The sequence below is a fragment of the Populus nigra genome, chromosome 13, assembly GCF_951802175.1.
Source record: "Populus nigra chromosome 13, ddPopNigr1.1, whole genome shotgun sequence".
Taxonomy (NCBI): Eukaryota; Viridiplantae; Streptophyta; class Magnoliopsida; order Malpighiales; family Salicaceae; genus Populus; species Populus nigra.
In genome coordinates this window covers 8,267,133-8,339,221 of record NC_084864.1, presented here as the reverse complement: position 1 = coordinate 8,339,221, position 72,089 = coordinate 8,267,133, and the positions used below count along the sequence as shown (strand labels likewise).

The following is a 72,089-nucleotide window of genomic DNA, read 5'->3' as shown; positions in this document are numbered from 1 at the left end:
TGCCCTTAAGTGTTTATCTTTTGTTTTGTTATGCCAAGGCTCCTATAATTGCAATTGTCATTATTTTATAAAAACTCTTTACTTTTCATGCATTTTAGATTTGATTGGAATATTTTCTTAAAACATTACTTAAATTGTATTTTAAATAAAGAGATTATCTTGATATGAGCTTTAAATCGCTTTGTTTTTTAAAATGCATAATATTTTTCGATAACAAATCAAAACACACCTTGTAAAAAAAATTGATGTAACCCCTTTGAAAGGTTTTTAGAAAAGTGAAAAATTTAGGACTTTTAAGCGAAAGGAACAATGACCCATATGAGAGGGTTGTCTTTCGAAATAGTTTTAGTTTGTTATTGCCTTAAGCAAAATATTTATGTATGAGGTGAGAGGTTAAAGATAAGGTGTATTTTTTGTCTTTAAATTACTTAAATAAGATATTTTTTTTTTATCAAACCAGGGTGAGTGAAATTAAAAAAAAAAGTGTTTTTCACATTCCTCAAAAGTAACAAAGCTTTACTTATTAATGCTTTTTTTTCTTTAAAAATAAAGGAAAAACATCCATTTCTCAAACAAAATTAACTTTAGGCAATATTTCAACAAAAAAACTTTTCATGAAATCAAAGCATTAACCATCAAAAAATCATCTATTTGTGAAACACAATAAAAGTTATGTCTTTATTGGCTTCGACAAATGCATTTTCTACCAAAACCATATCTAAGCATTATTCTTCAACAAATAAAGTCATTAACCCTAGTGGGAGTTTATGGTGCTAGCCTGCAACACAAATAACAATGTATATTTCCTTTTCTCTTTCTGCAGACCATCTAGGGAATTTGTCTAATGTTATATTATGAACTCCAAACATGTGCTCACGATCCTTTGTTTTTAAGAAACAAACTTAAAATTGCCATTATAACAAAATGAAGGAGAATGGTTGGTACTTGTGTTGCTAGACTAGAATGTAGCTCATGGTGTTATGCCAAGAAAGTGCTACTTGCTTATGAGCTAGACTGTGATGTTGCCTACTATGCTGAGAAGAGATCCATGGTGACGGGTGCAAAGACTAAAATCATGAAAATTTCTAATGAAAAATGTCACAGTGCTGGTGTAGAAAGCTACTTGATGTCGTTGTTGGATGTTGTTGTGTCATAATGGTCTAGCTGACAGTGAGAGGGAAGACTTGATGACTATGGAAGGCTTTAAGTTTTGGTTGTTTGTACTTAGCTAGTTAACAATTGAAATGGGTGCTTCTGAGACATATGTGTGGGTTTTTTTGTGTTATGGAATGGGTGCTATAGAGGAGGATGAATGGTGTTATTGATTGAAACAAGGGAGAATAGTGGTGATTTTTTTTTTGTTTTTTTTAATGCTGAAACTCCTTAGATCTCCCCTTTCTTTTTCTTAAGGGTCACGATTTTTTAGATAAAATGAGGAGGGTATCCCTTTTTTGTGGTTTTTCTCCTTTGTATAGAAAAGGAAAGAGGTTTAAAAGGTCCTTAAACTAAGAGAACCTCAACCATTGATATTTCTCCCATTTTCTTCACTATTGATTTTTTACCAAGGTCATTTCATTTTTGTCTTATAGAGTGGCTAAGGAGAGGACAAACATTTTATGCTTTGTTATTGCTCAGGACCTATTTCAGCGTATTTCTTAGAGCAGTACGATGAAAGTTGTATTTATAGTGTCTCTCGTGATTGTTTAAGAGGCAAAGGAAATCATTTTTGGCCTTCACATACGGAGAAAAAAGATCACGACTTTTGGTTGGGTGGGGGTTTAGGTGCAGTTTTGGATGAGGATGGATCATAGGTTTGAAAAAGTGAGGGATTTCAAACGATAGGTAGAAGATAATCTATAGTGTTGTTTAACATGACATCACGTCTTCCCTTTCCCTTTCTTTTTTTCAATAAAACGATGATGTATCCACCAATACACGTCATTTTATTTAAAACAAAACGGTGATGTTTAGTTGTCCTTAGCCCAAATAGAGCTCAAACACCTTTACGCTAATTTAGACTTTACTATTTTGAAATCATGCTATCAACCCCTCTCAATTAAACCTAATTCTTGAGACTTTTCTCAATTTCATCCTTGAAGATTTTTTATTGAACCCTCAGCTTCCAACGCTCTTTCAACTAGACTATTAGTTTTAAGATTCTTTTATTTTCCCTTTAAATAGCCTTCAAACTTCCAATTTCTTGCAATTTTGTCCTTCATTTCACCTAATAGAGTTTAGAAAAATTAAATATAGTCATCTAAAATTCTAATCTTCTCAATTAAACCCAAATTAAGATTCCAAACTTAATTTTTCACCAATTAAGCTCCTAATAAAATTAATTTGACCCATTCAAAGTTTGATTAAGTCCTTGGACTTAATTAAATCTTTTATTTTGACCCAAATTAATTTTTAAACTTAATCAAACCTTTAATTAGGTATGTTGGCCTATTAAAATTCTAATTAAGCCCCCAAACTTAATTTTTATGCAAATTCGTTCAATAATCATTTAATTTGACCTTGAATCTGTATTGCCCTTTAGTCTTGGGCACAATAAGGTACAATTAGGCATTCAATTTTGTCCAAAATTCTAGTTTGGTTCCTCCATGCATTTACTCTTTCGAAGTTACCAATCTTTTTTTTTCAATCTATTTTTTTTATTGTTTTTCATTTGAAAAAATGGTAATTTTCAGGGAAACCCAAAATTTTGTTTTGATAGGAAACACATAACCTCTTTTACACAAGCCTAAATGTCATCGTGTGAGCTACAAGCATTAATGTTGCCACCATTGATTCCAGCTACGCAGATTTGACTTTAGCCACTCTTAAAGGTCGATTTTGATCCTCAATATGTTTGAACTTTTTTTATGGTTTATCGTTACTTTTTATTTATACTGTGATAAGACCTTTTGGCTTAAAAAATTTGTATGGTTAGGATATTTGAAGTATTGGGGTCTACGCCGTTATATGGTACCCAAGGGGTATGATGTCATCAAGGATTTTTTTTAAAGTGGAATCAATATTTCATGATGGGAATGGAAGGATTGGGTTGCAATAGGTTTATCCAAGGCATAATGGTTTGATCTCAATGAGAAATCTATGAGTTGATGTTGTTTTGAATTGTTATTTTGTGTGGGGATGTTTTTTTGAATATTTTTTTGTCCCAGTGTGAAATTATGTTGTGTTGAAAATTTTATGTGTGTATGTTTGTATTGATGTGTGTATGTTTGTTATGAGTTTATGTTAATATGTAATAGATAAAATATCCTTACACAGAGAGAGAGAGAGAGAGAGAGAGAGAAGAAGAAGAAGAAGAAAGGTTTTTTTTATTTGTTTTGTGTGTATATAAAAATCAATAAGGATGATGGCTAAAAAAACTACATCATTTGTGTTTTCATTAATTTTTTCTATTATCTATAAATCAACCCAAGATGGTATGGTTTGATGTTAGGCCTTGTCTTTTGAATGTTGCTTGGTGGGTAATACAATCAATTAATATAACTTTTTTTTTCAATGTGAATTTGATTTTATGTGTTAATTATTTTTATTATATGTTGATCAACATAGGATGGTGTGGTTTGATATCAGACTTTGTCATTCAAATGTTGTTTAGTAAGTAATAAGAATGATTAATTTATGATCTTTTTCAAAATGTGATTTTAAACTTGTTTTTATATGTTAATCTTATTCATCGATCAACCCAAGGTGGTAAGGTATAATATTGGGCCTTGTCCTTCAAACATTGTTTACTACATAATAGGACTAATTAATATATGGCCCTTTTTAATATGTAATTTAAAACTTGTTTTTATATGTTAATTGTTTATATTACTCATCGAACAATCTAGGATGGCATGGCCTGATGTTAGGCCATGTCTTTCGGATGTTACTTAGCACGTAATAGAACCAATTAATACATAACTTCTTTTAATATGTTATTTTAAAATTGTTTTATATGTTATTTATTTCTATTAGTTGTTAATCAATCCAACATGGCATGGTTTGATATTGATCCATGTCCTTTGGATGTTGTTTAATGGGTAATAAAACTGAATAATATATGATCTTTTTTATATGTGATTTTGAATTGATAATTTATATGACTAGGGTTTTTATTCCAAGGTTACCATATTCTTAGGATGAGATTTTTTTTCTACTGAGTGGATCGTTCCTACTAAGTGGATCCATGGTTTACCCAAAAGCATATTGTAGAATGGTAGGATGCCAATCACTTGCAAAGTAACTAGAAATTGTTAAGGGTCGATGTCCAATTCAATAATGATATCACCAATAATTTGCATTGATGATCCATCAATTGAACAAGCCATTATCTTACTCATCCATATATAAGATGTATCTACAAGTAAATGAATTAACATAACCTTTATAAGCACATTAAGACTGGATCTGTTATCAACTAAAACTTTAGCAATAACATGATCTTTACACTTGATACACATGTGTAAAACCTTGTTACATCTAGTACCCTTAGGATCTATGCCATCTTCTATAAAATATAGATAATTAGTGGTTTAGATTCTTCCCACAAAGTGTTTCATTGACTCATAAATGAAATCTTGAGGTACATGAGCTTCAATCCACACTTTTTACAAAGATTTATGATGTTGCTTTGAGCTCAAGATAAAAGAAAGTAGATATATTTTGGCCCAGGTCTTTTTCAATTGATCCACCATATTGTATTAACTATCTTTCATAAGCTCAAGAAATTTTACAACATTTTCATCCTTTATTAGACTTTTTACCTCTAATATTAATAGTGGAGTATTTAACCCTTTTCCTTTCTCTTTTTATTTTCTAACTTTTTTTAAGTATAACATCTTTTACTTTGAGTTGAACCACCTACTTCTTTTATTTGGATCATAGATGTTTGCATCATTGCAAATAATTAACTTATATAAGGACAATACTCGTAGTTATGGGCCGATGATCATTAATTATTCAAGATTAAGGTTAAAAGCTTTTTTAGAATCAACATGCATGATCTATTTTTAGTAGATTAATATATGTAAGCTGTTGATTTAGATCAATTTCCCATGTCAAATTTTCTTTCTCAAATATAAGGACTCTCAAAACTAATAGGGTTTCAACTTCTTAATGAAATTCTTTACAATCATCAATGGTATACCCTCACTCAAAATGAAACTTATAAAAATGCTCTATATATAACATGAGTTATCTTCCTTTTAGATTGTTAACATAACCTACTTCTTATAACCTATCAACTAGGTTTGTCATGAATATCTTCAAAGTCACTTGTTTTTTGTCAATCATCACATTTTTAAAGCCAACATATTCATACCTCTACTATTATTGTATGTATGATTTGGGAGAGGGTTGGTGTTCATATTAAAAGAATGTGTATCCTTTCAAAGGTTATCATTTCATGCCTAATCAATTTACCAAAGTTCCTTGAATAGATTGCATGTCGTAATATTATGACCTATTACTCCTAATGGTAATTAATTTTTTTATCCGGATAATATTATTAGGGGTAAAATAGTTCAACTGAATCATAAAAACATGAGTAACTTGGCCTAATTTAATCAGGTATTGATATAATTCTTCTAAGTATATGGAAAAAGGGTAGTAATTGTTCTTGATACTAGTCTTTGTTTTAGGTATTTTAGGTGTTTTAGTAGTAAGGTCTTTAGTTCTGATAAAATGAACAATTATTCTAGTAATAGGATGTTGATTATAGTGAAATGTGTTATTGTTGTATGGTTAGTTATTTTATAATGCTTGGGGTTGGTATGATTGGGATTAAGGTGATTGGGTGAACATACATAGTGGTGGTAATGGTATTGGATGGTGGTCAAGAATTATGTGGAAAATATGATGAACAGGGTAGTGTTAAACATGTTAATTTGAGTGAAGTGAGGGAGAAAAGGCATGTCTTGATTGTTTCTATTCCTTTTTACCTAATAGGTACAGTCATTCACATAATATACCTTTGTTTCTTCTTTTTTTCTGTTGAAATTCCCCTCTTTTTTTAACTGGATTTCATCAATTCACTGATTTTATCAGCTTTGATAGCCTCCTTTACTCGTTCAGCCACATGTATGATTTAAACAAAACTAGCAGACCCATTTCCCAATAGGTACTCATAAAATGGGCTTTTGAAGGTGTTGATAAAACAGAAACCAATTCTTTTTCTAAGAGAAGAAGATGAATGTGAGCCACTATTTTTCTTTAATATTGAGCGTATTCTTTTATTGACTCATTTTCTCTCTTTTTTCATGGCTTGTAATCTTAAACTATCAAGTTTCATATCAATATTGAATTTGTATTGGAGTAAAATTGTCTTAGCTAGATCTTTTTATTTTGTGAACTTGCTTCTATTTAGGCCTATATACTAAGTAAGGGCATCACCACTTAAGAGGTATATATTTTTCTAAAATAAATGGATAAGAAATTTGTCATCATTGATTACTTTTTTCATCTTATAATAGTATATTTTTAGATGATTTTTTAGGCATTCAACTCTTGTATACTTGGCAAACTCCGACACCTTGAATTTTCATAATATGATCACTTTCGGTACTTGACATATCTCATATGCTTTTATATAATCATATCAGTCAATTCCCTTAATTGATTTTTTTATGAAAATCAACAAGCAACACTATAGGATCCATTGCATGTCTGGATCGGATCTATTATAAAGGCAAAAGCTAAGAGAATTAAAGAGGTATTTAATAAGCTAATTCATGACATTTATGTTGAGCAAGCTTCAAGAACTTCTTTTGACATCAAACATGAAGTTGAGTTCTAAAAAGTAGGGGCAAGCAAAAAAAATAAAAAACTGAGAAAACTGAAAAAAAAATAACTGAAAAAATCAAATCGTGAAAAAAACCAATTAAAATTTTGAAAAAAACCGACCAATTCAATTCAGTTTTGGTTTTATAAGCCTAAAATCAAAAAAACCAAATCGAACCGAACCCAAGCCAGAAAAAACCAGAAAAAAACCGAGCTAAAATACAAGCCAAACCGGAAAAACCGAGCCAAACCGGTTTTGTCCTAAAAAACAAAACCGAACTGAAACCGGTTGGTTTGAACCGGTTTTGGTTTTTTTAAAACAAAATTCGGTTTGGTTACTTTTTTTATAAAAACTAAACTGAACCGAAAATGATCACCCCTACTAAAAAGGATCATGTCTTGATCAATATGATCCAAGCAAGAGATGGAGTTGTTTAACATGTACAACATATGCGGATTAGGCCTCATTAAATACAAGCATGAGTTTTGTACTCTATTCTTATTTAATTTTGGATTTAAGTTAGTTAGTTGTGTGAATTTAATTTAAGGTCAATCGCTAATTAGAGTTATTTCATTCTTATTCAGTTTTGAAGTTAGGATAGTTAGTTATCTGTATTTAATTTAGGTTCTTTAGCCAATTAAGGTTTATTTTGTAAGTCATATTTTACAAGTTGTTGAAATAACATTGAACAAGAGGAATTTTGTCATCATTAAGAATTGAACAACATGAGTACGCTTTTCTTTAGGTTCTTCATTGAACTTTCAGATATCATAAAAGATATCATTTTTATGGCGTCTGACTATATACCTTTGATTCTTGGTTAAACAAATCAGTGGGTTAGGGTTTTTTTTAATATGATTTAGCTTTTTTAGGTAAGTATTTCAAATCTTGATTATGGGTTCTAAGATTTAGCCTTTCAGGTTCGCATTAGTTTGGTAACAAAGCTTGCTTCTAAAATTAGGTTTGTTATCTTTAAAGAGTTTTAAGATGGCGTTAATCATAAAATTGAGTTCCAAGAAGGTTAAACCTTAATCAATGTGATGTAAGCAAGAGATGGGATTGTTTAACATGTACCACATATACGAATTGTAGCTCATTAAATACAAGCATGGGCTTTTTACTCTATTCTTATTTAGTTTTGAATTTAAATTAGTTCATTATATGAGTTTAATTTAAATATAATAGCTAATTAGGGTTATTTTATTCTTATTCAGGTTTGGATTTAAGTTAGTTAGTTATGTGAATTTAATTTAGGTCTATTAGTTAATTGGGATTTATTTTGTAAGTCATTATATAAGTAGCTAAAATAACATTGAAAATGAGAACTATTGTCATTAAAAATTGAACAATGTGAGCACATTTTATCTCTAAGTTCTTCATTAAACTTCCAAAACTTATAATGGATATTATTTTTATAGCATTCTAACCATATATCTTCAGTTCTTGGTTTAATAAATCATTGGGTTGGGGTTTTCTAATATGATTTTAGCTTTCTTGGTTGAGTATTCTAATTCTTGATTGCGGGCTTTAAGGTTTAGCATTCTATGTTCACATCACTTTTAAACACTCTTCGATTAACAAGACTTTTTGGCTTTTGAATCTTTTATAGGCTTTTCACTTATAATTTCTCCTATAGCATGCTCCGATATGGGAGATAATTTATTGATAGGGTGGTAGTATGAGGGCTTGAGGAGTTGAACACAAAGAATCCTTCATTAATTAATCTAGTATAGACCATGACTTGTTATTGTGTAGCTCCTATTGAGTGTAGATGAAAGTATAGAGGTATATCCAGCGATTCGAGAGCAGATTTGTATTCCTATAGTATTTTCTATATTAGAATGTTCTTCACTAGATAACCTATTATAAATACTTTTTTCAAGCAAATGATTTAGCCTAACTATTTTACTTTTTATTAATTTGCATATTTTTGGTGTTTTTGCTAAAAAAAGGTTTGACCTTTCTAGGACCTATAGGTTTGACCTTTCTAGGACCTATGTTCTTAATTTTGTAAAAATAAAATAAAAACAAACAAAAATGCTAAGAAAAAAAGAAATTGAATTGGATATGGAGTAGTTTTCAACCATGGTGACAAGGATCTTGGAATGTTTAATGGAGAATCTAATAACCTTGTTCATATCCTATATTCTTAAGGGAATTATTCTCTTCAGAATCTGGGACATTTTGCCATTCTCTTTTTAGAGATGGATTCTTATCTGAGTTGTTCATAGATTCTTTTGTTTTACGACGTGTTGAGTATGATTTCGTAATCTTCAAACTTTTTGAGATGTTGTTACTCGATGTTATAAGACCTGTAAAGTCACCATATTTCCATTACTAGCTTGAGCCAAGACATCATTAAAATTCTCCCAATGTGCTTTTTGCCTCTCATACTGAGATCAGACCTCTTTTCAAACTTGTCTACTTCACTATTGATCTGTTGTTATGGTTTTGTAAGGCAAGTCTGTTCCTTTACAATAAGCCGGTGGTCTTTCTCTAACTTCTTATTAGCATCATGGGCTACTCTAAGCTCTTCTTCACTTCCTCTATTTTCTCCAATTCCTCTTCTGCATTCACAAGTCAGAGGTCTTGTTCTTTTAAGTGGCTTTGTTTATCAATCAATTCTGAATGAGCACGTATATAAACTTCTCTACAATATTCTGCTTCATCCTATAAGGACTCACCTTTTTTGTGGCCTATGTTCAAGCCTATTTTTCTTCTCCAAGGTTTATTCTGAGCTCTTGGTTTTCAAGCCTTAGTTGTTCTATTAGCTTTTTCGCCTTTGTTCCATCATGCTCCATCTTCTTGGCTAGTTTCTAGTTTTTTCATTTTGTTTTATGCTCCATTATTTTCTCTAGGTTGTGTTATACTTTCATACCTATCTCAGAGGGACTTGGTGTTGATGGCCTGTTCATGAGCAAGGGTTAGGAAATTACCCCATTTGTTCTAGCGCCATGAAATATTATACAATTTAGTGATAGCAAGACTCCTCTCGACAATTGCTTGTTCACCTAATCCCCGCGTCATCAATTCCTGTCTTATTTGTTCGAATATGATCAATAAAGCTACATCTTTGTAACTTCCCTCAAATTGAGTCAAACTAGCTATTTTTTAAATATATTATTGGTATTGTAACTGTCTTGCCACCGTTGAAGAAGCATAGCTGACATGCCCAATTATTCAAAAAAGTTATTAAGCTTTTTAAAAGTTTTTTTTGAGCATTTGTTTTTCAAAATCATTTATTTTTATCTTTATTGTTATTTTTGTTTATGGAAATTATTACTTTCACTTTTTCCATCTTCATTTAGTTTTATTGCCTTATGTGAGTATTTGTATCTCTAATTAAAAATGTTTGGTTATTGTTCTAAGACAGAAAAGATGAAAAAGTGAAAACATAAACATGTTTGGTTAAAGAAACAAAGATATAAAAATTAACTTGTCTTTGGAATAATTTTAGAATGAATTTCTATACTTTCAAAATAGAAGGGGTAAAGGAAGACATGTCTCGATAAACAATATTTATTTTTTATCTCTAAAATATCATTATTGGAAACTCTTAGTTTCAAAATTGTCTAACTAGAACATATAATAATAAAATGCTTATTATTATAGTTTTAAAACATGATTTGGGGGTCGACCTGAGACAAGTCTTAGATTACAGATCAGGAGAGTCAACACGGGTTGACCCTATTTTTTTAATGATCAAAACGATGTTGTTTTGACCAAATTTTTTTTAAAAAAATTAATGGGTTTTTTACCTAGGTTTTACCCGAAGTCAACCTAGGTTTTTAATTGAGTGACATTGAGTCAATCATTTCTTTATTTTTTTTTTCTCTAAACCAGAATCAATTCAGACCCTTAGTCACTCAGGTCTTGAGTTGACTCACCGGTTTGGTCCAAGTTTTATAACTAGAGTTATTATAATATTTTTATTTTAATACACAATATAAACTAAAGTAAAAAAAATGATATCAAATTATTTTTTAAAATATATAAGTTTGATAGTAATTTATATTAAGGGTAAAATATTTTTATTTTATTTTATCTTGGACACCATTAATCAAAGAGGATACACTTGTATACAACTACCAAACAATTTTGTCTTCATCCATTGTTTTGTCATGTCTCCTCTGTTTTTATTATTTTTATCTTATTTTATTTAGAGACAGTAACCAAACGTTATATAAAATAATAAAATAATATGTTGTACATATTTTTTTAATGATAAATTATTTTGTATTTATCTCTTTAATTTTATATTTTACTATTGAACAAAAAACTTGGTTATTGTCTATCATTATAAACTCGTTTAGCATTGCATTCCAATCGTATTTTTAAAGATTGAAAAAAAAATTAGCTTTAAATTATTATTTTTTTCTTTTTTATATACTGATGTTAAAAATAAATTTTTAAAAATAAAAAATATATATTTTAATGCATTTCACAATAAAAAATACTTTGAAAATAACTTCTTTCATACTATCAAATCGGACATAGAGCCCGATTGTTGTTACTTTTCAAAAACGTTTTTGAAAAAATTTAAAATTTAAAATTTTTTTCTTTGTTTCATTAATTTTTTTATGTTTTTATATTGTTTTGATGTACTAATATCAAAAATAAATTTTAAAAATTAAAAACATATTGTTTTAATATATTTTAAAAAAACCATTACCATATTGCATTGTATTAGTTTCAACTTTCAAAATCAATTTACTATTTAATAAGAAAAATATTAATGACGTCTGATACGGTGGTCCCTCACTGACACAAAAAAGAAAATAAAAGGTTACGGTGATGGATCCTAAGGAGACAAGAAAAACGACATCAGAAAACCTAAAAATTGGTCCTTGCTAACACTGCAAAGTCTATTCTACATCCAAGAAGCACTCCCTCCAAGTCCAGAAGTGGAGACTTGTAAGCCCAGGGCCTAGGCCCACTAAAAAGCCCATGAAGGACAATCTATTTCGAGGCTTTAATTGTCGCATCTGGTTGACCAACTATGATCCCACGCGCCTTGAAAGGAGCGTGGGGGACCACAACCAGTTCTTCTTTTTGGCATCCTTTACCTCTCGCACTTTGGAAATTAGTGCTGTCTTTGGTTTGCTTTTGTTTTGTGTTTATTTTTTTTTTGTTGTTGGCAGAGTGATTTTTGAGAAAGAGGGTGAGAGAAGCAGACGATTCCCATTTCCTCCCTTCTCAGTACCACTACCAAACCAAACAGCCTGCCTGTATTGTACCTTTTAGGGTTTTAAACCATCAGCTGCTAAGACCGAGAATCAAGGTCGGTAAGTCTTCATCCTTTCTTCTCTTTGCTAAAAATGTTCTATTGGTGCTTGGTTTGTGCTTGATGATGTGTTGATACCTACAGAGAAGCTTTTTTGTTTTATAAGGAAAAAAAAAGAGACAAATGTTACTTGCAGCACCCAACTACTACCTGCTACAAGTATCTTCTAGCGAGTGAAAGCGAAAGTGAAAAATTTGAGCACAGCGAAAGGAGATAGGAACGCATTTCCGCTTTGATCTGGAAAATGAGTTGGGTTTGTGCTTGAATGATTGGTAAAGGAGAGTGTATGATGATCTGTGTGAGGGATGTGAAAGCAAAAGGAATAGATGGTTGATGTTAGAACATACCCATTTGAAGATGTCGTCGTCATGGGTTCAAAAAGATTACCCACCTCCTCTTCCTCCTTCCTCGATGTCTTCTCCGTATTCTACCAATACTGCTTCTTTCCACAAAGATTCAAACCCTTCATCTTCTGGTTCTAGAATTAGCCCTGCTGTTCTTTTCGTTATAGTGATTCTTGCTGTACTATTTTTCATCTCTGGTTTGCTCCATTTGCTTGTTAGATTCCTCATAAAACATCCGGCTTCTTCAGCTTCCTCTCAATCTAATAGATACCCTGGAATATCTGGCTCAGATGCCCTTCAAAGACAGTTACAGCAGCTCTTCCATCTCCATGATTCTGGTTTGGATCAGGCTTTTATAGATGCTCTTCCTGTTTTTCAGTACAAAGAGATAGTGGGTCTAAAAGAGCCATTTGACTGTGCTGTTTGTCTCTGTGAATTTTCTGAGAAAGACAAGTTGAGATTGCTTCCTATGTGCAGCCATGCTTTCCATATCAACTGTATAGATACTTGGCTGCTATCCAACTCTACATGCCCTCTTTGCAGGGGAACCCTTTTCTCTCCAGCTGGGTTTTCAATGGAAAACCCAATGTTTAATTTTGATGACTTGAGAGAGGATGATGGGTGTCCTGGTAATAGAGATAATGGGTTCGTTCCCACTCAAAAGACCCTGCAAATTGACGAAATTGTTGTTGAAAAAGGGGTTTTGCCGGTAAGACTCGGTAAATTCAGGAAGCTAAATGGCGGGGCTGGGGATGCAGGAGGGGAAACTAGTAGCAGTAATTTAGATGCCAGAAGATGTTTTTCGATGGGTTCGTATCAGTATGTGCTTGATGATACGGACCTCAGGGTTGCCTTAGGCAATGAGCGGCACAGTCATGATATCACGCATGCCAGAGGGACAGAACAGGATGTGAATCTTTCAGTTGATAGGGATTTGGAGGAAAACAAGATTAGTAGCTTGATCAAGGGTGAGAGCTTCTCTGTATCCAAAATTTGGCTTTGGCGCAAGAAGGGCAAATTTTCTAGCTCATCAAATGCACCGATGGGTATAACGTCATCATTAGATGTGGATTTGCCTTGGATGGATGAAACACAGGAAAAATGAAAGGCACTTTCTCTTGTAGGATGCTAATTCTTAAGGTATTTTCTTGTCTACTCATTAGCCATTGATCAAAGATTGGTAAGCATTTCGTCTTGAAATTTTTTTTGTCTGGAGGCTTAAATCAAATAAAAAATATTCGTTGTGGTTGTTGGTGTTCTGGTTGTGAGTTTAAATCTGATTTTCCATGAAATTCCAAGTACACTTTGCGATTATGAGTAGTATACATGCATATATTATCATGATGTCCCTTCACTAGTTTGATTATTTCGTGAACCTTTGAAGCATCATAGCTATCTGCTTGCCAAGTTTCTTATGCAGTATTAGAATTAATGTTTATGTTGAAAACATTTTCATTAGAACAATGATTAACAAACAAAATTCAATATAAAATTCTCAGATAAACACATGTCAGTTAAACTATTTTAAACTCTAAGGTCTTTGGTGAGCAAAATCAGAAATGCTATTTGACACTTCAAGTGTTGGTTGTCTTTGATGAACTCAATGGTTTCTACTTCCAAATTGAATCATTTTGAATATCAACTCAAATTCTCTCCTTTTCCTTCCTGGCATTATGAAAAACTTATTTTCACGGATTAAATCTTATTACTGGACTTCTTGCGAATCTGTTACCTTGTTTCTGCAATACATATTAATGAATGCTGGCCATTAATGAATAAATTCATGGAATTCTAGTCTAATGTTGCATGACTTCACGGAAAATGCCTCCTTCTGGTAGGCTTTGAAGATTCTACGCTTGGATCAGCTTTGAATTAGGGAATGTTTGGTGTGGGGAGTCTCAAATTCCCACTGCCAGAGCAGCATTAAGATGCCTGTAAATAGTGTTTGTTTAGGAAGGGCCCTCTGGACATCACATTCTCCACCAACCAAAGAGCTCGATGGCTATCTAAAATGAGGAAAATCACATTTCCTGGTGAAAATCTTATCTACGCTCATGTCACGAGGACATTTGAGTAATTTGATTATGTTTCAAAATTGACTGGTCTGAGGAAAATAAAAAAAAAACATATGGAATGTTAAGCTGATGTAAATGGTGACCCAATTCCCAACAGAGAAAGACAGAAAAGCTCTCATATACAGAATGATCTGCTCAGTTATGAACTGCCCCATTGTCCCTCCACTCTTTAATTAATCTGCAAGAAACACGAGCAACCCATCTTTCAAGCTTGATTATGTTTCTGGTATTTTTTTGTAAGATATTTTTCTAAAAGTTTTTTTTTGTTTAAAAAAGATATCAAAATATTTTTTTTTAATGTGTTATATTGATATATTAAAATAAAATCAATGAAAAATATCAATAAAACCAGCCGACACACTTCCAAACACACAACAAAGCATTGAATCTCGTTTGATTGTCAATGAAAGTCCCATCTTGGAGCTGTAGACAAGAGGACGCTGTTCACAAAGCTGGCATGTTTGTAGGAATACAGTGAAAACTATATTTTTAAAAAATTTAAAATATTTTATTAAAAATTAATTTATTTTTATATATTTTGAATTGTTTTGGTGTGCTGATGTTAAAAATAATTTAAAAAAATAAAAAAAATTATATTATTTTAATATATTTTAACATGAAAAGTTATTTAAAAAGTAACAACAATCACAATTTCAAACACCAAATTTCTAATTATAAATTCTCTCTCTAAGGTCAAATTTCTCTCTCCTCTTCAATTTCTGATTTTAGTAGAATACTTGATTGCTTTATAGTTTTTGTTTTAAAATATTATTTGAAAATGTAGTTAAATTTTTTAAATAAAATATATATTAAAATAAAATTATTTTTAACATTAGTGCATTAACACGATATGAAAATATAAAAAAATTATTTTAAACATTCCCTTAATCTATACGTTGCTATATTTTTTTAAAAAAACTGTTTTTTATGTTAAAATGCTGATTTTTAAGCTATGCTCTTTATGGTTTTGCTTAGTTTTCTTCATCCATAGTGCTAGATTAAAGGTGCATACTTAAAGAAAGTGTGTGAATCTCGTCCTTACCTCTTTCCTCTATATGATAAGCTTTAGTTTGTGCATATCATGCTAAGTAATCTTTCTTCTTAATTCTCTTCATGCTTTTAATTGCCTTTTTGGCATTTTCTATAAATTTCATAAGCTTACACTTAGTTCTAATTAAGCACAAATCCTAGTTTAAATTAAGTTCAATACATGAAAATTAAAAATACAAGTATAATATCTACATAAAAATTAGCACAGCCCAATATATCCAACTTACTTAAATAAAAACAAATAAATTGAATTTATAATTTATAAAATATATAAATATATATATATATATATATAATTATCCAACAATATCCACCACTACCTTACTCCTTAAACATTCATTGAATAATAAATAATTGTGAACAATAACATTTTCCATGGTGGTTGGTGTAGAAATTCTAAAGGGAAGGGGGTTGGTTATGTACAATCCTGCAAAAAGGTTGCCGAAGGTTTCTAACTAAAAGGAACTCATTTATTTTAAGTCACTTCATCCTCCAACTTATCTAATTATATTGGTGAGTTCATTTATTGAGGATTTACTATTCATGTTTGGTACGTTGAAGAAAGATAAATTGGATATATAAGATAATTTTTTAAAATGTTATTTGGTATATTTTTGTACACTATAAAAAATATTTTTTATCCTATCTAAGATTGTTCTAATAAAAAATATCTTACTAAAAAAAAACAGGATAAGTTTATCTAATTCTTTATATAAGAGTTAACTTGGATTAATTAAAGTTAATGTAAAAATAAAAATAATTATTATAATAGTTTTAAAATTCAATTAGATGATCGACTTAAAGCAAGGCCCAGGTCACAGGAATGACCATCGACTCGGGTCAATGTAAGGATAAAAATGGTTATTATCGTAAATTTTAAACCTAACTAAAGGGCAAAGCTCAAGTTAGGTTAACCATTTATCCGAGTCAACGTAAAGATAAAAATAATTATTATCATCGTTTAAAAACTAGACTCGGGGACTGACTTAGAAGGCAAGGCTTGAGTCACGGGTTAAGTTGATCATTAACCCGAATTAACATAAAAATAGTTATTATTATAGTTTTAAATTTCAACTACGATGTTGATAAAGGGCAAGACTCGTGTCACGGGTCAGAATGGTCAACCCGTGTTGACCCAGGGCAATGTAAAAATAAAAATGTTATCATTATAGTTTTAAAATCTAACTTAGGGTTGACATGGAGCAAAACCCATGTCATTGGCAGTGAGGGTTAACCTAGGTTGACCCAGATCCATGTAAGGATAAAAATAGTTATTATCATAGTTTAAAAAACCAATTTAAGGGCTGACCAAGGACAAAGCGTAGGTCACGAGTCAGGATTGTCAACTTTGGTTGATTCAAGTCAACGTATGAATAAAAATGATTATTATTGTAATTTTAAAATTGACTTGAGCATGGACGTAGGGCAAGGCTTGACCCACTGATCAGAAGAGTCAACTCTAATTGAGCCAATTTTTTTAAAAAAAAGAGAGAAAGAAAAAAGAACCAAAACAACCTATTTTTTACCATAAAAAATTCCAAAAGAGTCCATGAATATTTTACCCATGTTTTATCACAAGGCGTTCGGGTTGTAAATCAACTCGGGTTTTAATTAGGTGAAGTTGGATCAATCATTCTTTTACTTTTTTTAAGTTTGAATAAGTTTAGGTTCCAAGTTGGCCGGTTCTTATTATCTAGTGTTTACCAAACATAAAATAAAATAAATTATTCATTAGAAAATACAAGAGAAGACAATTATTTATCCAATAAATACTTCATTTCCAGCGTTCCAAGCACTATCTAAAATGTTTTGCGTGACTTTTGGAATCGAGTCCAAATGGAATGGATCAATACTTCTCTTTTCCTTGGTCCCAGGTGGAAGGTTTCGATATATATGGGACCTAAACCTTCTAATCGTTACAAAATTCAGGGTCCGTTGACCCTTGCTCCGCTCCCTCTTTTCCCACAATTAAATTATGCCATAAATAGAATAACAAATAAATTAAAAGATCGGGCTTTTGGTGCCACGCGCATCCCTGTCAATCTCACCCAAGAAAAAAAATTCAAATTAAAAAACTGAGCCCTAGGCCCAACCATCTTGGACCGTTGCCCCATGCTCCGTAATCGTCAAATGGACTTTAGGCCGGATAACACTATACAAACCCAATGAATAAAATAAAATAATAAGTTGGGCCCAAGGCCCATTAAATATTGAAATTTAAAACAGATATCCAAATCAGTCTAAGCCCACATGAAAGGGAAATCATTGAATTTTTTTAGTTATCCTCTAATTTATTGTTCTATTTTGTTTTTTACCCTTATTTTCTTGATCACCATTTTTTAGGTCTTTTTTTGTAGTTCATTTTTTCCATGTTTCACTCTCCAGTGTTTAATTTGTTAGGGACTATTCTTTGCCATTTTCCCATTAATATGCCTCCAATTTAATGACTCGAGTCAAGAGTTTGAAAAGTTAACGCAGGTCAACATTTTTTTTTATTTTTTATTTTTTTAATTTCATCATTTAATATTATTTTTTTTATTTATAAAATGCCTTTATGATTTTCTTTAATTTTTTATGTTGGGTTATCTGAGTCTTGTGGATTAGACCACAGGTTTTGAGGGTTAACTTAGGTTGGTTTGCCTCTTATTACCTAAGGTACATGTTAATCGCACTACCTCGGGTTCACTCCGGCCCTTTTTTTGTTCATTTTTCAATCCAATTTTGTACTTCCATAGATTTGTTTTCCTAAGGCATTGTGATCTTTTTTTTTAAAAAAAAAATCTGTTTACTATCACTGCCTATTCTTTTATTGTCTAATTAAAATAAAATCAATTTATTGCACTCAGTCGATGCTATTGTTGTTTAGGGATTAAGATAACTTAACACCTAAGAAGGAGGGGTAAATTACGTATATTACTAAGTTTTACACACAAATTACTTCAAGAAAATGCAATAACCAATAACATAATTAAAGTACCTAAAGTAAAAAGTTAAAGAAGAGAATTTGCAAAGTCGTCTTAACGTATTTCGACAAGCCTATATCCATACCTCAATACCAAACCATACTTCAGTATTGTATTCATTCACTAGTCCAAGCTCAAGAGTACAATTTCACTTAATGAATCTATACGAAACTTTATACACAACTTGAAGAACACTCATTTTCAAGATTTTTTCTACTTGAAGATATACCATCTTTTAAAAAAAAAATTTTGGTGAAATTCCCTCGCCAATACCAAGAGTTTTTACCTAACTCCTAAAGATTTATAATGATAATTTTGTTTTCACAGCAAACTCTCTAGATGTATAAATATTACAATTTGAAATTCTAATATCTTTATACCTTACTAGATAACACGTATATGTTTAAGTGTAGTGATAGTAATATCGAATACTCTTTCTGCTAGAATATGAAGGTTTAATAGTATAAATTAGAGTATGAACAATGATTGATTATTTTGATGTTGTTTTACTTTTAGAATAACTTGTATATCATATATGTTCATATTATATATATATAAAGATTTACATTTAAGCATTAAAATGAATACTTATTCTAAATTTTCACTTTGTTTTTTTTTTGGATTTTTGGATTGATTTCTTCACATAATATGTCATATTTATTGATATGTTCTTCGTATAAAACTATTTAAAATTTATTTTCAACCAAGCATATTATTAGTCAAATTTTTATTTTATTATTATTAGAAAAATACATAAAAACATAAATATATGATTCTAAAAGTTAATAACTATATATCTTGCGCCGTTGATTTCTCTTATTTTTTCTAAATATTAGTTTTTATAAAAAAAATATGGATCCATGACATATCGCGGATAAATGTGTAGCATTGTATCTCTCTATATGTACAAATAAGATCTTTATTTATCCATTAGCTCACTTCTAACCTAAAGATCCTGTGTGTGTGTGTGTGTGTGTGTGTGTGTAAAAATTGATAATATCGGGAAATTGTAAGGAACTAATGGGAGCGAAACACAATTACGCGCTCTCGTTTCCGTCCTCACATCATTGGCTATATTCCATTTAGGTACATATCAATACTGGTCTCGCTCTCTCTCTCTCTCTCAAAAAATCTTGTTCAATTTCCCCTCCCCCTCCCTCTCTCAGCTTCAAACCCAAAAAAAAAAAAAAAACCTCGCTCTCGCAAACTAACCAGACACCCCCCCCCTCCTTCCATCCCACGCACGCCGCAGCAATCCGGCTCTCGATTGTCACTTAATTGCGATCCTACCCCTCGCTCTGCAACTTCCTCATCTTCCGAAAATGCCCTTCCATCGTCGCGTTTGACTTCTTTTCCCGTAACACCCAACAAGATGGAATGGCTGGTTTCTATTATGTGAAACGGCTCTTCTTTTCTTCGCCCGGTTTCTTCCATAAGATTCCGTAAGACAATATTTTCATCGCCTTTTATTTTATTTTTCCATGTTTGGAATTGAGTATTTATTTATTTTTCAATTGTCGTTAGCTTATTGTGTTTGCCATGCTATATCTATTTATTTGTTTTCTTTAATTTTAACTGTAATCGTTTGCTTCTTCTTTCTTTTTGTTGATTATGTTATTTCTCTTTTAAACATTATTTATTAGGGCATCGCTCTTTATTTTTTCGCTGGGATAAATGTGGCAATATTGGGTATGTAAGTGGGGCTTAGTCTTAGTCCATGACCTTGATTTCCTTCAGTTATTAGAGACTGGTTTTTGACTCCACTGTGTAGTTTTTCATGGTGCTGTGCGGGTTTTATGCTTCTGGTGTGAATTTATGCGGTGTGTATTCGCACATGAAGAATTTTTGCGTGTTTAAATCCGATTCCCCCCCCCCCCAGTAGTTCTGTAGTTTGATCTGCGAGAAGTAGTTTCTGACGATCCTGTTTGTGTTCAAAATTACCTTCTACTTATCAAACACAATAGAAGATGTTGTAAACTATCAATAAAAGGTTTTTTCTAACGCATGCCTAAGAGCCCACTGTAACAATGAAGGGGGTTCTAGCTGCAATAATCAGCAATAAAAATACACTGTTGATTAGAATTTTCCATCTAGTGGAAATTAAAATTCCCTATTTGTTTGTTTTAGTGTGTGCCCATAGGGAACTTTTAGAAAACCTAAGGACACTTTTAGAAAAACCCTTTTATCTATCTGTCTGTCTATCTATCTATCTATATATGAACACACGTCTGAATACACACACCAGTTGTTCAAATAGAAGCTCAAATCATATGAAATGAGAGCATGAGAGGGATTCTTGACAAAAAAGGAGTATTTGTTTAATGTGTGTGGGACAAAATTAGGCTGAGTTGTATTTCAATCTTGTTTCATGGAAACATGAGATTTTTGCAAAGTCGTTTCTGTGCTAGAATCTAGGAAAGCTTTAATGGGTTGAATAGTTTTTCATTGGATGATTTTGTAAAGGCAACCTGTTTGTAAATATTATGTCCATCAAATCGAAAGGACTCCTGCTGTTAGACATCAGATTTGTGTTTTTTATGGTTCCAATCCAAGTTATTTGGTTAATTGTACTTCTCCATTTCCTGCGCTCTTTGGCAACAGAAGTTGCATTGCTTCTTCATTTCCCAAGTTTGGCCTTTTGGATTCGTAAGATATTGATGCCTTTCTGTGTTATACAATTAATTTTATTTTGGGTGGAGAGTAGACCTAACTAGTTTAGAATTGGAATACATTGGTTGTAGACAAAAGATCATTCATGCATATTGATGTTTGAACAGACATCCATTATGAAGACTGGCCTTTTTTTCTTTATGCCTATTCTATTGTTTCCTTTTATCAAAGGAGGCCCAAAGGACCCAACCATGATGTCTTTCTTTCTGCTTTAATTCTGCCTTTTGATTTTGCTTAGTTTCCTTCATCACATTACTGCTACTTGAGGTACCAATTGCTTTGCACTAGACTTAGATACAATGCGGTAAAAGGCTCCATGTAGAGAAAAATAATTGGCCTATTCTGGAAATGTGCAGCTAATCTCGTATACTACTACTGGCTTTAATTGCATTAGCTGTTGACCTTAGTGTAGACATGCAATTAAATCAACAGTTGCATAATTGAAATTTTAACACTCTGAATAAGCTGTAAACTATTTACTTATGAGCTTTTGTTGCCTTCTTTATGAGACATAATTCCAAAATAATTGTTGATGCCTCTATTCAATCTCTGTGTGCCTCTGTTTGTGACACACCCATTAAGTTCAATTTTGTATTTGAAGCTGAAGGCAGACATTTAGGGTTGGATGATCACTTCTTAAGGAAGACTTATTTTTTATTTGAGTTCTTTGGCGATCACCTTCAGTTTTGTGAAGATATGTTTTCACAATTGTTTTTTATAACTAGAAGCATTGTATTCTAACTTGCTCATGTGATAGAAAGTTTATATCTATTTTCTTTCTGGATTTTTTTGATGAGAGATATATGTAATCTTTTTATTGAGGGAAATCACAAACTTGATGGAATTATTTCTATCTTATCATTTGTGATCATACTTCTTGTATTGCGGAGAAGGAAAAATAAGGCAAACTTTTCCTTGTTGAATCAAATTGTTTAGCAGTGCACCTAATTTCATAAAGGTAAGCTTCAACCTGAGCGTGAATGAGTTTTTTCCATGTGCATTTTACTTCTCTTAGAAGCTTTGAGATTCATAAATTAATTAAGGAGAATAGGAGTGATAGATTAGATTGAAAGGTAATTGGATTGACTCATAACAAATTCTTATATGTTGCTGCGCACTGGAATTTTTCATGGTGATACGGTCTCAATAATTTTTCAAGACTTGCAACAAAGGAGACTTTGGCATATTATGACTGAAAGGTGCTTAACCACTATATGAAATGAAACCCTAGCTTACATAGACCTTAAGCGGAAAAAATCAATCAGAAATTATGAAATTTGTGTTGGAAGCAGCTTCTGATGCCTTATGGACTGGCAGAATAATGTGACCCCTGGAACCCATACTATAGGAACCATAGTTTTCCCCCCTCTCACAATATGACTTGTTGAAACAGATTACTGTTAACTAATTGATTTCTGTCCAACACTTTATTGGATAGGAACCTTATGAATACAAGCTACTGCTTACCTCACGCAAACATGATGATGTGAATTTGTTCACCACAACTGCTAATCTTTGTTTCTTTCTGTAATCAATGTCTCACATCTATGTTTCTTTTTTATTCTTGTTGTTGCTTGCCTCATCCTGATTCCAGGTTGTCATTTAATTGTTGAAGAAATCTAAGCAATCAAACTGTTTTGATCACCATATCTTGCGAGAGTTTGGAAATTTTGATGCCACAAGCTATTTTCCATAAGTATTGTAAATGGAGCTGAAAGTTTCAACACTAAAGACAGGTGGTCTTTCTCCTGCTGATTGCATTAGCGATCCTGAGGAGAAGGAAGTCAGTGATGAGGATGATGATGATCGCAACCATAAGCATCGTAGACGGGAGATACGTTCTCAATCTTTGGAGAGAGATTCTCTGGAACCAGTTTTCACAAGGCCATACAGGAAGCGTAACAAACCATTTGAAAATGGGCAATTTTACCAGGAAAATGACTATAACTCTGTTCCTCTTGAGAAAGGCTTTGCCACAAAGTTTGAAAGAATACGACCTGGCTTGGTGTCATTACCTCGAATGCCTGTGGATTGGAATCAAAGAATCAGGTCAAACCAAACATTTTATGGAGATCCTGGTCTTGGCAGGGGAAGAGGAAGGGAGCCTGTTTCTTGGAACCAACATGATTCTAGGTTCAGCCCAGTTGACATTGCTTCTCAAATGGTTCACCAGGGGCAGAGCCTCTTTAATGGGAGGGGTTTGGCAAATGTTTCAAATGCACAGAGTGCATCCTGGAATGCATATGGTTTATTTCCAGGAATACCAAATGGTGGCCTGGATAAACTCCGTCCCATTGGTTTGCAAGGAACTCTCAGACCAGCAGTAACTTCTTCATTGAACATGGGCATTCCTCAACAAAGGTGTAGAGACTTTGAGGAGCGTGGATTTTGTCTAAGAGGGGACATGTGTCCAATGGAGCATGGTGTCAATCGTATTGTTGTTGAAGATGTTCAGGTATGTGTTTTGAATATGCATATTACATAACAGATCATGGATATCCATTGCTTATCTGACATTACATCTAGGTTCTGATTGTATGTTGCAATCATTTTGTGTTTTTTCTTTATGTAACCGTCATATGTGTTCGCAACTGTTGAAATATAGTATCAATGAAATTATATCTTTTACCTTGATTTCCAAGATCTACAAGATGCTGATTGCAGAGGTTAATGTGGCTTCTCATGTATTATTATATATGAAACCATTTAGTAGATTGTGTGCTATTTATTTTCTTTACCTTGACTATTTTCTTTCTAAGATGCACTGGATGATTGGTTGCAGGAAAATCTGAATGTATGATTTCTGCTGGATACCTTGTCCAGATTGCTTTATTAATGTGTTGTGTTGTGTTTTTGTTACAATTTGTTTTGCCCATCCGTGACTGATTATAAGTTCATGTTGAGACCTCTTGTGCCTTGTCTTGTGACAAATTTATCTTTCATTTCCGAGCATGATACCTACCAATTATTTTTGTTTGGTTCTAGTTACTTTTAGCTGTCTAACTTAGAGAAGCCTTTGGATGTGAGTGCAGAGCTACTTTTTTATGCCACCAATGTCCTTGTGCGCACATGAATCAATTTTGTTTTAGCTTTCAAATGAGCTGAAACAATAGAGTTGGCATTAATTTGTATGTACTTCATGGCCAGCCAGTAATTGTATTACCTTTGCTAGATGATCAAAGTCTTCAGTGAACTGGTCTGGGGAGGATTCATATTTCAGTGGTTTCTTTTTTTTTTAATTACCGAACTATTCGGATTAAAGATGGTTAAAGATGGTTTACACAAGTACATATTGGGGAAAAAAAGCTTACCTTATCCTGGTAGAATTGCTTGCTGGGATTCCGTATGGGACTTGATATTTCATTACTGCTGCTATTTGATGCAACCTTGTTTTTACTGTCATGATTATTGGGAATATCTTTAATTTACCGCAAGTAATTTATTTTCACCTCTTGCAGAGCCTTTCACAGTTTAATCTCCCTGTTTCACTTCCACGTGCCCAACTAGTTGGAACAACTGCTAGACCGGGGGCTCTCCCAACTGTTGGTGCCCCTTCAGCCACATTGATAAATAGCAAAGGAATGCATAGCAAATGTAACAAGCCTGGAATAGTCAATGCTGGATTGGGCTTCAATGGTGCACATACTGGTTCTGCTAATGTGAGTGGAGGAGACTTGTATGATCCAGATCAACCCCTGTGGAATGACAGTGTTCCTGAAACTTCAAGTGCACTCATAGCACCACATTCACCTAAAATTGATGAAATTGAATCCATGATAAGTATTGATTCTTTTGATCACAATCATGTCAGTTTACGTGGTGGTGCTGATAATGAATGCCCAATTAGAAGCACTGGGATTGCTGTGCATTCACAGAGTTTGAATTCTTCTGTTTGGGGTAAAGTCAGGGCTTCGAACAATAGATTACATGTGAAAGAGAAAACCGATTTGACTGTAAGTATGTTAAATAATATGGAGAGTGAGTCCAAGGAAAATCAGGGTGGATTAGCCAATGTTCGTGGTACTTCCCGTCAAGGAAAACAAATTAATTTTGAGGATTCTAGCGCAAAAACCATAGATTCACCTGTCAAGACACAAAGCAACACCATGCGCCACACACCAAAACCATCTCAAAAGGCACTGCGTACACTATTTGTCAATGGCATTCCACAGAAAAGCAACAAAAGAGAGGCTCTACTTTCTCATTTTCAAAAATTTGGAGAGGTTATTGACATTTATATTCCATTGAACACTGAGCGAGCATTTGTTCAATTCTCAAAAAGGGAAGAGGCAGAAGCTGCTCTAAGGGCACCTGATGCTGTAATGGGCAACCGTTTTATCAAGCTGTGGTGGGCTAATCGTGATAGCATTCCTGATGGTGGCGCTGGCAGTAGCAATAGTGTATCTGTCACACCCCGGGGTGTGACTTCTACTTCATTTCCACCCCATCTGCCTATTGGTAACAGTGGAAAAGATAATCTTCAGTTGTCTGTTTCAAAGGCTACTGCTGTTCCTCCCTCTGTTGCTTCTGTCCCTGCCATCGATCACTCTAAGGTCATCACGACAAATGTTCCAAAGGTTCCACCTCCTATGCAGAAGCTAGAGAGTTTAGAACAATTGAAGGAGGAGCTGCGCAAGAAGCAGGAGCTGCTGGATCAGAAGCGGAATGACTTTCGGCGTCAGTTGGACAAGCTTGAGAAACAAGTAATGCCTGGTGTCTTTACTTCTGAATATTATTTACCAAGTATGAGTTTAAGTCTGTTATTTTGATGTGAGATCATAATAATTAGGCTATTACTTTTGGAGCCAAAATTGTATAATGGTTCCAAATCTCACTTATTAATCTGGATATTAATCTTAGATCATATACCTGGATATTAATCTTGAGCCTGTGAGTCTGTCCTTGTTTTGTGTCAGTTATTTTTTATGGAACAATAGCAGGTGGAATGGAAGAGAAAGAATGATGTAGAAAAGGCATGCCTTCTTCACAACTAGGCAGAAACATGATAATGTAGATTTCTTTTCGGTGCGCGCACGCACACAAAACAATATAACATCAAATTGCCAGCATGCTTCGATCTCTTGTTCTCAAATTTTGGTCTCTGCAGGCTACAGGAGTCAAGGGTGAGGTAACAGCAGAGCCTGCTTCGAAGAGACACAAAACCGGAATAACAGCATCTGATATTGTCAAAGCTGCTACTCCGAGGTCTGCTGATCCAGGTTCTGCGTCCCCACATGCTGAAATGGTGGATAAGAACAAAACAGTGGAGAATGTTGTGTCATCTAGTAGCAAAACATGTGTAATGACGGCTCTGCAGGATTCTGCAGGCTCAAAGCAATCAATTCATCCTTTAGCACCTGTTGGGCCTCCTTTTCTGATGAATAAATACAAGTTGGACAACCGACCTACAGCATTCAAAATTATTTCACCTTTACCAGCTGGTTTGGCAAATGTAAATCCCCCCGTGTTTGTTATCTCATTCATGTGATGATAAAATTGTTAAGGTTCCATTTACCCTGCTATGCTGAGTGATAACAGGTAAACTGATGTCTTGTTTTCTTGCAGGTTGCTACTTTAAAGGAATACTTCTCATCATATGGCGATCTTTCTGCTGTGGAACTAGAAGATGAGCCTAGTGATTATGATGGTGTTGGATCTGAGACACTGAAAAATTGTTCAGCTTGTGTGACTTTCACAACTCGCCGATCAGCTGAGAGGGCTTTCCTAAATGGTAAATGTTGGCAAGGCAAGAATTTGAAGTTTGCGTGGCTGACATCTAGCACTTCTAGCAATGAGCGGGGAAGTGGACAAAATTCATCTGCTCCCAATTGTCTTGTAGATACTGATCAGTCTGTTGAAAAACTAGCTTGTTCGGATTCCCAGGAAGCTTCTGCATCAGGAAATGGAGGACCAGAAAATTCAGAGATAAATAATGGTACTGGCCCCATAGAGTTGCATGAAGTTCTCCAGTGCCATTCAGCCTCAATATTAGGTGAGGCAGAGTCACCGAAATGTGAGCCTAGTCCAACATCAATATCTCATGAGAAAGAGTCGACAAAAAAGGACCCTAGTCAAACTGCAATGTCAGAGAAAGAGACCCCCGAAGGCATTGTCTGGTGATGGGTTGATTGACAGACTTGTACAGTGAGGTAAAATGTTAAACCTTTTGAATCCTAATTTTCAGTAGTCCCTCATTAGTTATGTCCAACATTCGATTTTTCAATAATTTTATTTCATGCATGGCGTGTGTAAAAAAAAAAAAGAATTAAGAAAAAAGGAATTTTGTTATTTTTTATGCCTCTTTGGATAGTGGTTGACTAGTGGTCAACTGGAAAATTAGGATGTCTTTAGGCTTAGATTGTTTAGGGGCTAAGGGATTAAAATTAAAAATTATGTTGGAATTAATTAAATGGTTAATCACATAATCATTCAATTGGAATTACGGGATCTGTTGATCTAGGGAATTTTATATGATTGTTTCTGTAATTCAGGATGGCTTGGATTCTATTTAGATAATTACTTGATTCTTGACCAGTGTTATGCCATGAGTTATTTTTTTTTAATCTTAAAAAAAATATAAATACATCAAGAAGTCAAAAATCTGTTGCATATTGAACGAAATATTTTAGGAATATTGAGACAATGACATGAATGATATTTTTTTAAACTAAAAATTAAGACGACGACATATTGAATTGACATGGATTAACCATGGTTAATTTATGAAACCCGTGATTCAGGACTAAAAAAAGTGACTTGAGTAAATCTAGATTGGTGGTTTGTGCTACGGGCGAGTTAGACAAAAAAAATTCTAACATAAAAAATAGATGCTCAAGTGATGGTCGTGTTTTTATATAAGCAAGAAAAATCTGAGATCTGAGTCATTGACTTGATTGAATCCAATAAGCTTGGTTAATTTCATAATATGATATAAAAGAGGCAATGACAATAAACGAATGATAATAAAAATTTTCAATAATTAACTAAAAAAATGAGCTACCAACATTCAATTAATGAAGTCAAATCTCCAATTAAATTAAATGCTAAAGGATGAAAATGAAAAGACATGAACTTAAAAATAAGAAAAAAAAAAGAAGTTAAATCCGAGCGAATCTTCTAAACCTAGATTAGTCTTTAAAATTCACAACTTGTAAAATTCTATACTCAGACTCAATCAAGAAGCTCAATATCTAACTAATTTAATGTTGGAAGATGAAATTGAAAAACAATTATCAAATTAAAAAATAACAATAAAAAGAATAAGGATAAAATCTCATATAAAAAAATGGAGGATGAAATTGTAAATAAAATAAATTTTAAAAATCATCTAAAAAATAAATTGTAATAAAAAAATGAGGACCAAATCAGATTAGACAAATAAGAAAAATCAAAGGAGGATGAAATTGAAAAAAAAATCAATCATGTAAATTAATTAAAATAAAGAATCACAATTAAAAGAACACGGACCAAATTTGAAGAAAAACAAATTGAAGGGTTGTTGTGAAAAATTTAAAGGTCAGGTGTGAAAATTAAGGAGGATAGAGAAAAGAAAGGAAAAAGAAAAGAAAAGCCAACAAGCACTAAATCAAAAGGAGTTCAGCTGTACTCGTCGTCTAGGGATGGAGTGTAGTTTCAGTGATTTTGATGATCACAAACCATAAGAGTTTTGCCAATAAATCTATATGATGTGCTAGTGAAATTATCTAATGAAGAACAATTGGGCCTTCAGTGAAAAACTCCTGCAAAGCCCAAGAAAGGCTCATTCTCAACTCGAGTCCAAAAGTAGAACCCTTAGAGTCTAAGCCCAGTCAAAGAAAATCAACCCAAGCCAATGAAGGCATACTACCAAACTAGACAGATACAGGTTTGAAAACTAGAGCAAAGAGCATAATAACATAATAAGGAGAAAAAGGAAAGAAGAGGATATGATCAGTTTCATATATAGAAAGGAAATATTGCACGAAGAAAAAGATTATACATGTTGACTTATAAAAATCAAAACCAACTTAAAAGGAAGGTCTCGGGTTAACACTAGTGATGAGAAAAACCAGCAGCCTATCCAGAAATTGTGAAGGTTTGATTTGCTAGCTAAATTGAAGGACTTGAGGTCATCAAGGCAAGAATCATGGAGGATAAGAAACAACTAGAAACTAGTGTGTATATAGTGCACACTGGGTGCTTGTAAAATGCACCGAACAAGAAAAAAAAAATCGAGACATAGAAAGAGGGCTGTTGAATAGTTGTTTTTAAAAAGAATTGGGCATAAAAGAAGTTGATCTTACATGATTACAAGGAAAAAAGTTTTTAAGATTACAAATAGAAATCAAGCAAGCAATAAAAATCTTAGGGCCATCCCTAAGGACTGGACTACCTGCGGTTTTGTGGGGAACTAGTATAAAATTCATGTGTGCATTTTCTACTCTTGCTTTTCTTATTAATTGATGCATATATTGCTCTTGTTATTGATTTCTGAAGTTAAGAAATTAATCCTTCCAATATCACATTGAAGTAAATCTGTTAAATTAGGATTATTGTGAATTGAGAATTTGAGATAATTTTTACTGTCAATCAATTCATCCCCCCTTCTTGGTTGCTTTCTTAGTGAAAGCCTTGGTGCTCTTATTTTTTGATTTAACGATCTTGAATTTGATCCATGACATCTGTAGGCACTTGACTTTTGAAAGGACAATTCACAAACAAACCACCTTTTTTTTTATGGAATGAACTACAACTAATGTAAGGCTTGGATAAGAATAATTCATTTAATAAATTGATTATAAGCCGTGGAAAGTGGTTGCAAATGGTCCATATGTTCACATCAAGATAGTGGAAAGTAAAACTGTGATTAAAGCTGAAGATGATTGAGATGATAAGGATCTCAAAAGAGTACAATTGAATGCTAAAGCTATTAGTTTATTCTATAATGCTTTAAGTGTCATTGAGTATAATAGAATTATTCATGTGAAACTGCTAAACAAATTTGGGATAAATTGGAAATAACACATGAAGGATCCCTACAAGTAAAAGAATCAAAGATAGATAGACTTGTGCATCAATTTGAAACTTTTAAAATGCAAGAACATGAAAGCATTGTAGACATGATGACATGCTTTACACATCACAAATTCATTAAAGTAATTAGGAAAAAACTTTTCTAACATTAAACTAGTGAGAAAAGCACTTATATGTCTGCCAAAATCATAGGAGCCAAAGTTGACTGCCATTGTTGAAGCTAAGGATTGCCAAATTACCTTGGTCCTTAACCGCCCATGAAATGACACTTCAAGGTGATGATGAAGAAACAACAAGGAAGAATAAAGGAGTTGCACTCAAGAGCAGTCATAAATTAAATTCTGAGAGTGAAATTAGCAGTGAAGATGAAGACATGGCTTTGCTAATGAAACAATTTAAAAAATTTATATAAAAAAAGAAGTCTGGTAAGAAAACACTTGGTAATGATTTTAATCAAGATTCTATATTTTTTTTGAATTGCAATAAACCAGGACATTATGATTCTAAGTGTGTAAGTGCTAGAAAAGGACAAACATCAAATTCAAAGAAATTTTTCAAGAAGGCAAGAAAGAAAGTCGTGATGGATAAAACTTGAAATGATGATGAGTTAGACAAATAGGAAGAGATTTTTGGAGAATATGGAAACAAATGTCTTATGGCTAAGGATGACTATGAAGAAGAGGATGAGGTATATGCTGATTTACAAAAGAAATTTTAAGAAATATATCATGCTTAATAAATAGATCACTTCTATGGATTAGGAACTAAAACTCTGGAAAAGGAAAAATGAAAATTTTGTTGAGAAAAATAGTGATTTAATAATTGAAAATTATTCCATCTTAGTTGAAAATGATAGTTTAAGAGAGAAACTTTCAGTATTACATAATGAAAAGGAGAAGTTGACATTGGATTTAAAACAAATATCTAAATACGTTGTTTCTGAAAATGAATTTGAAAAACTTCAAAAGGAGAACATTGATTTACAATCCAAAATAAAGGATCTTGAAAAAACTCTTTTCAAATTCATTGAGGGAAGAAACAATTTTGAAAAACCACTTGGATGTCAAAAACAAAGCCTTGACAAAAGTTGTCCGGGGCATGACCCGTATAAGCAATCTCAAACTAAACCTATTTTCATTACAAGTATGAGCATAGACATACAAAAAGTTACCTGCCATTTTTACAACCAACGGGTACATTACATGCTAATTGTCCTATTCAAAACCATACATATCATAAAAGTTTGATTCGACTGGTCAAAGTTACATGGGTGTTAAAAGGAAGTATACCTACTGTTATGTTTATGCCTAACCAAGCTGGACCTAAAAGAATTTGGGTATCAAAATCTAGTAAGTAAATTTGTGAAATTGCACTATTGCGTAAAGCATGAAAAGAAGACAAATACCTAGTACCTAGATAGTGGTTGTTCTAGACATATAACCGGGGATAAAAACAAGTTTATCTCACTTGAAACAAAATCTGTTTCAGTAACCTTCGGTGACATCAACAAAGGAAAAGTAATTGATATAAGTAAAATTAGCGAAGGAAAATCATCTTCAATTGAAACATATACTATTAATCCAAGGTCTAAAATATAATCTGCTAAGCATTAGTAAGTTATGTGACAAAGGGTATAAAGTAATTTTTAAATCTTCATACCATGTTATTTAGTGTATAAAAGATAACAATGTCTAATTTATTGGTTACAGACATGAAAATGTATATGTAATTGATCTTGATGATGTTGATTCATTTTCTGAAACATGTTTGTCTGCATTTTGCAATAATGCTTTTCTATGGCACAAGAGGTTAAGACATTCAAGCATAAATGTTATATTGAAAATAAGTAAAACTAAATCTAGTTAAAGGTATTCCAGAATTGTCTTTTGTTAACAATAAAATATATGATGCTTGTTATCTTTCAAAATTAAGAATGTAGTGTCCACATTTAGACCTTTAAAATTGCTGCATCATGACCTGTTTGGACCCACACACACTGCTAGTTTAAGAGGAAAAAGGTATGCTTTAGTAGTAGTAGATGATTATTTAAGGTTTTCATGGACTTTATTCTTGGCACATAAAAACTATGCATGTGAGGCATTTATCATATTTTCAATTAAAATTCAAAATGAAAAACATGTCTATTGTGAGCATCAGATCAGATAATGGAGGAGAGTTTGAAAATAATGAATATGCATCTTTCGATGATTAACAAGGCATACATCACTCTTTTACAGCCCCTAAAACCCCTCAGTAGAATGAAGTTGTGGAAAGGAAAAATAGGAGTTTACAATAAATGGTCAGAACTCTCTTATTTTTGGGTAAAAGCTGTAAATACAACCTCTTATGTCCTGAACAGAGTCTATAATAGGTATATCAAGAAAACTCCACATGAGCTCTAGAAAGGTAAAAAACCTAATGTAGCATATTTTCATGTCTTTTGCTGCAAATGCTCTATGCTAAACAATGATAAGGATAACTTAAGCAAATTTGAATCCAAGTCAGATGAAGGAATACAAGATATTCTTCTATAAGTAAGGCATAAAGGATATACAATAAGAGGATTAGTTGTAGAAGAGTCAATACATGTAATCTTTGACGAATCTCATATTTTATCCATAAAAAAATGGATAATGATATAGGTAATTTGCTTGAAGATGAATCACTGGAAACCAATAAAGAAGCTGAAACTACAAACTTCACCAAACTAGAAAGCAGCCCCACCAGTTTTAAACTTCCAAAGGAATGGAACTTCTCCAAGAATCATCAAACAAAAGTTGTGATTAGGAATGAAGTAAATAATATGGCCCTTCTTTCTCAACCAGAGCCCAAAAAGTTGAAAAAGCTCTTATTGATGAAAACTGGATAGAAGCCATGCAAGAAGAACTATTGTAATTTGAAGAAAATAAGGTTTGGACTCTTGTACCTAGACTTGAAAATAAATTTGTTACAGGCATTGAATGGATTTTCAAAACAAATATGATGAAAATGGTATCATAATTAGACATGAAGTTATATTAGTAGCCCAAAGTTAACGATAAGAGGAGGGAATAAATTTTGATGATTCTATTGCACTAGTAGCTAGGTTAGAATCAATTAGAATGTTATGTGCTTTTGCAACATAAAAAAACATAAAGTTATTTCAAGTGGATGTTAAATCAATATTTTTGAATGGTTTTCTAAATGAAGAAGTGTTTGTTGAACAACCCCTAGGCTTTGGAAAATTTGATTTTAAAAACCATGTTTACAAGTTATCTAAAGCCTTGAATGGTTTAAAATAGGCTCCTAGAGCTTGGTATGAAAGGCTAAGTGGTTTTCCAAAAGAAGAACTTACACTACTCTTTTCATAATTTCTAAAGCCTGGCATGATCAAGATTTCATTCTCGTACAAATCTATGTTGATGACATAATTTTTGGTGCCTCAAATGAAATTTTGTGTAGAAACTTTGCTAACAGTATGTCAAAGGAGTTTGGAATGAGCTTTATAGGAGAACTAAACTATTTTCTTGGTCTGACCATAAAACAAACTAAAGATGGCATATTTTTTCATCAAACAAAGTATACTCTGAATCTATTGAAATGGTATGGCTTTGAGAGCTTAAGATGCCAACACACACTTTTGTCAAGTTTCATAAAGCCAAATCAAGATGAAAAAGGTAAGGTTGTTGATATAAAATTATATGAAGGTATGATTAGGTCTTTGTTGTATTTAACAATAAGCAAAGCCTAATGTAATGTACAGTGCGTGCGTGCGTGCATGCATGCATGTTTTCAATCTAATCCTAAGGAAAGTCATATAGTTGTTGTTAAAAGGATTTTCAAATACTTAAATGGTACTGCTAAACTTTGTGTATGGTATCCAAAATCTACTAGTTTTGAATTGATAGGATATATAGGCTCAGACTTTCCTAGAAGTTCAATAAGTAGGAAAAGCACATCTGGAGCATGTAAATTTCTAGGACAATCACTAGTTTCTTGGAGTAAAAAAAACAACACTCAATAGCCCTATCAATGATAGAAGTAGAATATGTGGCTACTGCAAATTGTTGTGCACAAGTTCTTTAAATTAAACAACATCTACTAGTCTTCGGAATAAAGGTAAGCAACATTCCAATTAAATGTGATAATACTATTGCCATTAACATTTCAAAAAATCATGTGCATCACTCTTGGACACAATATATTAAGGTAAAACATCATTTCATAAGGGAACATGTCAAGGCCTAAATAAATAGTTATTTAAAAGAGTTGATTAGTCCCTCTTCAAGTAAATATTTATTAAAAATTTTGGCAGTCTCCTTTGTATTTTCAATACCAAGTTATTCTTTGTATTTTCAATACCAAGTTGTTGATTCAAAAATCAAAATCTATAAATAATAAGCACAAACTCATCCTAATATAATTAAGCATCACAACTTTATTAAAAACATCAATTGCCATGTCCCCTGTAGAATTTTTTTTTTAATAATTAACATTGTATGATTTCATATACAAAATTTAAAACTAATTTATTGATAATAAACATTAATTTCTTAGGATACAAACACATTCAAATATAAATACAATAAAGCTATATTACTCGTTAAAGTAAGGGTATTGTCGTTAATTACATACCTGACAAAAGGGTGCGAGGTATCTAACAACATATTTATATAACATGTGAATATTTGATAAAACTAGAAAATTTACACTTATTAATAATATACAATTAAAATAAGGACTATTTGAAGCATACACGATAATATACGCACTAGCTCATTAAACGAAGTGCTTATCGTCAATACATTAATTTAAATTAAATTTTATTTTTGTCAATCCTTAACTAGATATCTTCTTCATTAGTCAGGACATAACTTTCTCAAGTCATCCAATTATTAATACATTATTTCTGAATTTCATGTAAGAAAAGAAAGAAAATAGTTCAACCAATGTGTCCATTTCAACATGACATTATTTCTATTAACCAAGAAATAATCTTTCAGCACGTCCATTTATTTAACAAGACATTATTTCTATTAACTAGGAAATAATCTTTTGGCACGCCTATTTATTTAATAAGGCATTATTTCCATTAACCAAGAACTAATCTTTAACGCACCTATTTAACAGGGTATTATTTCCATTAACAAGGAAATAATCTTTCAACACGCTCATTTATTTAAGAGGGCATCATTTTCATTAACTAGAAAATAATCTTTCAACGCACACATTTATTTAATAGGGCATCATTTCCATTAACGAGGAAATAATCTTTCAACGCGCCCATTTAACAGGGTATTATTTTCATTAACAAGGAAATAATCTTTCAACACGCGCGCTCATTGAACAGGGCATTATTTTCATTAATGAGGAAATAATCTTTCAATGCGCACATTTATTTAACAAGACATTATTTTCATTAATGAGGAAATAATCTTTCAACGCGCCCATTTAACAGGGTATTATTTCCATTAACGAGGAAATAATCTTTCAACATGCACATTTATTTAACAGGGCATTACTTTCAGTAACCAGAAAATAATCTTTCAACGCGCCCATTTAACAGAACATTATTTTCCATTCCTTTTATTTTGCAATCTCTACACTAAAATTACAATCAAAGGAAATTTCTTATAAAATACTAAATCAAACGATTAATTTATTATAGGTGTTTAACATCTACCTGGTGTTTGTGGGCGTGAAATGGTCCCCTCTGGTTAGGTCCTGTGACCTCTTCTGCATGAACACAAAAATCAACATGTCATTTATTATTCATAATCAAATGACAAAAATCTCATTTCATTTTTTTTAACCCTTCCTCAAAATTAAATTCCTAATTCTCCAACAATCCATCCGATTTGTCTAAAATCACTCTTTTACATTAACAAAATCTAAGTTGAAATTCTTTTTTTTTTCTCCTTTTTATATGTCATGGCCGAAATCCCTTAAAGTAAAAAGGATGAAATTTTCTCCTTTTCTTTTTATGTAAAATCCTTTACAATTCCATTTATTAACATTTATAAGTACATTACTTTCCATAATTCTTAAACAATTGTATTAAATTCTTCAATCTCCCAAATCTTCTCCTTCTAAGTACATTACTTTCCATAATTCTTAAACAATTGTATTAAATTCTTCAATCTCCCAAATCTTCTCCTTCTGCCGAGACCAATAACAAAAAGGGGGGAAAAGTTTGTTTCTTCCATTTCTAAATTAAACACTTACCTATTAATAATTAATGCTTTCTAATATAGTTCAATCATAAATTGCATCATTTCAATAATTAACACCATGAATCCCCAAATTCACATAATCATAGCAATTTAATTTCTTCATCAAAGCACAAAATTATAATAATTAATCATTTTAAACATGTTCTTCAACTTGGATAAAGATTCAAGGAATGGGTGCAAGAAAAATTCAAGTTTCCTTCTTCTCCCTTTTTAAACCCTAGCTTTAGATTTCCTTCGTCTTCACCATCGCGACCACTTTATTTTCATGTAATAGCCCCTGTCATTGTGACCAACTTATTTTCATATAATAGCCCTCGCCATTGTTGCCAACTTATTCTTATATAATAGTCCCTGCCAATGACTAATTTACATTTAATAGTCCCTGTCAACACGATCAACTTATTTTTAATTTTGAACATATATTTGCATTTTTATCTTATTTATATACCATGTATTTACGTAAATCTCCTTTTAGATAAAAAAAAGGTAACAAGAAGAACACATACCTTGTGCTCCTACTGTGTGTGCTCCTCCTAACACGGGGCCCTTAAGAAGGAAAAAAGGCCCAATTCTTCTAGTTCAGTTTTTTAGAATGTCTAAAAAGAAGGATAAGAAGAATAAGTGTGCTATCTCTAAAGCAAATAAACCTACTGGAGGCATCAAGAAAGACAAAGACATTTGTCACCATTATGGTAAGGAAGGACATTGAAGGAGGAATTGCAAGGAATACCTTGCAACTGTGAAGGTAGAAAAGCTCAGTAAAGCTTATACTTCAGGTATGTTTATAATTGAAAACCATCTTACTAATTTTCATTGTAGTTCTTGGGTATTGGATACCGAATATGGTTTTTACATTTGCAATTGCATGTAGGAACTAAAAATAAGTAGAAGATTAGTTAAAAGCAAAGTGGACCTACAATTCAGTAATGGAGCAATGGTTGCTGCATTAGCTGTATGAACTAGTTATTTTGTTTTGCCTAATGAGCTGATACTCGAACTTTATAATTGTTATTTTGTTCCAATATTTTAAGACATTGTTTTCATTTTATTTAGTATTAAATGGATTTAAATTTATTATTGAGGACAAATGTTGTTATTTTATAATAATGATATTTTCATGGATCCGATAATTATATGAATGATTTGTATATACTTGAATTTAATATGCCGAGGTTCAATATAAACTGTAATAAAATTAAAATACAGATTGGAATAAATATTAAGAAACTTCGATTGGATCGAGGTGGTTAATATTTGACCAAATATTTCAAGGATTATCTAAATTTTTTTTTTGAGATTCTCTACATCTCTTAGAACACTACATCCATATGAAATATATTTTCAAGACTAAAACATTGGATGTTTAGCTTGAACCTTAAAAAACAAAAAATCTTTATAAATTTGGTAGGATATGTCATATATTAATGAGATAAGGACTTCTTATAAAAGTTGTGAATGATATATTGCTTATAATTGATGGGTTTACCAGTTACTTCGAAGTAATATATGATATTTATTCCAAGAAATGACATGAAGCTATGAACTTTATATACTAACCAAGTTTGGGACTTGGTTAATCCACATGAAAGGATAAAACCCAATGGATCTAAACGGGTCTTTAAAAGAAAAACTAACATGAAAGGTAATGTATAAATGTACAATGCAAGTTTTAAGGAGTATGCATATCTAATTTTGATGGTATAATCAACAGATTTGATTTAATCATTCATAAAAAAATATGAATAAACCTTGTGTTTACAAAAGGTTAGTGAGAGTGATGTCGTTTTTCTAATATTACATATAGATGACATTTTATTTTTAAGAAATGACATATCTTTACTTTAATCGGTAAAGTTTTCATTGTCTAAGAATTGCTTCGTAAAAAAAAGGAGAAGCAACCTACATATTAAATATATTGATTTATAGAGATAGATCTAGAAGGTTGCTTAGATTGTCTCAATCCATACATATAGATTAGATGCTAAAATAGCTTAGCGTGATGAATTTAACGTTGGATTCTTATCTATTTTGCATGGAATGACCCCTTCAAAGACATGTGTTCTAAGATATAAATTGAGAGAGATATGATGAAAATAGTATTCTATACTTGGCTATAGGACCCATCAATGGAGAATATAAACTAGAAGTTCAAAATTAATTGAATTAATATTTTTTCAATGAAATGTTGGAAAAATAGTGAATACTAGTCAATAAATGTTTAAATCTAAATGGTAATGCTTTGAGTTGGAAGAGTTTCAAATAAAAGAGTACAACTGATTCTACAATTGAATAAGAGTATACCTCCATGTTTGAGGAAATAAAGAGGTTGTTTGAATCAAGAAGTTCATTAATGAACCAAGTTGGTTCCTAGCATTGTTGATCTAGTTATCCACTATTGTGATAACAATGGAGCCATTGCATGAGCAAAAAAATCAAGGTCTCATTAATAATCCAAATAAGTGCTAAAGAAATTCCATTTGATTTGTTAAATCAATGAAATAAAAGATGTAAAGGTAAAATAAGTACCCATCGAAGAGTATCTAAAAGATCCTCTTACTAAGCCACTATCCATGCAGAAACATTAATGTTACATGAAGCAATATGGTATTATATATATGAGTGATTGACTTTAATACAAGTGAGAGATTGTTAGTTTAATATGTCATAAAGTCAATTGGTTGGTTATAAGTAGTATTATTATATTCATGTAAATACACATTTATTATTAATAAATGCTTAATTTATCTTTAATATTCATATAATATTAGATTAATGAATCTAGAGTAAAGATAAAGTCCATGGAAAAAAAATATTTTATAAAAGAAATTATAAAGTTATAATTATGAAATGCCTATTGCATCAAAGCATTATTCCTAAATTATTTCTAGTCGATACTCTATTAAGTACTAGACATTCATTGGAGCTGTAAAGACTAATACATATTATGTTATTTCCTTTATGAAAGAAAATTCACATAAGCTGAGGTATAAGGAATACCTAAAACTAATATGTAGGTGCTTGTTATAAGACATGTACATTGAACTGACCTGCATGAGAATTTTATATGGAGAGATCACCTATGTCTATGGAAAGGCTCATATGATGGTTGTGTAAGTGATCCTTAAACTTGAGATCACTAAGTTATCTTATATAGAGAATCCTATACTTTGATCATATTACATGTTATCTTAATCGAGGTAATGAAAGGACAAATATTGAGTATAACAGAACTATATGAATGTACTTGAGTGATTAAGAGAGTATTCATCACTCTATGTGAATTAGAAAAAATTTTTCATTTGTTCTCAAATAGTATTACTCAGAAATACTTGGCTAAGATGGAATGAGATTTAAAAGGAATTTCAAATTTTATTCAAACGATCAATGAATATTATAAAGAGAACAAACATGATTTAACATGACAAATGTCACACTCAAATATCATGACAACCAATTAAAATTTTTCAGGATGGTACGATCTAATTGTTTGAGTTGATGAGGAATCAATGTTTGTTTCAGGATGATACGATCTAGTATTAGTGGAGGGGATCAAATGGGAGATCCTCTAAGAGATATTTACTCACTCACCAGATGTACTGGTGCAGTCAGTACAAAGAGAATCACTATGCCTAGAGATGTCTCTCCATCATTAGCCTTAGGGATACAATAGTCTAAGGCATCTGATCGGATAGGGTAGTTTAGTATACCCTCATTTATGGTGCTACCAAGAGCACCTATATTCCACTAGGATCTTTTTTACTTGGAGCAGATTGTGAGAGTTATTGTGTTAGGGTTGTCAGGAGTAGTAAAAATGGCCGGTGAAGTTAGCTCCCTTACCCTAGTGTATTGGGTAAAGAATATGAGGGAGATAAGGTATGTCCCAATATTGAGGGAGGAGGATTTAAAAGTGGTTGGGTATTCTTAAGAAAGTGGAGGAAGCACTCACCTAGATTCCAGTGCCAAAGGATGTACGGGTGAATTATGTGGCCTAGTTACTTTTTGATAGTGCTCATACATGGTGGGAAATTATGAGGGCAAGAAAACCAGGGGAAGTGTTGTCATGGATGGATTTCTATATAGAGTTTGACATTTGATATTACTCCATATAGCATAGAAGGAGTAAGAAACAAGAGTTTCTGGCCTTCAAGTAAGGTAATATAATAATGTTAGAGTATGAGAGATGATTTTAGGACCTTTCTATCTTTGCTTCTACTCTTGTTCCTACCAAGCAATATCAAATTTAGAGGTTTAGGTATGGACTTTGGAAGGAATTGAGGAAAATGTTAGTCATTTTTCAGCCAAGCACATTTAAGGAGCTAGAGATTTAGCCAAAATAAGAATTAGCAAGATTCAGCTAAGAAAATAAAGAAGAAATAAAGGGTGAAAAAAGAAGAGTGTAGAAAAAATAAAGAAACATGTTAATTTTTATGCAAAGAGAAGTGAGATTAAAAATGCTTATTTTTCTAACATGCCTACGATTTTACATGTGTATTTGGAGGCATATTTTAATACTAATGACCTTGATCATTGTCTTTTTAATGTTTATGTTTTTTTATTACAAGATTTTAACAACATCTTTCCTGATGAAATTCTTAGTGGGTTGCCACCTATTAAGGGAGTTGAGCATCAAATTGATCTTGTACTTGAAACATCTTTACTTAATCGGTCAACCTATAGAAGTAATCTCGATGAGATAAATAAACTTTAAAAGCATGCGAAATAATTGATGACAAAAGGGTATATAAGAGCAATCACGAGTCCATGTGCAATTCTAGTATTATTGGTATCGAAAAAGGATAGGACTTGGAGAATGAGTGATTATCGGACTATCAACAATATTATGGTAAAGTGTAGACACCCAATCCCTAGACTTGATGAGATGTTAGATGAATTGCATAAGTCTTAAATGTTTTCTAAGATTGATTTGAAAAATAAATATAATCAAATAAGAATGAAAGAGGAAAATGAATAAAACTAAATATGGTTTGTATACATGGTTAGTTATTCCTTTTAGACTTACTAATACACCTAGTACTTTCATGAGATTAATGAACCATGTTTTGCAAAACTTTATAGGTAAGTTTGTTGTGATTTGTAGTAAGAATTTAGAGGACCATGTTGAATATTTATAGAATACATTGATTATTTTACGAAAAGAATGTTTTTATGCTAATATGAAAAAGTGTGACTTTGCATGGAAAATATTGTATTTATTAGATATGTTGTTAGTGCAAAAATTATTGAGATGGATGGAGAAAATGTTAGGGCTATCCAAGAATGACCTACATCTAAGTCAATCTCAAAGGTGAGAAGTTTTCATGGTTTGGCTAGTAGAATTGTTAAAGATTTCAGCACTCTAGTCCACTTTTAACTATATTATTAAGACTATTATTCAAAATAATTTGAAGAATTGAGAAGAACGCTTGCTATTTATTGAATTTGCATATACTAAGAGGGTGCATTCGATTATTATTTATTCACCTTTTGGAAATGTTTATGACTTAATCCTTTGACTTCTTTGGATTTGTTTCCTTTACCTATTAATGAAAGGGTTAATCTTGATGTCAATAAAAAAAACTCAAGTAGTAAAGGCTTTCCATTAAAATGTGAGGTGGAAAATACAAAAAAAGAATGAGCAATATGTATTCAAAGCTAATAAAGGGTGAAATATGGTTATTTTTGAACTAGATGATTGAATTTGAGTGCATAAGTAAAAAGATAGAGGTGGAGATGGAGATGGAGACCATTCAAAATCCTTGAAACAATCAATAATAATGCCTATAAAGTAGATTTACTAGGTGAGTATGGTGTTACTGCTACTTTTAATGTTTTTTTTTGTTTGATGTAGGTGATGATTTGAAGTAAATTCTTTTAAGGAGAGATGAGATGAGATGATATAATCCAAATTACACCACATGATCGATTAGAAGTTCTAGTTTGGCCATTTATAAGATAAAGGGTAAAGAAACTCAAATATGTATTTAACAGGCTTATTCAAGCCAATATGAGTTTCAAGAAAGCTATAACTTCAATAAATGATGGTCAGATCTTAGTCAATTTAATCAATGTGTAAGAGGGGTTTGATCAATTTACAACACAAGTCAATCTAATCTATGTGTCAGAGGGGTCAAATTCATCTACAACATTAGGGTCAAATTATTTTGCAATGGTGGGTTAACTAGTTTCAGTATTAGAGGTAATTTTGAGTTTATTTTTTTAATGTACAATTTTACTCTAATAAGCATAATATTTGATCAGACCATTGGATTGAGCTGCAATTTTACCAGATATTTTTAGAGGTCTTTTTATATATTAGGTTAGAATTTTAAGGAAATTGAACATTAAGAAAGCCATATAATAAGGTCCAAAAAATGTTGTACTAGAACTACATTGATTTTCTAATTGATTTAGAATTTTTTTTTTAATTTTATTAAGAACTCTTTTATTGTTTTTTTTTTTCAGAATTGTTCAGGAATTTTTATCTATAAATATGGTTATTTAAATTTTATTTAATTTTTTTTAATAGACTTTGATTTAAGCAATTATTATTGTATGAGAGGTTTTGCTCGTACTTTTTTATTCTTCATTAAATTACTCTGGCTTATAAAAATATTGACCATGCTCCATGCCATCTTCTATACTTCTCGTCCACGTCTCTTTATAGGCATTGGGTGAGGGTTCAATTACTTATAGTCTTGGTTCCTTAGTATAGATTATTATTGTGTCAAGTTTAATTTCAAACTTGATCTTAGCTTTCTTGAGAAATGTCTTACTTGACTGTGGTTTCTAGATCTTTATATCCACAGGGTTCACATCATGTAATTTTGTCATACTTTAAGGGCATTCTTGATTTTCGAGTCGGGTTTGGTAAGGTTTTGGGTAGGGTAAAACAATATCTATATCTAACCTAAAACCCAATGTTTGTGTTCAAGTTATGGACCTGACTTGGTTCAAGTACTTTATTTTTTTAACTATCTCCTCAAATTCAAACACCACAGAGGTGGCTAGAAAATTAGTGGGTGTTAATTTTATCTAAAAATATATTTTCAACTTATTTTCGTTTAAAAATGCCCCCTATAACCTTTCAAAATAAATAAAGTAAATCAAGTTACCCAATAACGTAAAAAAAATAATTCAAAAACACGAAATTAAACTGGGAACTTTTTTTCTCTCAAGCTCGATTTTTTTTATAAAAAGCAATACAAAGATTTAAAAAGACCTCAATGAGACTTTTTTTGTCGAATGAAATTTATTGACACCAATATCAACCTTTGTTTTGGAATGTGGCTAAGCAATAACTTTACCTCTCTCCTTCGCTATAATCGAGTGACCTTGTCTTAAATTAAAACATATAATTTCTTAAAGTAAGAAGATTAAAAAAAAAAGAACTTGGAAAAGATTTTAAACCTTAAAGGCCTTGAAACCAATTGTTTTTTTTTTTAAAGGTATGCCATTTCACTAAGAGTTTAATTTTGATCCTCTTATTTTTAATTGTTCACAAACAACAAAACCAAATTATTTTTTTGCAAAATCCAAAACCAGCCCAATATCAAGATATTGTTTTAGGTTGAGATTCCTCAAAAGTAAGAAATACAAACCAAATCACCAATCAATACAATGTTAAAGGATAAAATTCAAGAAAAAAAAACTCGATGGCCAAATGAAAAAAAAAAGAGATAACGGACCGAAAAGAAAGAAAAAAATTTCTTCTTAAATAAAAGGTTTTCATTTCATCTCTCTTTTACTTTCAGCCTCTTCACTTTCCATTTCAGTCCTCTCACTTTTAATCTTTTATGGACAATCAAGTCAAATTTTGCTTTACAAAATCTAAAACCAAATCAATGCCAAAACTTTTTTTTTAACCACAAAACCCCAAATAAAATTGCACCAAATAAATTATCAAGCCTAATAATTAATCAGTGCAATATAAAATGATGAAATTGAAAAAAAAAACTGATAACCAAAATACAAAAAAATACACTGAAATATTTTTTTTTATTTTTTTTGTTAATGATACAAATTTTATTTTATTTTATATTTATATTTATAAGAAAATTCGTTTGAATCTTGTTGTAATTGTTTAAGAGTTCTTATGATACAAAATACATACATTAATTATAAATTATAAAATGTAATAAAAAATAATTTAATTCTTATTTCAATGCAGTTAGAAAAATTAAAGTAAAAATATTTATTATAAATTATAAATAAGTTATGTGATAAGTATTAAGAAATATAGAAAAAAAGTTGAATAATAGATGGGGATGAGAAGAAAAGAAAAAAAGTGTTAAAAAAAAATAGAGAAAAAGTAAGCTAAGACAAAAAAAAAATAAAATTGAATAACTAAAGGATTGGGTTCAAATTATAAGATTTAACCTGAATGATTTTGATAAAAATTTAAAATTTTAATATTTTATATGAAAAGTTTTAAAAAATTATATCCGAAAATAGACTATATATATAAATATTTCATAAAAAAAAGTTAAGAAACTTTTCAAATTGAAATAAAATATATATAGCTATCTCATATTAAAAATTTACGAAACATCCTATATAAATATAGAATAAGTATTCATAAATTAATTTTATATATTTTTAATTTATTAAAATAAAATGTAAAAGATAAGGATGCATCTTATCAAATTTTAAGTTAACTCAAATAGTCATTTAAATTTAACCAGGCTAATTATAAACTCAAGTTTTGTTTATGATCTGTTTGAGATTGTGGTAATGATGGTGGTTCAAAGTGTTTTTTGTTTAGAAATATATTATTTTTTTTTACTTTTAAAAATTATTTTTGACATTAACACACCAAAATAATTCTAAAACATAAAATAAATTTCATTTTAAAAAAAAACTTTTTAGAAAAATGATTTACGTTCGCAAACACACACTTAAAAGCCGATGCAGACTACAGGTCGCGGTACGGGCCGGTTTCACTGCTATGATTGGAGGATGAGGAGCAGCAGCGGTATATTGTTTTTTAATTTTTTCGTAGAAAATATCAATCGTTCTTCCTTGTCCAAACTCCATCGAAACCAGATAGACAGACTCCATCAATATCAGTGGCTATGATGTCGCTTACAGAGCTCGATGATGATACGGTGCGCAGTATGTCTATCGGAGCTGTTTTCTCCGACTTTGTAAGCTTCACAATATTCCTCCTTCCTCCATTTCCTTATTTCAACTCAAAAGAATCACATTCCACCAGATAGAGTTTTAATTTTCAAACAGAAGCAATTAATAATTAATTTTGTAATTTATATAGGGAGGGAAGATTAATTCAGTTGATTTTCATCGAAAAGACGATCTGTTAGTTACAGCTAGCGAGGATGATTCGGTTCGTCTTTACGACATTGCAAGTGCCAAGTAAGTCAGTTTTCTTTTTTTAACAAAATAAATAAATAATAATAATAAATTTAATTTTAGTATGGGATATTATTATTGTAAGTTTTTTTGTAATTGAATATTTCAGATTGCTGAAGACTACATATCACAAGAAACACGGTACAGATCGAATATGTTTCACGCACCACCCTAGCTCCGTTATTTGTTCCTCAGTATACCATTTAGATTCTACCGGAGGTCTGCTCTGGTCTACATTTTCTTTTCTTGTTTTGCATATATATATATATATATATATTTTGTGATGATTGAGTGGGTGTTAGGATATTTATTTATTTATTTATTTTGCAGAATCATTACGTTATCTATCATTGTATGATAATCGATGTCTTCGCTACTTCAAAGGCCATAAAGACAAGTATAGCTTCTTTAGTAATCAGCACAGATTGTGGTTTCTTGCAAAAATCACTTTGTATTTTGTTTTGTTTTATTGCAGTCAAAGTCAATATCATGTATCTTTTGGCAACATTGCTTTCATGTTTTTATTTGTTTTCGGTAGTTGCGGGTGGGGTATTCGAATATGGGCATTACTTCTCAGATTCAAGTCATTTACCATGAGCCGAATCGTTGATGGCAGAAGTGCTTTGCTTTTACCATTCCACCTGATGATAACATGTATATGTTGTAAAAACAGAAAATGGGTGCTTCCCTCATCTGTTTACATCTCATTGTATCACATTCACACATTGCCGTGGCTTATTTAGGGTAGTTTAGATTCTTGTCACTTTTTTATTTTTCCCAATCTCAAATGTGTCTTCCATCTCATGAAGCTAACATGAAAATTTTTTATATATATATATATCATGTTGTAGGGTTGTTTCGCTCTGCATGTCTCCAATTAATGATAGCTTCATGTCCAGCTCTCTTGACCACAGCATTAGAATATGGGATCTTCGCGTAAATGCCTGCCAGGTTTGCTTCTAGTTTAGCATTAACTTTTGATGTGAGGCAGTTGTGATGACCAATCTACTATCTTATTCCAAACAGCTTGTATTTATGCTACATGTTTGTGATTTATGCTCACTGTTATAGTTTTCAGGGAATTTTGCATTTACGCGGTAGACCCACAGTTGCATACGACCAGCAAGGTCTTGTATTTGCTGTGGCAATGGAAGGGGGTGCTATTAAACTGTTTGATTCACGATCCTATGACAAGGTTTGTATCTACAAAGCAACGACTTGACTGTGATTTATTATTCTGCTGAGTTTGACCTGTATCTCTAATTGTAGGGTCCCTTTGACACCTTTTTAGTTGGTGGAGATACAGCTGAGGTTTGTGATATTAAATTCAGCAATGATGGTAAATCAATGCTATTGACTACCACAAGTAACAACATCTATGTTCTTGATGCATATGGTGGAGACAAGGTTAGCTTCCTGGGATGAATACTTCTGTTTAGGTCTTTTAAAAGTACCTGATTTGTTATCTCCTTAAAGCCAGCCCAATGTCCTGTTGATTTGATTCTAAAGAAGCTTGTACATTGTTCTGTTTATGTATAATGTATGGGTTAAGTGACCAATCTAAACTTTTCCTCTTGCAGCGATGTGGCTTCAGTTTGGAACCATCTCCCAGTACAACTATAGAGGCTACTTTTACCCCAGATGGCCAATATGTGGTATCAGGTATCTGATTTTGGTTCAATTCTCCTAATAAAATGTTAAAAATCATATTCATTCCCATTTTACCCAAAGAAAACTAATATGATATATGAGGTTGAATGTCAATGCCATCAATTTGAGTTTTGAAACTAATGTTAGTTGTTCAAAGTTTAAAAGCTACCACTAATAATCACATGTCAAGCATTTATGCTAATGTCACCTGCTGTGGGTTTTTTTTAATGAACAACAATACAATACAACTCATGATGGTTTTGAGCTATCATCTAATGTAGCATAGTGAGATGCAAATTTCAACTTAGTCTTTTGATGTTCTCTATTTGGAGTACTGAAATGGTGCTAACAGTTTTTCTGTACAGGCTCAGGAGATGGAACCCTGCATGCCTGGAACATCAACATGCAAAATGAGGTATGGATCATCTCAATATTTTGTCTGATTGGTTTTTTAAATTGCACAGGGCAATCATGGCAAAAAAAAAGAAAAGGAATTCAATGTAGCTAGGCTATTCACCCCTTTGACTCTCGTTAGAAAGATGTCATATAGTGCAAGGATGTAAAAGATCTTTGTTTTTTACTACTTTACCTCCACGTATTTGGCGGGTGAATTCTCTCCGGACATCATAATAGTTCCTTAGTTACATTCTCTTTCTGTATGTATATTAGGCCCAGTGATTGTTCAGAATTCTGCAATATGTCAATGTGGAAGCAGAGTATACGTGCCTACTGCCCAAGTAGTGTAGATTCCCCTTTGCAACCAAGGGGAGTCATCCGCTAGTTGGATTGGCACCTGTGTGGCAAATTGAATATCCTTAACATCGTCTACTTGTGTTTGAAAATAAAAGAAAAGAAAAAAAATCTACTTGCGCATTTGTAAAAGCACTATTGAAGTGGTGGCCATGAAAACAACCTTCATAGATATTCAACTTTTCCTTATTTATTATGTTGAAAAATTACGAATTTTGAATTTCCTCTTGGAAAAATTTCTGTATGACTAAGCTATCATCAATTGATCATTTCGAAAATGATAGCACTCATACTGAATTAATCTCTTGGGTTGAGGTACTTGTTTGTACAAAAACAGGCTTTATTCATCAATGAGAGCTGAGATGGCAATGTAAAACGGGGTGCTTTTGCAGGTGTCATGCTGGAACAGTCACATAGGCATTGCATCATGCTTGAAATGGGCTCCTCGTCGTGCCATGTTCGTTGCTGCCTCTACTGTTCTAACGTTTTGGATACCTGACAGCTCAAAACCAACTGTCGATCCTCGTCCCATGGACACTGAAGGTGCAGCTCCATCTGAACATGTACCTCAACAATGAATCCTGGTAACCTCTTTTTCGTTTATGCTTAAAAGGAATCCTAGGCGCTTAGCTTGTTATGTGCAATGGAAATCCTGGTAACCTAATGTACCCTTTGTTGGGCCAAAATTTTGGTGTGTGCTTGAATCGGACCGAGTTTCTGTATCATAACACTTTTGTTTAATGTTTGGATCTCGTGATTTCAATTTTTTTTTTCTTTTATACAAGCACACGCTAGGTATCTAAAAAATACCGGGTATATAGGCTATTTCGATGTGTATTTTTACATAATTAGATAAATTGATAATTATTTATGTAAATAAATTAAAACATAGTTAATAATAACAAAATGAAAATTGAAAAAATTAAGAGATGAATGTAAATCAAGATATTTAACCACACAAAATAAGACATTCACCTTGATTGTGTTTACTGAACTTGTTTATTTAAATCAATAAAAGATAAATTTACACCCTAAAAACTCATGATTTAAAAAATAAATACAAATGAAACTGACTGAATAAACCTGTGCCCTAAAAAAATATCATGCAAGACCGAACACATTAGCAATATTATTTAAAAATAAATATTTTTTATTTTGAAAAATAAAATTTATTTGTATAAAAAAAAATCATAGATGAATTAAAATAATATCTTAAAAAATCAAACACAAACAAAACAATTAAACAAAACTCATATTCAAAAGAGGCATGCAATGCTCGTGACTTAGACTATTAGACCAAGAAAAACTCATATAAAAATAATTGAAGATAATCATAAAACAATTTTAAAAAATAAAATAATGCAGAATGATAATATTGTACGAAGCTGAATGCCCAACAAATTAAATGTTGATAGATGAAATCAAGAAAAAAACTACTACACAAGAGGATCCAAATAAAAACGAGGGTGAAATAAAAACTATTAATTAGAGAGCAAATAAAAAATTTCAATCGAAGGGTTACATTGAATTGAATTGAAAAATAGTTTTTACAAATGAAAAAACAAATTAAAAGAATGAGGTTCAAATTGGAAAAAATAAAACAACAAAAACTTTGATTGAAGATTAAATTGAAAGCTAAAAAAACCTCAACAAAAAGACCAAGAAAAAAAAAACTAAAAATTAAAAAAAGATCAAAATGAAAACAAGACATGAAAAATTGTAATTGAAAGACTAAATTGTAAAAAAAAAAAAAAAAATCTATAAAAAGAATAAGAACAAAATAAGAAATTAAATAATGAGGACTAGAATTGAAAAACAAAATAAAGAGGATAATGATGTACTTGACTATCAGGAGAGAGAAAAGAACAGAAAAAAACAAAGGACTAATGATGACTATCCTACTACCATAGACCACCACACACCAAACCATGTGGAAGAGAACATGGTGGCGCAGACAGAGAGAAATTGGACGACTAGATTTGGCCACACGCCACTTGAATAGCACGGATACCATCCACTTGCTGAAGCGTATTGCGCACGTGCTAGCAGCTTTTCTGACTTAAAAATTCAAAAGACAACATGAAAATATCCAAATGTTCCCAATGACCCGGGTAATTATACAAAATATTGGTGTGAAAGTACAAAAACACCACATTTAAAAAAGATTATTATTTGTTTTTTCTAAGATTAAATATGTACTTCCACATATAAAAAATAAAAAAGCTAAAAAAACCCTTGTCTAGCATTTTTTTTTTGTTTATATCCTGGGATAGAAATTTTTTCATGATCTTAATTTTATTGATTCTAGAAGTAAAAGTTTATTTTTATTGTGTTAAAAAAAAGACACCGACACCCTAATCCTTTAAAACCAATGAGTCGGTGGAAAACACCGAATCACCATCCTTTAAAACCAATGAGCCAGTGGAAAACACCGAATCACCGTAGCCTTAAAGGATCTACACTAAACGTTTCGTGAAATATGCACCTCTCTTTCTTTGAATTTTTATGCGTTAATTTTGCTAGAGAACTTCCATCCTGTATTCATGTCGTTTTAGACCCTGTTTTTGCCATCAAACCATGTAACGGTGCATTTGCATTTATCTTCAAGGAAGCAGACCAAGAGTGTTTGTGGGAAAACGTTTAGAACCTTTGATCGCCTGATTTTGGGTTGACATGATAGAAAATTAAACACTAAGCAACAGGATATATCTGCCTATGGCTGGCGAATCTTCGAAGGTAATCTTCTTGGCAGAGTATAGAGTATAAACAATTGATAAAGGGATCATTGCATTTTTGGCTCGATAATCTATTTAATCCCCCAACACTTTTGGCTTTGACTCAGGACTATTCAAATTGTTCGACAATTTTCTAGGTTCCGCATGGATGGATTTCTATGCTTCAAATAAAAAAAGAGATCCAAATTTCTTCTCGTACTCGGATTTGAACTGGACAGAAGTTTGGGTATTCTAAAGTTGAAAGATAAATGAAAATCAGGAAAAATGATAACATAATTGTTGATGATCAAGAGATAATTCAAAGTCTCTGGATATCATTCGAGTTTTTCCTTTTTTTTTATACTTCCTTTTTCCTTCTGGCAAGCCACTGAAATGAGTCCAAGTGGCTGATGGCCCTTGCTGTTGTGGACCCCTCAAGCCATGCACTTGCACTTGGTGCGGCTGCTTACGATCAACCATTGGCGATGGTAACGCGTCTTCGAGGAGGTTGGTTTGTGCAGCGAAAACGAAGATATGGGACGTAGATAAACAGAGACAAGTGGTGAGGAAGAGATCGACATGGGGTGGTGGTGTCTTAAAGAGGAGTGGGAAGTGCAATATGGCGACACGTTGAAGGGTAAGATGGTGAGTAAGGGTTTTGCATGAGAAACAAGTTTCAGGGCCTCTGTTCGGGAAAATAACAAAAAACAAAGAAATGTAGAGAAAAGAAAACACTGAAAAACGTAAAAGAAGATGAGGTGGCTTGTGAAGATGGGGATCTTTGTTGCCACATTGCCATTGCAGCTCAGTAAAAATTGTTGAGTTGTGCTTTTATGCATGGAAACGCGTGGGTTCTTGGCTTCATTTCTTTGTTTTCTTTTCTCTACATTTCTTTGAAACTCTATTGTGAAGATGGGGATCCCTATGACTCTCTAAACTCTATTGCCACCATCTCATTGCATGATTTAAGGAAACAAAAACTTTAGAGGATCTTATACCATGTTACAATTTTAAAAAAATTAAAAAAAAAATCTCTAACCGACACTGATATGCCCTCCTCCGTTGGCAAATCACCATGTACAAGTGACATCCTTCTCCATGTATTGGGTGTTGAATAGTAAGGACTAAATATGTTCTTTTTACATAAAATTAGGCTATCAAGAAAAAGGGTTATGCCTTACTAGCATTTTCACCTATATGGAAACCAATTCTAAATGCTCTCTTCTCCCCAAAGTATCATGTAATCTTCCATGCTTTACCATATGGAACCATGCATAAGAGCTTACCATAACCAAAACTTTGAAGAAGACTTACATATGTGATTTCTAGTTGCCAAAAAGCTTGTCCTCTACCAATGGTTTTGCATGATTAAAAACTAAAGAGAAACAACAAACACTTCAACATGCTTTACCCCGAAGTTAAAAACTTATTCTTATCAAATATAGTTTGCAACTAAGCAAATAAAAACAAGACATCATAAAGTGAACACAATCAGGTTTCTTAGAACCTTTTTTTTTAATCTCATAAACACTTAAAGGTATTGCCTTTTTTGTCATATACCTAACTATGAGATTGTCTCATCTTTCTAAAGTGAAACCAAGCTTTCTTTTATAACAACACACCCAATACATACCTAAAAAAATAAAGTCATGTGAGTAAAGAATTGGAACAAATAAGAGAAAAACCATGGATGTTCAAGAGAAGATCTTTCTACCCATTGCCATGTATCTACCTTTTCTAAGAAAAACATACGTCTCCCTAAAACTATAAAATGTGAACTTCCACATGTAAAAAAAAAAACAATAAAACCCAAGACCAAACCACTTCTCAAAACCACAGAATCACCATACTTTCCTTTATGTTAAATAAAAAGGTTCTTTGATGAAAAGTGATTGGTAAATATGACTGAAACATATCAAAGCCACATGCTTGACAAGGTCATAAATGCAAATTGAATGTGTGAAATGCTACAACTAAGAACTTGGGTTTAAAAGAAAGAAAATATAATCCAAACCCTAAAAAATCTTGAATGACAATGCAATCACACATTCAATGATTGCCTTATAATGTAATAAAAAGATTGAGGAAGTCCAACAATAGCTAATTTTGATCATAAAACTTAAAGAAAGAAGACAATTTGAGTTAGCTATATTAAAAAAACTTAAAAAAGCTAATGAGACCTAGTAGAAAACAAGTAAAACCTACCAAAATTATCGATGATAATAAAGAGTACTCTTTTGATATCAAAAAAGGTAAAGAAATGTTTGACCATCTAATATATGAGGGGGAATCAAACTCATTAGAAATCATACAATGCTTATTATTGATTAGATTAAAGGAAAGAAGTATTAAAAGTGGCATGACTCATGAAGATATAATGTTAATAGTTGTGTTGTCTTTAAAAACCAAATTCAAAAGGCATTAGAGGTTAGACACATTTTCTTTTTAGATAAAAAAAATAAAAGTGGATAACAATCTAATAAAATGACTTATTGTAAAAGAAGAATTATAAAATGTATCAACCACGATAAAGGTTAGAGTTAGTCATGAATACTAATACTATTAAGAAATATATAGATCATGGCAAAGATAAAGAGGTGATGATAGAAGTTTAAGACATAACTTTTTATGAGGCATGTAAATGCCCTACCTACTATACCATCCTTTCAAAAGATGAAGGTATAGGTAGGCAAAGATGAGTACGTTGTGACTTAGTGATAGGGAAAAATATTTAGACTTAAAAGACTAGTTAATGATAAGTGGCATAAACAATAGCCATAATAGAAATCATCCAAACCTAGTAAGGAGGAAGATGATGACATTGTTAATAAATGCTAACATCTCTTTAATTTAGAAAAGAGATGAAAACAAGGATAAATATTCAAAGCTCATTTTAGGAGAATACAGTGCCAAAACACATTAGTAAGGAAAAATAATATAAATCCATACACCTTACTAAAGAAAAAAGTTTTGAATGTTGAATAGATCATTTAGGCTATTAATAAGAGGCATCTAAGATCAATCAATACTAAACAAGATTGCTCTTAGTCGTTGATGTAACCATATTATTTAATAGTTTTACCTGCATTTACCTAGTATTTTGTTAATGTTCTATATATAAAATGCCTTGATAATCTTTGTTTTATGTTTTGAAGGAACTTTTAGATATAAGATTTGAAAATGAGTAAATTGAAGATAAAATTCAGATCATGTTTACACCCATGTCGAATATTGGGAAATTTAACATTTGATCGATGTTTTATATAGAACTTGAGTTGTAGAGGTCGAAATGAAGTGATTCTAGTAGAATTAGAAAGCTAATATCTATACCTTTCTATAAATATATGGCAAGAAAAATAAAAAAGAAAGGGCATGGAAATTGTAGCCTTCAAAGACAAATATCACATTCTGTCAATTTTGACCTATAGGCATTCCGACTTGAATATCTTGAGTTAGAGAAGTTCATTTGATGAAAACTCAATTTTTTTGTATTCCTGACTCAAATACCTATCAAATGCCACATTTCAGCAAAAAATAAAATAAAAATGAAGCTCATATGAGAGAGATATGATTTTTCTAAGATAACCTATAAATTATGTCAGCAGACAGGTTTTGTGAAGAAACAAACCCAACTTACTTCCAAAGCATCCAAACCGACATGGCAATTGTTCTTCGTACGGAAAAGGTCTTTATTTGGGCAATTTAACTTCTCTAAGTCCAAAGTCAAAGCTTGAAGATTTTAGGCAAAACTATTTTTTCTTCTTTAGGAAAATAGTTGTTGTATTACTTAAATGTAGACTGTCTACTTTAAAAAGAATTATTTTTATTTTTTGTACAAATGGATTGGAATGATGTGGAGATTAGAATTTCCTATCAAATAAAAAGAAAGAGAGAAAGAAAGAGGAGAGGAGGCAGTCAGAAAGAAGAAGAAAACTCTCACCATTTTCTTCTATAACCGAAAATTATGCTTTCATCTCTTCTGTTTCTTAGTTTTTCAATAGACATGCAATGCTAAGTTATTTTTCTTACTTAAAATGATACAGAAACCTTCGGATTTCAAAAACTATGAGATCTATTCGATCTTTTCTTTCCAATTTATATGATGAGTATGAATGTTTTTCTATGCTTATTTCTTATGATTGTGTAGTTTGATTGTTAGATCGGACTCTAAGCTATTATTCTAAACCAATCTACTGCTAAGTTTGCTATTAAAACCAGAGTTGTGATATTTAAACTTGTGAAGCGACTAAGTTTAATAATTATAGCGGATCTATGGTGTTGATCTTAGGGAAAATATTCAACTAAATCGAGCATAGACTGTAGACAAGTATGTTGTATAGATTTATCAATTTATCTAGTTCTTAAGGTTGCCATTGAATTAAATTACTAGTGCGGATACTGTGGTTGTTTAATGGTTAAGGTTAGTTACATTACGAATCGATTAACTGACTAATGTTAAGGAAAGATAAATATTCATAATATAAAATGACATATCATTTCAGTATTCAGTTTTGATTTCTGTAGGTAGATATTTACTTGAGACCAAGATTTTTCTCTTAATAAGTTTTAGATTTATTTAATTTAGCTTGATTATTTTATTTTGTTTACTATAGCATAGCCTAGATAACCTCAAAACTCCCTAACTTTGAATCATTTAGCATAAAGACCTGAACTAGATCTTCCTCGTGGGATTGACTCCTTACTTGCTCTATATCATCTTGTTTGTTTAAGCTATGGTAATTAATTTGTATAACCACGACATTGCAATAATCCTATACAAATAAAAAATAAGATTGGTTGCAATTAAATTGACATGAGTCCATCTGGAATGGTATGTCAAATTTTTCAAGGGTCATAAGAGAGATTATAGGAATGTAACAGGTGGATCGAACTATTAGATCCAAGACCTTTAATATATATATATATATATATTTTTTTTTTTATGGTTGAAGCGAAAAAAGAAGTTATAATGCCTTATTTTAGTAAAGATTAGATGTACACTAACATGAGCATGTGGTCATCCTTATATAAAACTTTGATGTTTTGATTACTAGATGGGTCAACTAAAATAGTTAAAACATATAATAAGCCATTCATTGTAAATTCAGAGATGAAAAATACATGGTTGTATAACAGTGATGTAGGCTCAATTTAATTAATAGATGTGAATAACAGGGCCGCCCAATCAACTTTTTAGTAAGCAAAAAGACATCATATATGTGAAAATTAATGGCAGACTTTGCTAGGCCAAATAACTTGTATTTGAAAGGTAATTGCTAGGGATTTGAAACATTTTAATAAATGATTCACTACAACTTAGTTGCATGTGTTCAAGCTTTTAACGAAGCTTGTAGATGTATTAAAAACAAGAAAAAAATTTGTTTGATGGAAATGCATCAAGATTATCAATTGGTCGTACCTGAAATGACTATTATTCTTTCAATATAATCAATGATGGATGATGGATAAGATGAAATTTAGAATTCGTTGATTAAAGTTAATTTAGGAACTAATAATTGGCTTAAATCAATATTTATAAGTGAAACTTTACTAGAAGATTTTCAAAAAGATCTAGTATTATTACTGCACACTTATAAAACTTTTTTTCTTGGGATTATAATAAAATACTTGGTTTAGACATAAGTTTGGCCACATATGTATTACGAATCAAGTCTAGGCTCAAGCCTTATAGACAACCTACAAAGAAGATAACAGATTGAAAATTCTTTATGATATAGAGACAAATGACCATCATAAAAACATATCTACAAATTTTCAAGCTAAACTTGGCCAACTGCATGATTTAGACAACAATTATGAAGATAATACAAAAATAAAAAAAGGTAGAGACTGTTAAAATCAACTAGTGAGAACTTATGGTCGACTGACAACCAAGTCTTATATTTTCTAAACTAACATTATCTATAAATCTTTATTAGTTATGATTCATGTGATTATTATTTAGGAGAAGTTTAGATTGTGGTAAGATTAAATATGTAAGCTCTTTATCTAATATAAATAATTTGTATTGGATTAAAATTTGATGTTTAGATAAAACTTAAACATTATACTATATAGATAGGCTCATCCAACTATTTGGTAAGGTGATCAACTCTATATATACAAATTCTTTTTTGTAATTTACTCAATCTATCTTTTTTCTAACATTGTGTTTATTTACAACTCTTGTTTTCTTTTTTTTATATGTATTTACTTATTTTCTTGCGTTTTTTTTTTATCTATTCTTGTTCTTGTGCGGTGCTACTTGGAATAAATATTTTTTTTTAAAAGTTTAAGATCTTGGAACACCCATGTTTTATTTGGTTTTATGAGATTACTATTTGTTTTTTATTGGATTAAATTCATAATGTTAGCTTCTCCTTATCGTAGGAAAGAAAAACAGTGAACAAATAGTATAATTGGTTAAAAATTGATGATTAATTAGCTAATTAGTATAAGGTTGATTGCTCTATTTTTACATATTAGATCAACACAAATATAACCTAAGTTTAAAGGAATAAAGAGATTCTACTAACACCAGGGAAGATATAATTGAAAGAAGACTAGATGGCGGTGCCAATTTGAAAAACATTTATGGTAAACTAATATAGTTGATGATTGAAAAAATAAAATTTAAAATCCAATAAATATAAAAAAAAATATCTTTACCTTCTGTCTTTTTATTATATCTATCTAGTTTAAAATAAATATGAGTAGTTACATGCTCTATAAAATACTTACTAGTTATTTTTTAAAATATTTTTTATTTTAAAATATATTAAAATAATATATATTTTTATTTTTAAAAAATTATTTTTAATATCAGCATATCAAAATAATCTAAAAAAATTAAAATAATTAATTTAAAATAAATAAATAAATAAATTTTAATTTAATTTTTTTAAAAAAATTTTGAAAAAAAGAAGTTAGCAAACCTCGTTCCACAAAAATTTAAATTGTTTTTTTGTTAAAAATTAATTATTTTATATATTTTAGATGATGCGCTGATCTTAAAAATAACTTTTAAAAAATTAAAAAAAATTATTTTGATGTATGTCAACACAAAAAACATTTTAAAAACAACCGCAATTACACTTCTTCCAAAAGATAACAAGTGAGTGCTGTAACTGCCCGAAGCGCACGTTAGTAACAGCTCCTCCCTTGAAAACTATCCCACTCCTCTATATGTACACTACGCCCATTAGATTGCTCGACTCCTCTAGGGCCCCAATAATTGCGAAACAACGCCTCCCCTGTGCTTATATGAAGTGAGAGAGAGAGAGAGAGAGAGAGAGAGAGAGAGAGAAGAGGAGAGTGAGTGAGTTACCTAGAGAAGATGGAAGGTGCTGAGGCAACTCGGATAATGATGGGAGTGAACGAGTCAACAATAAAAGGGTATCCACACGCATCGATTAGTAGCAGAGGAGCTTTTGATTGGACTCTTCAAAAGATCGTTCGATCCAATACCTCTGGTTTTAAGCTTCTTTTCCTCCATGTTCAAGTCCCTGACGAGGATGGTTCTCTACATCTCCCTCTCTTTTTATTAAATAAACTCTATCGAATTTCTTTAGGGTTTTTGAAGTGAGATGTGCTTTGGAATTGGATAAAGAAAAACAAAAATCCAAATAATCTGACGGATCATTTTTTTTCCTTGTAATCATTTAATTTTGTTCTTTAAATTCAACTGTGTTCATATTTCAGCGTTTTTCGTTTCGAAGATGATGTTTGCTTTCTTTAGAAATGTGAAAAAATGAAGCGACACAACTGCTATGGACAGCTTGTGAAACCTCCATTTATGCATATTCCTAAATTTGCAACTGTTTCTTCTTCTTCTTCTAACACTTTCTTTTCAATAGGTTTTGATGACATGGATAGCTTGTATGCCTCACCTGAGGATTTTAAAAACATGAAGCATAGGGATAGGACCAGGGGACTTCATCTGCTGGAGTACTTTGTCAATAGATGCCATGAGATTGGGGTAATAGTCAATTTCCTACGCATGACCTCCCTTCTATCTTCATTTCCACTTTTCACATCAATGAACTGGACTGGTTGTATTTAATCCTTTAGTTTTAGCTTCACCTTCTTTCCATTGAATGCTTCTAGGTTGCCTGTGAAGCATGGATCAAGAAAGGAGATCCCAAGGAAGTAATTTGCCATGAAGTAAAACGAGTCCAGCCAGATCTCCTGGTTGTTGGAAGTCGCGGTCTTGGCCCTTTTCAGAGGTTTGCTCAGTCCTTGCATTCATGGAATGCTTGACACTTTTCAATGATGACTTTACTAGAAATTCCACATATCAAATGTTTCCTTAAATGCACTGGCATGTGCTTTCATGTCTGTACTTTTGAATGGGATCCCAGTTATCTTGAAATCTCTCGTGTTGATCTATCCTGCAGGGTTTTTGTGGGAACAGTGAGTGAATTTTGCCAGAAGCATGCTGAATGTCCAGTGATCTCAATTAAGCGTAGAGCTGATGAAACTCCTCAGGATCCTGTTGATGACTGAATTTGTCTCGATTGTGAATCGTCTTTTTTCCATGTATTAAAAGATCATGAACGCTATGAACATGCACATGTGAATGTTGTCCTGTTTGAGTATATGTCTTGCCGATGCTGATGATAAATGGAAGTCAATGCCCTTGTTGAAACTGTCGTACCTTTCGCAGTTTCATTTCAATGTCTTGAGCCTAGCCTTCCATTTTTGGTTTCCTCGGCTGATTTGGATGGGTAAGCTTTGTTTGAAAGCGTCTAGAGGCAGGCGATTCCTAATGTAGCAAGATGCCTGGCATGTGCATTAGCGTTGCTGCTCAAATATCTTCTAAATAAGCAAAGTGTCTTTGTTAGATGAACTCGGTTTATCAACTCATTCATAAACTAAATCAATAGCGATGTGGTACGGTATGGAAGAGGCTCACTTGTAGAAAGACGAGTGATAAAAAGTCCCCCTTGCTGGGCACTGGTAATCTAATGAAATGCAATGGAGAATAATATCTGTCTAATTTTCTTGAAGAATATAAACAGTTCCAATGGAAGTCCTTGGATATTCCTTCGGGCGACGAAAGGCTACTTCAATCTAGGAAGCAGCCGGAAACTCGAAGGGGTCGCCTTTGGAAGCGTTCGCCGGTAACTAAAGCGTCTCGTTTCCGCAACCACCTAGGTACTTTGTTTATAGCTTTTTTAGGTTATGCAATAGAAGGGGCTTTGGATCCCCTGCTCTCAGAAATGAATGGATCAGAAGAGGGCTGGGTTCTATTTCCGGGCCGGGCGGGAGGTGAAGGCCATGAGAGAAGATTGCCCTACTGGTGAGGAAGAGAGGCTTGAAAACTTATTGCATGAAGGACTGGAACTGCAGGTCGCTGAAAAAAAAAAAAAAAAAAAAAAATCTATCTATAGATGACAGTCTTTGGGAAATTCTTTTTTTTTTTTTTTCTCATAGGGTGTCCATCTAATAAAGCAAGTTTCCTCTATTAATCAAGCAACATATTACAATATTGTCCTAGCGTATTGAATTATATGAAAATAAAAATAAAACAACGAATGATTAAGGAAAAATATTTTTTTTCATCAAAACTATCTCTGTCTTGTGCTTGTAATATTATTTGTTTTGAAAATGAAATTTCTTTTTTATTAGTACCATCCTTTTATTGAATAAAAATAACAATAAAAAATATATTTGCAAAAATTCTAATGACTTGATCTAAAAAGGATAAAATCTATATTTTTAATTAAAAAATTAATTTCCTTATTCTTGTATTTCTTTTTTATTTTTGACAAAAACATGCCTTCATTAAGATAAGTATTGTTTTTCAAGTAAAATTTATTATGATCATGAAAATAAATCTTAATTCAAAAACTAAAAAAAAAATCATGAATCAATTATTTTTATGCATAATAAATATGAGAAAATTAAAATTAAAATTAAAATTAAAAATCAATAGTTTATTCTTACTCAATATTAATAAGTAACTTTTAAAAAAATCTTGCATATTAGATTAATACATAATTATTCATAAAGCAATTGCTAATATTATCATAAAAACTCAATATTCTTAAAAACAATGACATAAAGAGAATTGTATTCCAAAATTGAAAAAGAACAAGAAAAAAAGGCCAAGAATTGATTTAAAGATGATTTTATTCAAAAAAAAGGAAAACAAAATTAAGGGATATTTAACAAAAAAAACCAAACGCGTTTGGTCTTAAAAAAAGCTCAGACATGTATGGGCTTGGAACTAAAACCAAGTAGTAAACCTACCATTTGTTTCATATAAAAGAACTAAAATCTACCTTTAAGGTGTATGCTCTATAATAATTGTTTTGCATCAAGTTTGAGCCTAAATATGAAGCATCTTAAATTACAGGACTTGTGAATAATAAGATGGCCACCACTGCTAAATTTACTACTGTGTAATATAGATAAAATTTTGAATTTGTACAACTGTTAGAATAAGACTGTCCTAGATGTGATGCAAGAAAACTGCCACAGATCAAGACCCTGAATTGCACTATAAATGAGGTGAAGAAATTGATGGTTCATGTTCAGAATATTGATGAGGTTGCATTTTTTAGGAAGGATGAGCGATTGATAGAAATCATGAGGGTAAAAGTACTGAACCCGACAATTATAGCTCTTGTTCACTTCTAGGACCCTGATTACAAGTGTTTCTCTTTCAAGAATGTAGATCTGTGTCCAACTATGAGAGAATTTGGAATGTTGATGGAGTTTTCCAACCATATGTATAGGGTTTATTTCCCTTTGAGAGATGATAAAGTAATTTCTGAAATGTCAAATCCGCTAAAAATTCCTAATCTGACTAAATTTTTAGAGAAGAATGCTAATGTGTTGAAGCGGAAACTATTAGAAGTTGAGTTAAAGAGGAAAAAGTCACAACATGGATCCATGATAGAAAGAGACAGACTAGTTACTTTAGACATATTTGGCCTCGTGTTGTTTCCAAGCATAATGGGTGTAATAAATTTAAGAGTTGCCGCTGTGTTTGTGGATTATGAAAACACTCAGATTAACCTTGTTACTAAATTGGTTGAAACCATCCTAACCTTCAACCATTGTAGAAAAACTAGAAAATGGGTAATAAGATGTTGCACGTAGTTATTATATACATATAGATGGTGAGTCATATTGAAATGAAGAAACTGATCTTCAATGGTTTAACCAAATACATTTGAAGTTAGTGAAAGAAGAAGAATGAGAAAACTTGGGCGATCAAGATTGGATAGAAAAGCTGCAAAAGCTGCCTAGTACAAATTTCAAATAGAAAGCCCTGTAGGTTATAATGGTAGATGTCCTGATGAGTTGCGGGAAAAGACGTTGGGTACCTTTAGTTAGAATTACAAGTTATGTAAGTTATGTTTTGTCTATTATGGTAAGACAACTAAAGGGCATTCAGTATATCCCAATAATTGTTGGACTTGCCTAATTTTCTGGATTATTCAAAGATCTATCTGCACGTGAGGTCCTGAAGATTATCAAGCTAGATTGGAATCACTTCGTTCTGAACAAAAAAGAGTTTGGAAGTTTGAGGGACCCTAACACAAGTGAGGAGTATACAAGATGGAGGGATTTGACTTTCGAAGTTTGAGGGACCCTAACACAAGTGAGGAGTATACAAGATGGAGGGATTTGACTTTCGCTATTGTTCCTAGGATGTCGCATTCTAAAATTGGACCTTTGTAAGTTATGGAAGAGCCCATTAAAAGAAAAATGGTTAATGATGAGGAGGAGCTGAGAGAGCATGTAGACAAGCTTTAAATAGAGTTAAGTAAGAGCAAGAGATGCAATGCAGATTTAGAAGCAATGGTGCTGGAAGGAGACAAAGAGTAGACAAGCAAGTTTAATCCAAGGATGCAAGAATAATAATGTTAAAGTTGTAATTGGGCAAAGAGAAGGCCACAAGGGAAGAACCTGAGACTGAGAGAGGAGAACTAGGTTTGAACTGGATGCAAAACAACTCTGAACTTGAAGCATTGAAGTATGATTTCATTGACTAACAAGGAAGAATTGAATATTATCAGGATAAATTTGCACAAGTTTAAGCAGAATTGGTGGATAGGGCTAAAAGATATGAGGAGCTTAACAAAAAATATATGATGATGGAAAGCAGACTAGTTCAAGCACAAGAAGTAGCAAGGGTTAGAGGAAAAGGGAAGGCAATTGAGGCTGTTAAAGTAGATCTAATGATTAGAAGAAATGAATCAAGATGTTGAGAATGAAGCTTGACAAAAAACAAGAAAAGGTGAAGCACTTGAAAGAGAAATTAATAGCATTAGAAAAACATAAAAACTAGATTAACATCAACAACACTGCTTTGAACCGAAGCAATATACTGCTCATAGAGAGGATGACCAAAACAGATAAGCAAATGGACGAAGCTGCCAGATATGCCAAGATTCTTAGAACCAATGCCTAAAAGGTTGGAGAGGACATTCTTCGCCACCATTAGAGTTTAGATGAGACCGATGCTTTTCTGGCAATGATTAAGAATCATAGATTTGCCTTTCTACCTTTAGCTAGAGAAGTGGTTAAAGAAAAAGACTAATGTACCTTTTTTTTTTCTTGTTTTCCAAAAACCAATATAATGGACTTGTTAGTCTTATTAATGAAAAGGGCTTTGACCTATCTTTTGTGTAAAGTATGTTTATTGATAAGCATGATTCAAAGCAACAACTTGAGTATAATTACTCATGACAAGAAATAACACAAGAAAATTAATGCCCATCAATCTTTCCTGGAAATGCTAAATCCATATCCAATATACGTTGACATATGCATCATGATCATGCATTTAATTATGTATTTGCTTATAAATTGTCATATGCATTATAGTTGAAATATAGATCCCCAACCTAAAGTCTATTACACCCAATTGAGAGAAAGGATAAAGAACAAAGAAAGGGTTCACTTGAAATCACATTATTAGAGTGAGTTAGAATTTGTTTCAAAAACCGATGTAATGGACTTTTTAGTCTTATTAAAGAAAAGGGTTTTGACCTATCTTTTGTGTAAAGTATGTCTATTGATAAGTATGATTTAAAGCAACAACTTGAGTACAATTACTCCTGACAAGAAATAACACAAGCAAATTAATGCCCATCAATCTTTCATGGAAATGCTAAATCCATATCCAATATACGTTGATATATACATTATGATCATGCATTTAATCATGTATTTGCTTATAAATTGTCATATGTATTATGGTTGAAACATAAATCCCCCACCTAAAGTCTATTACACCCGTCTAAGAGAAATGATAAAGAACAAAGAAAGGGCTCACTTAAAATCATATTATCAGAGTGAGTTAGAATATGTGAAGAATGAAGTTGCTCGAATGACCAGTAACTCATGTCTCCTATACTCCTTAGAACATGGGAGTAAATTCAACAACTTAGTAGCATTTTATCTCTATTACCCCTGTTCTGCTGACTCAAACTTCGGTTACTAGGATTTGACAGTTGAAGGACCCTTTAATGATAGATTTGTTTATCCCATGGACTATGATAAATGAGTTGCTTTAAAAGAAAGATTAAGAGCAGTTGAAGCAAATAATCTATTTGACCCTGTACAAGCAGCAAAAATATGTTTGCCACCAAACATTATAGTACCAAAAGAGTTTAGAATGCTAGAATTTGTTAAGTATATAAGACTAGAATGCCCAAACATCCATATCTGATCATATTGCAATAAGATGACTGAAGTTATTTATAATGATAAAATGCTAATCTATTTCTTTTAGAATAGTCTCCCAAGATCTGCATTGAGTTGGTATATAAAACTGGATAACATTGTGATTAAAAAGTGAAAGAACCCGATCCTCAAATAAAAAAAATTATAAAATATAAATATTTTATATATTTAATTGTTTTCATGATTATTAAATTGGCTCATAGGTCAACTTATGAGTGGTATAAATAGAAAGGGTATAAAAATAAATTCTGCTTGAAATCAACTAGTAAATCTAATAAATTAACATATAACTCAGTTAAAACTAAATTTAAATTTATTTTAAAAAATTAAAACTATATTATTTTGATGGATGAGGTTAATACCAGATTAACATGATAACGGAGACCGAGTTGAATCACTAGCTTAAAGGTATGTTTGGTTTAAAGATGTGATGATTTTTTATCAAAGATAGAATATCTTTTAAACACAGCACCTTTAAAAGCTAACTTTTTATTCAAAAAAAACACAAGCTCCTCCCATTCAAACACCCTCAAAGAAATGCGAGAGAGACGGAAGTCCTTTGCAATGACAAAATAATACAAGTCAATCAACAAAAAGAAGTAGCACCAAATTAACGAAGAACAGGGAATTCCATGTCCTCCCTATCTGATAGATTATAGTCTCCAACTCAACCAAAACCTGGCTGGTATCTCTCTATCTCCCTCTATTTTTCACCCCTTTTCTTTTGTTTTGATCTGTTAGTTAGCAAGTAATGAATAGAGTGTCAATCAGAATCCTTAAAATCTCAAAAACCTTTGCATCTAATGCACAAAACCACACACTTACTAAGAATTTAGTACCTTCTTCTTCTTCTTCTTCTCTTCAAACAATACAAAACTCCAACACCATCTCTCTCTCAAACCCACTTTACAGTTTCCTCCCTGAAAATCAAAACCCCAACAACTTTGTCAATCTCATTTACTCCTCTCTCAAACGAGACAACACCCATTTAACCCTTCTTCAAAATGATGACATAAAGGGGCTTATTCATCATCTGGGTGCCAATGAAATCTCTAGGGTTTTATTGAGATGCCAGTCCGATTCCGTTTCAGCTCTCACTTTCTTTAACTGGGTCAAAAATGATCTGGGTCTCAAACCCTCTACTCTTAACTATTGTCTTATTCTTCATGTGTTAGCTTGGTCTAAAGAATTTGAACAAGCTATGAAATTCTTAACTGAATTGATTCTGTTGGTTAAAGATACTGATGAAGATGTGTTTCAATGTTTGTTTTTGTGTTGTCAAGACTGTAATTGGGACCCTATTATATTTGATTTGTTACTCAAGGCTTATGTGAAAACGGGTATGATTAAAGAAGGTTTTAGGACTTTTATGCAGATTTTAGAGGTTGGTTATGTTCCTAGTGTGATTGCTTGCAATTATCTTCTGAATGGGTTGTTAAAGTCGAATCATATCCATCTTTGCTGGCATGTTTATGGAGAGATGGGAAGAGTTGGTGTTATCCCGAATTCATATACATTTAATATTCTGACCCATCTATTTTGCAAGGATGGAGATATCGATAAGATGAATGATTTCTTGGAGAAGATGGAGGAAGAGGGCTTTGAGCCAGATATAGTGACATATAATACGCTGATTAATGGCTACTGTGGAAGAGGAAGATTGAGTGATGCGTTTTATTTGTACAGGATAATGTATAGAAGGTGTGTCTTGCCAGATTTGGTTTCATATACTGCATTAATGAATGGCCTTTGTAAAGAAGGAAGGGTGAGAGAGGCTCACCAACTCCTTCATAGAATGGTTCACAGAGGGTTGAATCCAGATGTTGTTTCATATAATACTCTTATTTGTGGTTATTGCAAGGAAGGAAAGATGCTAGAGTCTAAGTCATTGTTGTATGAGATGATAGGAAATGGGATTTTCCCCGATAGTTTTACTTGTCGGGTTCTTATTCAAGGATACAGGAAAGAGGGTTGGTTAATTTCCGCTTTGAATTTGGTTGTGGAGCTTGAGAAATTTGGTGTTTCAATCTCACCAGATATTTATGATTATCTAGTTGCTTCTTTATGTGAAGAGGATAGACCGTTTGCAGCAAAGACTCTTCTGGAAAGAATGTCTCAGCGTGGTTATATACCTCATGTGGAAATCTATAATAAACTCATCGAGTCTCTCTGCAAAGGTGATTGTGTAGCAGATGCATTATCTCTAAAAGCTGAGATGGTTGTTGGGAACATAAACCCAAATCTTCTTACCTATAAAGCCCTCATCCGCTGCTTGTGTAGAATGGGCAGAAGTATAGAGGCTGAAAAGTTGATGGAAGAAATGCTTCATTCTGGTTTGCAACCTGATCCAGAAATATGCAGAGCCATGATACATGGGTACTGCAGAGAAAAGGATGCTGGCAAAGCAGAATCGTTATTGGTATTGTTTGCCAAGGAATTTCAAATTTTTGATAGTGAGAGTTATAGTACACTTGTCAGAATTGTTTGTGAAGATGGTGATGTGGCCAAGTTCATGGAGCTGCAAGAACGGATGCTGAAAGTTGGATTTGCACCAAATAGCCTAACTTGCAAATACATGATTGATGGCTTAAGGAAAAATATGGGGCTGGTCAAAGAAAAACTTATCCTTGAATGACATAAATGATCAATATTTTGAGGGGAAGGTTGCAAGTGTTCGCTGGCTAGATGATCACTGGGAATTTAAGACTGGCATTGCAGTTTCGTTTGGCATTCAATCATATCACAGTGGTGGCTGTGGAGTTTTGGATAGACGATGGAAAAAGTGGATTGTAAGGCACTATCTTCTATAGAATACTTAAACCCTACAATAAAAAAGTGTTGAATTCCTAAAAAGAATTAGTGTCATAAAATACTATACTATCTCATGAAACCTTTTCTTTTCACAACCATCTTGTTCTGTCTGCATTTTGATGCATGCATGATGGAAACTAACAAGTAGAAAGAAAAACAAATAATGGAGTCACAGAAATCAAGCTAATTCATATGCTGAATTACATTGAAATTGAAGCTAGTGAACAGCAAGCAAAGCTTGCAACACCATCATTAGCAAGGGTAGCAGGTTTTTTTTTCACTGAATTATTCGGTCCATACTTCAAATTAGCTGATTCACTCATCAAGTCAAGTCAGGCCGGCAATTATTAAGGCTCTCCCACAAAGCAGTCATCGTATCAGGGCCTGAGAGAGTATTTGATTTGTTGCTTGGTGGGTTGGATGGTGGCGTCAGGTGGAGGTGGAACCCAACCAAAGCATATTCCAAGCACATAGTGTGTGCTTGGAATTATTTGTCATAGTACGTGAAGGGAATCTCCAACAAAATGGAATTATTTGTTAAAGTTACCTCGGCTAGGTAATTATTTTCACCTGGGTCGGATCTTGGGTCAAGTTATTGAGCTTTCTTAGCTAAACTTGGGGGCCTATATTCTTGAACAATTCTAGTTAGCAAAGATGCCATTCTAGATATATTCACACTGTAAAAGAAGCCCAAAGTAACTCTGCAATCTTCATATCGCCCAACAACAGAAATTTGTAGTTTGTAGATCATTTTTCACATCAAAACACCCTCTTTGATTTGCATTTGGCTTCTCTAATATGGTAGATTACTATAAATTTTTGTAAGAGAGTAGATGATGTGTTGCTTGGTGTAATAAATTTCGGTCATCTCTTATTGATTAAAGAATTAAGAAATCAATAAAACCTAAAAGACAAGCTGGTTTTATTATTGTTAAATTTTATTCTATCTAATTGTAGTTTCCTCAACGATGGCTAAGAAAGAAGTATTGGAACTTTGGTGTTCTGTAATCACTGTTGTTAGCAGTACACTACCCCAAGGTGATCAATTGGCAGTCCCATGTTCAGTCATATACTGCCTTCTAACTAAATTATAATTGCATTCCCGCCCACAGAAGCTTGATATTAAATTCTGAACTACTTCCTTTTCCCTTTTTTGACTAGGAGAGTTTCTATTACTTCATGTGTGTGTGTTTTTGACTAGGAGAGTTTCTAGTACTTCGTGTGTGTGTGTGTGTGTGTGTGTGTGTGTGTGTGTGTGTGTGTGTGTGTGTGTGTTGGGGGAGGGGGGGTAGTACTTTCAAAAAAATTTCGTCTACAAGATAATTGTATGAATAGTACCAGTTGATTTTTTTTTAATATAAAAAAATTCAAACATTATTAATGTGTTTTTAATAGAAAAAAATTAAAACTATACATGAATTGACTTGATGTGACTTAGTCGATTTGACACATCCAAAAACAAATTGGATGAGCGATACAAATATTATGGTATTGTAAATGTGTTTTTAATTAAAAAAAATTAAAACTATATCATGTTTCTTTTAACATAAAAAATATTCAAGTATCGTTAAATGCTTTAGAAAAGTTGTCATCTAAATAGCCTTTCGAGTTGTTTGGCATCTCTTTTTTTTTTTTTACATGAAATTGAAAAATATTTATAGACTACTATTATGAGCTTTGAGCACATAAATGATAATTTTAAAAACATTGTAAGGGGGGGCATAATACTTTCAAAAAAATTTCGTCTACAAGATAATTGTATGAATAGTACCAGTTGAATTTTTTTAATATAAAAAAATTCAAATATTATTAATGTGTTTTTAATAGAAAAAAAATTAAAACTATACATGAATTGACTTGATGTGACTTAGTCGATTTGACACATCCAAAAACAAATTGGATGAGCGATACAAATATTATGGTATTGTTAATGTGTTTTTAATTAAAAAAAATTAAAACTATATCATATTTCTTTTAACATAAAAAATATTCAAGTATCGTTAAATGCTTTAGAAAAGTTGTCATCTAAATAGCCTTTCGAGTTGTTTGGCATCTCTTTTTTTTTTTTACATGAAATTGAAAAATATTTATCGACTACTATTATGAGCTTTGAGCACATAAATGAGTTTGGCCATGATAACAATAGAGAATAGACCTTTAAGAATGATTCTATGCATGTCAACCTATAAAACCCTAATAACTATAATTTTTTATCTTATAATTATGAATACACCTTTCAAAGTAAGAAATCACACCCTATCATGCATATTATGGTTAGGGTTTTGACAAAAGGAGGAAGGTATCTTACTATAGAAAAGTTAGAATGGAAACGAGAGGTAAAAGAAAAGGTAGTAGAAGAGCTTGTCAAGGACGATGAAATTAATAAGCTAATTAGCAATAAGGAAGCTACAGAGTTTCTTAAATTGATGAAATATAATAACTATAACATAGTTAACCAACTAAATAAAATCCATCTCAGATATCCTTACACTCTTTTATCTTAATTTCAGAACCACATCAATAGGTACTTTTAAAGGTTTTAAATAAAGTACATCATATCTAATTCCATAAAAAATCTAGTGTGAATAATCTAGGCCACCAACTACCTGTATAATTCAAAATATGAACTAGGTCTAAAAGATATTAAACTTCATAAGCCGTTATATGTCATGGGTAAATGCTAAGATTATATCATAGCCAAAGTATTGATAAATAATAGCTAAACTTTTAATGTGCTTTCAAGGCACATTTTAGACTATTTACTCTATTTACTGATTAATGCATCATATATATATATATATATATATATATATATATATCCAAGTAGTATGATGGTAAGGGCTTATAATGGTTCACTAAGGCAAGTGATTAGTAACATTAATGTAGACTTGTTTATTGATACATGGTAGTTTCAAGTCACCCTATATATAATTGATACTTAGCATTCCTATAATAACATATAGGTAGTATGGCTTTGGATCTATAATGTAGGAGTTATGACATCATCTTTATATCAAAGGCTTAATGTGGTCAATAAAAGGCTAGTGACTATGAAAGTAAAAGAGATAAGGAAAGTCGAGATGAAGATCTTTATACCTTTAAAATTATGAATGCAAATTTAGTGCCTGAGAATACAGTGCTAAAGAAGCTAGAGATTTTATATGCTGCAAAAATGATTGTTAAATACATGATAAAGTATGGGTTGTAATTGAAGTATAATCTAAACACAAGGTTATTAAATTGAATCAACTACATGAAATTGAAAAATATTTATCAACTGTTAAAGGTTGATCATATTAGTCTCTTTGGGGTGGTGCCACAACTGTTGTAGGGGCAAGCAGCTAATAAGAATTACGTTGGAGTGTAGTACAATGTCAGATCATTATAGTGGTGTATGGTTTGTCCTATTTTGTGGGAAGATGAAGCATTCCTATTTTGCTTTAGAAAAGTTGTCATCTAAGCAACCTTTCGGGTTGTCTAGCGTCTCTCAATTTTTTTTGTTTATGTGCTAGTCAAAATAACGTCGTTTTGTACCAAAACAAATCGTTGTGGTCAAAATGCATTGTTTCATTTAAGTGAAACGGTGCCGTTTTGATTTTCTTAGGCTTTTAATTAGGAATTTGAATAAAGTTCAATCTAGTCCTTTGAATTTTGATTTTTTTAATTGCATCCTTAATTGACTTCGAACTTTTAATTTTATGTGATTTTACCCTTGCCAAACTCCAATACTAACCCTAGATTTCAACGTCTTTTTCATTTTGATCATTGATTTTGGATTTATGCCAATTGACCCTCAATTGACTATTAAACTTTCAAATTACTTCAATTTCACCCATGTTTTCACACGAATTGAATCCTCGAAGTTTAGCGTTTTTTTCAAAAAGATCTTTGGTTATGAATCTCTTTAATCTAACCCTTAATTGACCTTGAACTTTGATTTTTCTTGCAATTTTATCTATGATTTCAATCAATTGACTTCGTAAAAATTAAATTTGGTCATCTAAAATTCTAATTTTCACGATTAAGCCTAAATTGGGCTCTCAAACTTAAGTTTTCACCAATCTAGTTCCTAATAAAATTAATATAAACCATTAAAAGTACAATTATGTCTTTGCACCTAATTAAATCTTTTAATTTTACCCAAATTAATTTTTAAACATAATTAATCTTTTAATTTGCCCCTTAATTAAATCAAATTGACCTATTAAAAATCTAATTAATTCTCTAAACTTAATTTTTTATTCAAACCTGTCCAATAATCATTTAGTTTGATCTTGAATCTATATTGTCTCTTTAGTCCTAGGTAAAATAGGGTATGATTAGGTTTATAATTCCATCCAAAATTTCATTTTGTTTCTTCTACATATCTGAAACCTTCCTCAACCTGCTTTTGTCAAGTTGTTAGTCTTCTTGTTATTATTGCTTTTGTTTTTTAGAAAAAAGGTAAATTTTAGGGAAGAATCCAAGAATAAGTTATGATGAGAGTGAACAAAGATGCAAATTTAAGACATGATTCTACGTACAAAAAAATTAGGAAAGTAAGCTATTGAAAGCGTGTTTTTTTCATGCACGTGAATTACAAACAAAATAATTTTGATTGATTTTTGTTTTTTTCTTTCTAATAGAAAGAACATGAACTTGACTGAAAGACTATATGAGCAATCTTCAAATGACAAAAGAAATTGGGTTGCTATTAACGTAATTTAAGA

At 31.9% G+C, this 72,089-nt stretch overlaps 5 protein-coding genes and 1 long non-coding RNA gene across 12 annotated transcripts; all 6 read left to right on the top strand.

Moving 5' to 3' along the window:
* Positions 1–11,856: 11,856 nt before the first annotated feature.
* LOC133671674 (RING-H2 finger protein ATL46) lies at positions 11,857–13,662 on the top strand. Of its 4 annotated transcripts, none has more exons than XM_062092497.1 (2): positions 11,857–12,056; positions 12,166–13,662. In XM_062092497.1, the coding sequence occupies exon 2, from the start codon at positions 12,393–12,395 to the stop codon at positions 13,506–13,508; it is 1,116 nt and encodes a 371-aa protein (XP_061948481.1). In that variant the 5' UTR covers positions 11,857–12,056; positions 12,166–12,392; the 3' UTR covers positions 13,509–13,662. The 4 variants fall into 4 exon arrangements, with proteins under 4 accessions (XP_061948481.1, XP_061948480.1, XP_061948478.1 ...); XM_062092496.1 differs by having other exon boundaries at positions 12,144–13,662; XM_062092494.1 differs by having other exon boundaries at positions 11,857–12,060.
* A 5,900-nt stretch (positions 13,663–19,562) lies between these two features.
* On the top strand, positions 19,563–33,237 carry LOC133670944 (zinc finger CCCH domain-containing protein 41-like). 3 transcript variants are annotated; one of them, XM_062091544.1, is made up of 6 exons: positions 19,563–19,933; positions 22,756–23,616; positions 24,620–25,864; positions 26,269–26,613; positions 26,727–27,310; positions 32,816–33,237. In XM_062091544.1, exons 2-5 carry the CDS (start codon positions 22,867–22,869, stop codon positions 27,279–27,281), a joined length of 2,895 nt encoding a protein of 964 aa, XP_061947528.1. In that variant the 5' UTR covers positions 19,563–19,933; positions 22,756–22,866; the 3' UTR covers positions 27,282–27,310; positions 32,816–33,237. The 3 variants fall into 3 exon arrangements, with proteins under 3 accessions (XP_061947528.1, XP_061947527.1, XP_061947526.1); XM_062091543.1 differs by lacking the exon at positions 32,816–33,237 and adding an exon at positions 30,366–30,680; XM_062091542.1 differs by lacking the exon at positions 32,816–33,237 and having other exon boundaries at positions 26,727–27,454.
* Positions 33,238–36,190: 2,953 nt separating this feature from the next.
* On the top strand, positions 36,191–37,507 carry LOC133670945 (uncharacterized). Its single transcript, XR_009834184.1, has 2 exons — positions 36,191–37,161; positions 37,257–37,507. It is a non-coding gene; the product is annotated as an uncharacterized LOC133670945 (long non-coding RNA).
* Positions 37,508–45,297: 7,790 nt separating this feature from the next.
* On the top strand, positions 45,298–48,914 carry LOC133670670 (protein ANTHESIS POMOTING FACTOR 1-like). 2 transcript variants are annotated; one of them, XM_062091230.1, is made up of 10 exons: positions 45,298–45,528; positions 45,654–45,754; positions 45,861–45,970; positions 46,082–46,148; positions 46,603–46,702; positions 46,830–46,946; positions 47,021–47,158; positions 47,332–47,413; positions 47,767–47,816; positions 48,544–48,914. In XM_062091230.1, exons 1-10 carry the CDS (start codon positions 45,457–45,459, stop codon positions 48,727–48,729), a joined length of 1,023 nt encoding a protein of 340 aa, XP_061947214.1. In that variant the 5' UTR covers positions 45,298–45,456; the 3' UTR covers positions 48,730–48,914. The 2 variants fall into 2 exon arrangements, with proteins under 2 accessions (XP_061947214.1, XP_061947215.1); XM_062091231.1 differs by having other exon boundaries at positions 47,754–47,816; positions 48,544–48,763.
* Positions 48,915–58,073: 9,159 nt separating this feature from the next.
* On the top strand, positions 58,074–59,541 carry LOC133670348 (universal stress protein A-like protein). The gene is made up of 4 exons (XM_062090827.1): positions 58,074–58,382; positions 58,722–58,843; positions 58,972–59,090; positions 59,262–59,541. The coding sequence occupies exons 1-4, from the start codon at positions 58,202–58,204 to the stop codon at positions 59,368–59,370; spliced, it is 531 nt and encodes a 176-aa protein (XP_061946811.1). The 5' UTR covers positions 58,074–58,201; the 3' UTR covers positions 59,371–59,541.
* Positions 59,542–65,080: 5,539 nt separating this feature from the next.
* Positions 65,081–67,475, top strand: LOC133670732 (pentatricopeptide repeat-containing protein At5g40400). The gene has a single exon (XM_062091315.1). It carries the CDS (start codon positions 65,321–65,323, stop codon positions 67,202–67,204), a length of 1,884 nt encoding a protein of 627 aa, XP_061947299.1. The 5' UTR covers positions 65,081–65,320; the 3' UTR covers positions 67,205–67,475.
* The last annotated feature ends 4,614 nt before the right edge of the window (positions 67,476–72,089 follow it).

Excerpts from the sequence above, each read along its gene's own strand:
- LOC133671674 (XM_062092497.1), top strand. The coding sequence starts at position 12,393 with ATGTTAGAACATACCCATTTGAAGATGTCGTCGTCATGGGTTCAAAAA.
- LOC133670944 (XM_062091544.1), top strand. The coding sequence starts at position 22,867 with ATGGAGCTGAAAGTTTCAACACTAAAGACAGGTGGTCTTTCTCCTGCT. Across the intron at positions 23,617-24,619 it reads TTGTTGTTGAAGATGTTCAG|AGCCTTTCACAGTTTAATCT; the intron begins GTATGTGTTTTG and ends CACCTCTTGCAG. Across the intron at positions 25,865-26,268 it reads TGGACAAGCTTGAGAAACAA|GCTACAGGAGTCAAGGGTGA; the intron begins GTAATGCCTGGT and ends TGGTCTCTGCAG.
- LOC133670670 (XM_062091230.1), top strand. The coding sequence starts at position 45,457 with ATGATGTCGCTTACAGAGCTCGATGATGATACGGTGCGCAGTATGTCT. Across the intron at positions 46,703-46,829 it reads TTCGCGTAAATGCCTGCCAG|GGAATTTTGCATTTACGCGG; the intron begins GTTTGCTTCTAG and ends TATAGTTTTCAG. Across the intron at positions 47,817-48,543 it reads ACATCAACATGCAAAATGAG|GTGTCATGCTGGAACAGTCA; the intron begins GTATGGATCATC and ends GTGCTTTTGCAG.
- LOC133670348 (XM_062090827.1), top strand. The coding sequence starts at position 58,202 with ATGGAAGGTGCTGAGGCAACTCGGATAATGATGGGAGTGAACGAGTCA. Across the intron at positions 58,383-58,721 it reads TCAAGTCCCTGACGAGGATG|GTTTTGATGACATGGATAGC; the intron begins GTTCTCTACATC and ends TCTTTTCAATAG. Across the intron at positions 59,091-59,261 it reads GGTCTTGGCCCTTTTCAGAG|GGTTTTTGTGGGAACAGTGA; the intron begins GTTTGCTCAGTC and ends TCTATCCTGCAG.
- LOC133670732 (XM_062091315.1), top strand. The coding sequence starts at position 65,321 with ATGAATAGAGTGTCAATCAGAATCCTTAAAATCTCAAAAACCTTTGCA.